Source organism: Salmo trutta, chromosome 4 (assembly GCF_901001165.1).
Source record: "Salmo trutta chromosome 4, fSalTru1.1, whole genome shotgun sequence".
Classification (NCBI taxonomy): Eukaryota; Metazoa; Chordata; class Actinopteri; order Salmoniformes; family Salmonidae; genus Salmo; species Salmo trutta.
The window spans coordinates 7,687,884-7,740,518 of record NC_042960.1 but is presented as its reverse complement, the minus strand read 5'-3'; the positions used below and the strand labels follow the sequence as shown (position 1 = coordinate 7,740,518).

General features: G+C 44.4%; 2 protein-coding genes across 2 annotated transcripts in view; both read left to right on the top strand.

The window, feature by feature from the left end:
* The first annotated feature begins 10,872 nt into the window (after nucleotides 1-10,872).
* LOC115191785 (nephronectin-like) lies at nucleotides 10,873-26,229 on the top strand. Its single transcript, XM_029749710.1, has 5 exons — nucleotides 10,873-10,973; nucleotides 13,218-13,519; nucleotides 13,683-13,805; nucleotides 16,935-17,054; nucleotides 25,297-26,229. The coding sequence occupies exons 2-5, from the start codon at nucleotides 13,396-13,398 to the stop codon at nucleotides 25,344-25,346; spliced, it is 417 nt and encodes a 138-aa protein (XP_029605570.1). The 5' UTR covers nucleotides 10,873-10,973; nucleotides 13,218-13,395; the 3' UTR covers nucleotides 25,347-26,229.
* An 18,338-nt stretch (nucleotides 26,230-44,567) lies between these two features.
* The window catches only part of LOC115191784 (mucin-5AC), a 33,010-nt gene continuing 24,942 nt past the window's right edge, over nucleotides 44,568-52,635 (top strand). The window contains exons 1-7 of the mRNA XM_029749709.1: nucleotides 44,568-44,723; nucleotides 45,934-46,185; nucleotides 46,397-46,516; nucleotides 46,602-46,655; nucleotides 46,844-46,923; nucleotides 47,096-47,189; nucleotides 47,689-47,760. Of these exons, the coding sequence (XP_029605569.1) occupies nucleotides 44,678-44,723; nucleotides 45,934-46,185; nucleotides 46,397-46,516; nucleotides 46,602-46,655; nucleotides 46,844-46,923; nucleotides 47,096-47,189; nucleotides 47,689-47,760 (718 nt within the window). The 5' untranslated portion in view covers nucleotides 44,568-44,677. The remainder of the gene's footprint in view (nucleotides 44,724-45,933; nucleotides 46,186-46,396; nucleotides 46,517-46,601; nucleotides 46,656-46,843; nucleotides 46,924-47,095; nucleotides 47,190-47,688; nucleotides 47,761-52,635) is intronic.

The following is a 52,635-nucleotide window of genomic DNA, read 5'->3' as shown; positions in this document are numbered from 1 at the left end:
TACAGTCTAGCCGTAGACATAATGGCTGAGGCCACTAAGGTCTATCAATGACAATGTCTTGGAAGGGAGGGTACCGTATACAAATGATCACTATGGCGTCGGCTCCAGCCTGACTTGACATCTAAACAGACTCCTTCAGGATGAATCATGGTTTCCATAGTAATCTAATCGTACAGTTCCATTTTACAATACCACAACAACTGGCGACTGAAGGATACAGTGGCAAATATGCTGTACGCTAGACTCTCAGTACTAAAACAACACATTTTACTGCACCTATCTGGTGTACGTGACAAAAAAAAATAAATTTAATCAGTGCTTGTGTCATATGTAATGAAGCGTTTATGTCATGCTATGGAGAGGTCATAACATAACAGCATGAGAAAGATGATTTATCAAGTTGGGTGGATTTACGTACATTATCTACATTGCTCTCACGTTTCCAGTATTCCTATTGCTCTATTGGCTGATTTAAAACAACACGGCCCACACCGCTTTGTAACAATATTGATTTATGTGCGAGAGCTGGATTTGGCCTGTATAAACATCGATGGTGGTTTCCGTGTGTGTCAATCCCCTGGTTGTGTATCTGGTTTTGTCACACCCCTAATTGCGTAGTGTATTCTATTACTTCATGTGTTTACATGGCTGACTCAGGGAGTACTACTGGTGTAATGCGTGACCGACCCAGGCAGCTGAACTCTCATATTCCCCGGACCGAGCCACCGACTGATGAAGACATGCTTTCCTACAAAATGTGCACCTTTCTTTTCCTTCCCCTCCCTACACATTCATCCCAAACCCTTATCACATATCAAAACAAACAAGGCAGAACCAAATCACTGCCTGCCATGTGTCGTGTTTGATTGTGAGCCTATATCTCTCTCTCGCTCTCTTAGCCTGAGAAGTCTTGGTTTTTTGGCATCTAAACTGAAAAAAAGGCTTCTCTCTCTCCCCCTCCCTCCCTCTCTCTCTGGCCCTGGATCCAGATCCCTGTTTACCTTTTCTAGGCCACCGCACTGACTCGCATCCATGAAATGATGCAATTAAGGTTCCCACTGGGGAGCAATCTGTCATGTAAACACAGAACGGGGTTGCAGGCAGGGAGGATCGGCCCAGGGAGACAGGTAGGTAGGAAGGAGACAGGTTGAGGATGGGAGGAGAGAGATGGAGGAGGAGAGAGGGCTAGAAAGGGGGGAGGAAGGGAAGGGAAGGGAGGGAAGGAGTGGTGCGATGCGTACCCTTTTTGCTGCAGTGGGGCTGTACATTTGAATTAATACAAAAGTGTCAGCTCACACACTGCTGGAGGAAGACAAGGGAGGAGCTAGACTCCAGACTCACTGTGTATGTACCTGTCAATAAGACACACCTCTGTCTGTCTGTCTGTCTGTCTGTCTGTCTGTCTGTCTGTCTGTCTGTCTGTCTGTCTGTCTGTCTGTCTGTCTGTCTGTCTGTCTGTCTGTCTGTCTGTCTGTCTGTCTGTCTGTCTGTCTGTCTGTCTGTCTGACTGACTGTCTGTCTGTCTGTCTGTCTGTCTGTCTGTCTGTCTGTCTGTCTGTCTGTCCGCTTCCTCCCTCTGTATGTATGTCTGCTTCCTCTTTCTCGCTGTCTGCTTTCCTCCCTCTGTCTGTCTGCTTCCTCCCTCTGTCTGTCTGTCTGTCTGTCTGTCTGTCTGTCTGTCTGTCTGTCTGTCTGTCTGTCTGTCTGTCTGTCTGTCTGTCTGTCTGTCTGTCTGTCTGTCTGTCTGTCTGTCTGTTCGCTCCCTCCGTCCGTCCGTCCGTTCGTCCGTCTGTCTGTATGCTTCCTCTGTCTGTCTGTCTGTCTGTCTGTCTGTCTGTCTGTCTGTCTGTCTGTCTGTCTGTCTGTCTGTCTGCCTGGCCTGTTCCCGGTGGCCTAGACACACACACACACACACACACACACACACACACACACACACACACACACACACACACACACACGTCCTCAGTGGAAATAAAACACTGGTCCAGCCATTCAGTCAGTCCACCATTCCCCCAGCCTCCCAACCTCTGATGCTCCAAATGAATTATTATACTCCAAAACTCATTAACAACATTCCAGAAACAGAATATTCCAGAAAGAACCCTGTCACACACAGAGTCTCTCCGTACTCAAACATTCATTCATTCTCCCTCCATGATTCCTTTCCATCACATCAATGTTATGTAAAGGCACATTCTGGTGGAGCCGTTTCCTCTTCCCTGTTGTGCATGGCTAAGTGTTCTGCTGCTATGGCACCACTGCTGCCTCCTCTATAGCTAAAGGAATAATCCTTGGTTACAGATGTAGGATCTTAATTTGAGCCAGTTAACTACAGCAGGAAAAATAATCCTGCAGCAACAGGAAATGTGAATTATTATATGGATTATAATACATTTTGTGTAGGGGTTGATACATTTTTATTAGGACATATCAAGTCTGTCATCTAAACCTAGAATACACTACAAGTTTGCATTTCCTGCTGTACAGGAAAAATCTCAGCAACAAAGGTGTGATCAAATAAAGATCTTACATCTGTAGGTACAGAAACAGCCTGTGGAGGTGTTGTGATGTGTTGTGTTGTGTGCATCTCTACCCTAATCTCTCCCAAAGCTCTGTGTCCAATGTCTGTTTTCTGTTCTGTTCTCTGTTCTATTCTCCCTGCTGTCCCCACAGTCTCTCTGTACACCATGTCCTTCCAGTCTGAATGAAGCCAAAAGGCATCTGTGGCATGGTTGGATAGAACATAGCGCAACCTGGTCTCAGAGCATTTTCTATTATTCTGTACGTAAATCCGAGACACACAATTTAGTATGATACTGTATGTTACGTTTCGTATGATATGTATTAATTTGTGAATGTCCATCATCCATTTTGTATGATATGTTACGAATTACAATTTGTATGATATGTTAGGAATTGCCATTTGTACAATATGTTGCAAATTGTAATTCGAATTCACAAAACATACAATACGTTACAAATGTATTAAATGTATGATATGTTACAAATTCCATTTTGTTGTTAGCAAACTTTAGCTAGGTGGCTAAGTGGCCAACGCTAACGTTAGCTAGGCTAGGGGTTAGGGTTAAGTTTAGGGTTAAGGTTAGAAGTTAGGTCAAATGGTTAAGTTCAGGGTTAGGGAAAGGATTAGCAAAAAGGGTTAAGGTTAGGGGAAGGGTTACCTAACATGCTAAGTAGTTGCAAAGTAGCTAAAAAGTAGTTGCAAATTTCCTAATTAGCTAACATGCTAAAGTTGTCCGTGATGAGATTTGAACACTGAACTCTTGGGTTGCCTTAAGTAATGTTCTGTCTTTTGTAACCATGTACACATTACATATCATACTCATTTTAGGAGAAAAACTGTGATTTTCATGGATAAACCCATCAAGCACGCACTGGAAGAGCATAAAAAGTCAAGCACTCAGAAGGCAAAAATAAAAATTGCCCTGCATAAAAAAAACTGCTGGAAAAAAGCAAGCCAAGACAAACCACACTGAACAACAAAACTGTCCTGCTTTAGAAAAGAGCCAAAACAAAGCACATTGAACCAGAAGATTCAGATTCCTCCAACGAGGAAAACTTCTGCACTGTGTGCATGGAGCACTTTAACAATTCCAAGTCCAAGGAGGTCTGGGAGCAGTGCTGGGACTGCAAATTATGGGCCCACCAAGCCTGTAACCCAGGACAGCCATACCACTGTCACAACTGTGACTCTGATTATGTGACATCCAGTCACACACACAGACACGCATGCGCGCACATCACACACACACACACCACAAACATTCAGGTGTTCAATTTAGCCTAGTTGTTGTTTGGTTGAGAAGACCATTTAGTGGAGGGGAAAATAATAAACATTTTATTATTTACATTTATTATTATTTCTACCAAACGAAATGTTGAACAAGGCAATGTTGCTCTCATGGTCTCAATAAAGGTGTACAATAATTAGTTGCGTGCCATGATTTATGCACTTTTTCATTCTGTTACAATTCACCCCAAGCAATGTTACAACTAACCCAGACCATGGGGTAAATTGTAACACTTCACTCCTTGTACTTAAGAAAACACCATGAATTTGAGGTTTGATTTACATATATAATAACCACACCAATTTGTAAAGGACAGGTGTAGGTTGTTTGTATCAAGTTTTGAATATACTACCATAAACGATCTCTGAGAAACTGACAAAAAGGTAAAAGTGTTACAACCATTCCCAGTCTCCCCTACATTCAGCTTATCTTCTGTCATTAGCATATAGAGTTTGGACACACCTACTCATTCAAGGGTTTTTCTTTATTTTGACTATTTTCTACATTGTAGAATAATAGTGAAGACATCAAAACTATGAAATAACACATTATGGAATCATGTAGTAACCAAAAAAGTGTTAAACAAATCAAAATATATTTTACATTTGAGATTCTTCAAAGTAGCCACACTTTGCCTTGGTGACAACTTTGCACACTCTTGGCATTCATTCAACCAGCTGCATTTCAATTAACAGGTGTGCCTTGTTAAAGGTTAAATAGTGGAATTTGTTTCCTTCTTAATGCGTTCAGTTGTGTTGTGACAAGGTAGGGTTGGTATACAGAAGATAGCCCTATTTGGTAAAACACCAAGTCCATATTATGGCAAGAACAGCTCAAATAAGTAAATAGAAATGACAGTCCATCATTACTTTAAGACATGAAGGTCAGTTAATGCGCAAAATTTAAAGAACTTTTTAAGTTTCTTCAAGTGCAGTCGCAAAAACCATCAAGCGCTATGATGAAACTGGCTCTCATGAGGACCGCCACAGGAACGGAAGACCCAGAGTTACCTCTGCTGCAGAGGATAAGTTCATTAGAGTTAACTGCACCTCAGATTGCAGCCCAAATAACAGACACACCTCAACAAACACATCTCAACATCAACTGTTCAGGGAGACTGCATGAATCAGGCCTTCATGGTCGAATTGCCTCAAAGAAACCACCACTAAAGGACAACAATAATAATAAGAGACTTGCTTGAGCCAAGAAACACGAGCAATGGACATTAGACCGGTGGAAATCTGTCCTTTGGTCTGATGAGCCCAAATTTGAGATTTTTTTTGTGAGACGAAGATTAAGTGAACGGATGATCTCTGCATGTGTGGTTCCCACCGTGAAGCATGGAGGAGGAGGTGCGATGGTGTGGGGTTGCTTTTCTGGTGACACTGTCTGTGATTTATTTAGAATTCAAAGCACACTTAGCTGGTGAAGCTGGTTGAGAGAATGCCAAGAGTGTGCAAAGCTGTCATCAAGGCAAAGGGCAGCTACTTTGAATAATCTAAAATCTAAAATATATTTTGATTTGTATAACACTTTAAGTAAAGAAAAAGTAGGAGTGTCCGAACCTTTGACTGGTACTGTATTCACAGTACAGTACAGTAACCTAGAATACTAAATGAACCCTTGCTCACCAGAATAATGTCATAAATCGATAGATAGAATGAATGCTTCAATCTGGTTGACATCGTTGACATCGGTAAGGTTTTCTCATCCATCCACATTTTGGGACAGTGGAGAAACTGCCCTTCAAAAAAAGTACATCTAAATGACATCAGTTTGACCGGTTGTAAGGAAATAGAAACCTGTGAAAACGACATGTTTCTGATCAGATTTCAGTTCAGCTTGGATGCATATTTTATGTGGTTGAAATACTATCAAAATCAAATTGTATTGGTCACATACACATGTTTTTAGAAGATGTTATTGCGGGTGTAGTGAAATGTTTGCTCATAGCACCTCTACAGATGGTACAGTATCTAACTGCGCCTTCACATTCTCTGAAGATGCTAAAAGAAAGAAATCATATTTCTCTACTCCTGTTCCCAAGTCAAAATTTAGCATACATTTGGTGTATCGTTTGGCAAGAAATGCTTAATTCTGAGATAATACTATGGCTATGTGAACCGTATTTTAAGTCCACATCTTGTGACTGTCTAATTTGTATATGGCCTCACAGCACAGCCGGCACTGCTATCATCTCTTTTACCACTTCACCAAATCTTTCCCAAACATGACTTTTCTGTCCCTGCCTTCTCTTTATTTCCAACTCTCCATTTTGTAGCTTTGCTCTTATTGAATTAAACTCTGACATTGCCCTTTTTGCCTCAGTAGATCGAAGCGTTTGGGGATTGGCTGTAGGCTATTAGGCGCGCATAAAGTTATGCCCTAAAGCTTAGGCTTATGCAGATAGACAAAGAGAATGAAAGAAAAAACCTGAATGTAGCTTATAGATATAAATTGCACAAGAGTGATACATTTATGGATTTTTTAAAGGCATTGTTTTGTCTTCATCCACACAATATTTCAGGACCCTAGACTAACCCTCCCCACTGCAGGTTATGAGTCACCCCCTCATCACTAGTGTGTGCATGTATGTGTGTATGCATGCATACGTGTGTAGGCCTGTGCATGTATGTGTGTGTGTGACCTCAAGTATGTGTGTGCATCTGCCGGGAAGGGAGCTAAAGTTACCAACTGACTGGGTGGGTGGAGTCAGAGTCAGTCGTTGAACCCACATCCATCCAGTGACCAGACCACATAGTGATGGATGGAGTGATACTTCAGACTTCCCCCTCTTCCCCCACTCCTCCCGTTTAGCTGGGGATCTGTCATTCAGCCCATTCCGTCCCATGTCCCTCCCTTCCTCTCACCCTTCCTCCCACCCACCCTCCCACTCACTCACCCTCCCTCCCTTCCACCCTTCCACCCTCCCTTCCTCCCTCCCTGCTGCTCTCATCAGGCCCTCGCAGGTGTCCCTCCCGTCTGGTGACCTGACCCTTGACCTATGCCCTCTCACACCTGGGAGACTCCTCCCACTGCAGCACGCCCTATGAACTCTGACCCTAGCCTGTTGTCACTCTACCTGCTAAACATATTAGGACCTAGTCCAGGAGCTGGTTGGTACCGAAACTTTCTCTGTGTTCTGAAATAAAGAGCCAGAGGGTTGATTCTGATTGGAATGTTGCTTAGGGTCTATTGGAGGTGGGTAGTGACCAAGGATTTGAAAGCAAGTTACTATTTTTAACTGCTGACTGGGCTCCTATTCATAAAGTGTCTCAGAGTAAGAGTGCTGATATAGGATCAGTGTTGCCTTTTAGATGATTATGCATAAGATTAAATGGACAGGGAAAACCTGACCCTAGATCAGCACTTCTACTCCAAGATGCTTTATGGGCCCTAGCCTATAGGAGACGGTGCTACGAGAAAAAAAAGGGGTCGTCTATCTTCCTGAAGCAGACAGAAGGTGGCAGTCCTCCCTCACAACTCTGGTTGACTGAACCACACTGACACCCTTAGAACAACCTCACACTGTCACTACCATCACTGTTGTTTCAAGTGTGGGCTCCCGAGTGGCGCAGCGGTCTAAGGTACTGCATCTCGGTGCAACCGGCGTCACTACAGACCTTGGTTCATTTCCAGGCTGTATCACAACTGGCTGTGATTGAGAGTCCCATGGGCAGTGCACAATTGGCACAGCGTCGTGTGGATTTGGCTGGGGTAGGCCGTCATTGTAAATAATAATTTGTTCTTAACTGACTGGCCTAGTTAAATAAAGGTTAAATAAAAATAAATATCATTGCTTCAGGTGACTAAATGGTTGGAGAATAATAATAATTTGGTGGGTGCTTATATTTGTCAAGTGTGTATTTATACGCATGTGTGAATTGGAAATGTGTTTCATGCATATCCTATCTCCCCCTGAGACACCATGGGACAGTGGGTTCTCCAACTCCCCCTGAGACACCATGGGACAGTGGGTTCTCCAACTCCCCCTGAGACACCATGGGACAGTGGGTTCTCCAACTACCCCTGAGACACCATGGGACAGTGGGTTCTCCAACTCCCCCTGAGACACCATGGGAGAGTGGGTTCTCCAACTCCCCCTGAGACACCCTGGGAGAGTGGGTTCTCCAACTCCCCCTGAGACACTCTGGGAGAGTAGGTTCTCCAACTCCCCCTGAGACACTCTGGGAGAGTGGGTTCTCCAACTCCCCCTGAGACACTCTGGGATAGTGGGTTCTCCAATTCCCCCTGAGACACCCTGGGATTGTGGGTTCTTCAACTCCCCCTGAGACACCCTGGGATTGTGGGTTCTTCAACTCCCCCTGAGACACCCTGGGATTGTGGGTTCTTCAACTCCCCCTGAGACACCCTGGGATTGTGGGTTCTCCATGGTGGAGTTGTGTGCTCCATTTCCATATGGAACAAATACTGAATATGTGTGTTGTTCAGTTGCTATTCCAACAGTTTTGACTTGATTTGTTGCACATCAGATTCCACCACTGTTTGATGTTGTTTCAGCCTGTCTGGTGCCTGTTTTGACAGTTGTCGGTTTCTTCAACCCTGAAGGCTTTGGTGCATCCGATAGAAGGGTTCAATAGACTGCAAAAGACTTTTCATTTGATCCAGTTGGGCTGCCCCACCTTTCCCTTTATACCTACCATGATGCCACTGATCTACTCAACTGTCTATTCGATACCTGGGGTGTGAGTTATTGAGAAGTGTCTGTATGAATGATCTACTCTAATGGAGAACTGTCGGTTTCTATACCTTGTGTCTGAGCCATGGTGTACTCCGTCCGTCCGTCCGTCTGTCTGTCTGTCTGCTTCCTCCCTCTGCCTGTCTGTCTGTTTGCTCCCTCCCTCCCTCCCTCCCTCCCTCCCTCCCTCCCTCCCTCCGTCCGTCCGTCCGTCCGTCCGTCCGTCCGTCTGTCTGTTTCCTCCCTCTGTCTGTCTGCTCCCTCCCTCCCTCCCTCCGTCCGTCTGTCTGTCTGTCTGCTTCCTCCCTCTGCCTGTCTGTCTGTTTGCTCCCTCCCTCCCTGTCTGCCTGTCTGTCTGATCTATTCTACTCTTTCTGTTTCTATACCTTATGTCTGAGCTAGGGTGCACTGTCTGGCTGTATGGCTGATCTACTCTGTCTGTATCTATACGCAGCGTCTGAGCGGTGGAGTTCTGTCTGTATGAGGCTGATCTACTCTGTCTGTATCTATACGCAGTGTCTGAGCGGTGGAGTTCTGTCTGTATGAGACGGCCCCCCAGGTTGAGGAGACAGACCACCACTGCACTGTATAGCTATGATGTGGTGGGAGAGGAGGACTTGGTGATTTGGTGTACTTTGTGGAGCTGCAAATTAACCATTCCCACAAAAATGAATGTGGGCATAATCGATGTAGAACAATCTCCTCCAGTACATTACTGCACTTCAAGTACCCCAGGGCTTTTAAAGCCAACAGAGTGAGAGAGAAAGAGAGGGATGAAGAAGAGAGAGATGAGAGAGAGAATTATACCACACAGAAGAAAACCACAGAGCATCAGAGAGAAAGTGGGAAAAAGAGAAAGAGAGCAAGAGAGCTAGAGCAAAAAGGAGCGATAGGGATAGAGAGAGAATGACAGGAAGAGCCGCAGCACTTGCCACACATTGCGTTATCCACACACACAGACTATCCTCCCTCCCTTCCTCTCCTCCTCCTGTCCACCATAGTCACTAACTACACTTCTCTTTTATTCTTCCCTTCTTTCGTTGCCAGGCAGGATTGTGTTTAATTGTATCATAATGACGAATGAGGTCTGAGGCTTGGCTGGGATTTTACTGGGTGGTTTCTTCTACCTCGCGCAGTGATGCGCAGCGGTGCACTTGACAAAAAACACACCGTGCGTGTGCGCTTCTCAAAAGAGCGCAGTCCACCCCCACCACCACCCCCGATGCCGAATAATTTAATCACGGTGATTGGTTAGATGTTGGAGGTTGGATACCATGTGTGGTTGGGGAGGTTTAAATGTCTCACATGTGTGTGCTCCCTGTACAGTGCGTGGTGGATGGTGGCTCTGCAGTATACTCAGAGGAACCCTGAGGCGATCTATCTACCACAGTCATCTCATAATTAGCACAAGGGGGTTTGGAGAGCGCTGCCAAATATGTGCCATTTACAGTAAGTCTTTACTTGTTTTGGGGGTCGGACAAATTGCAGTGTTGATTTGGAGCAGGGGAGCTTGTTCCCTCAGGATAAACAAGCGTGATGTAATGCAGGCCTACACAGGGATGCAATCAGCTCGGTGTTTTGAAATAAATACATCCAACTTTCGTCCTTATCAGAGGAAGCAATAGGAAAAGCGTGACTTTGCATTGCCCATTGAAGTAATGTCCCAAATCAATGCACAGCTTGTTTCCCTTTAAACTGTCCTATATAGTGCCTGGTGTGATCACTATTTGTTTCATTCAGCCCACCATGCAGGCGATTAACCATGATTTCTGCCTCTGAGTCTAATGTAACTGATTGCTCACTGGTCATGCCTGGAAATAGTTAACATTTTATCGTGTTACTTCTAATGCGTTGGTTCTGCCGTTGTCACTGGTGATTCTCGCGCTTATTGTCACAAAATGGGCATATAAACTCTTATTCCCATAAAAAATACATGTTTCTTACATAACAGAGACAGACCATGGGTGAGACCTTTGGTCCAGAGTCAGTCACGTCCACATGTGGGTTTAATATTAAAACTAAATTAGTGTGAATAAATACTGAAATTGTCTCGCTATTTTCTGCCTGTGTATTTATTATTTAAATGTGATAATTCAAAGTTGTCCATCTCTCTCTCTCTCGCTCTCTTTCTCTCGCTTTCTCGCCTGCCAGGTAACCTGTCCCACCTATTGGACAAAATTCCAAAAGTTCCAAGACACTCAATCATAAAATTAACTAGGAGGTGACCACGCCTTACTCCAGACTCACCGCAGGAGACATGCTGGCACAATAACGTGTCTCTGAAATGCGCTCATCACAAAATAAGGAAAATAATATGTAGCTGTTTTATGAGCTGACAATTACCTTCGTGATATGATGGTATTTACGGTTGTCAGCGCGCGTCCGGTGCGCCAGTGGCTGCTGGTTATCACCGTGCGTTTTATTGCGTTCTCCATGGCTTTTCAACAGGACAGGAGCAGGTATGAAACAACTATAATTTGCAGTTGCCGCTAATTAAATGATGTGCGGTGATGATGCAGGCTAAATCGCATGATTTATTTATCTACTGATCACGACTGTAGGTTATTCATCTCATGACACCTGACTATCCATGTTTAGAGACTTTTCTTTACTGTTCTACTACTTACAGTTACTATATTCTAAAGTCTGTGAATTGTTAGACCCGCTTGGTTTGGAAGTAATCACTCAACAGTCTCCTTTTCCTAGCCTTATTATATACCACTTTGGTGTGGAGGTATGCACCCCTCAAAATGACTGCCTCTGGCATTTTGGACTGAAGATTGTAGGAAAGGTTTAACATCAGCTACACAGTAAATGGTATCCAATCTCCCCTGCAGTTTTGTTTATTTCCCTCTTTTTAATGAAACAGCAACTATTGCCATTTGGAATACAGCATGTGTGTGTCAAGGCTTCTCTCCACTGCATGTGAATCTATGAGGTGTTCCATAAGTAGTTACAACAGCTCCAATGAGTTCCAGTCATAGAAATAGAATGTGCGTTCCAGAGTTCTGCTGTATTTACTACAATGCTTTATAATAGTGACTCCGTATGAATATGTTGTTACCAATTGATTATAGATCCTCTTCCACAAGCCTTAGAGAGCCTCTGCACTCTCAATTATACAGTAGGTTGTCCAAAATGTGGACTGGTACTGTGTGTGTGTGTATATATATACAGTACCAGTCCACATTTTGGACACACCTACTCATTGCAGGGTTTTTCTTTATTTTTACTATTTTCTACATTGTGGAATAATAGTGAAGACATCAAAACTATGAAATAATCCATATGGAATCATGTAGTAACCAAAAAAGTGTAAAACAAATCAAAATATATTTTATATTTGAGATTCTTCAAAGTAGCCACCCTTTGCCTTGATGACAGCTTTGTACACTCTCTCAACCAGCTTCACGAGGAAGTCACCTGGAATGGATTTCAAATAACAGGTGTGCCTTGTTAAAAGTTAATTTGAGGAATTTCTTTCCTTCTTAATGCGTTTGAGCCCATCAGTTGTGTTGTGACAAGGTAGGGGTGGTATACAGAATATAGCCCTATTTGGTAAAAGACCAGCTTCATATTATGGCAAGAACAGCTCAAATAAGCAAAGAGAAACGACAGTCCATCATTACTTGAAGACATGAAGGTCAGTCAATCCGGAAATTTCAAGAACTTTTAACGTTTCTTCAAGTGCAACCGCAAAAACCATCAAGCGCTATGATGAAACTGGCTCTCATGAGAACCGCCACAGGAAAGGAAGACCCGGAGTTACCTCTGCTGCAGAGGATTAGTTCATTACCAGCCTCAGAAATGGGCAATTAACTGCACCTCAGATTGCATCCCAAATAAATGCTTCACAGAGTTCAAGTAACAGACACATCTCAACATCAACTGTTCGGAGGAGAATCAGGCCTTCATGGTTGAATTGCTGCAATTAAACCACTACTAAAGGACACCAATAAAAAGAAGAGACTTGCTTGGTCCAAGAAACACGAGCAATGGACATTAGACCGGTGAAAATCTGTCCTTTGGTCTGATGAGTCCAAATTTGACATTTTTGCTTCCAACCGTTGTGTCTTAGTGAGACGCAGAGTAGGTGAACGGAGGATCTCTGCATGTGTGGTTCCCACCGTGAAGCATGGAGGAGGTGTGATGGTGTGGGGTTGCTTTGCTGGTGACACTGTCTGTGATTTATTTAGCATTCAAGGCACACTTAACCATCAATTGTTTTTCAACAGGACAATGACCCAACACACCTCCAGGCTGTGTAAGAGTTATTTGACCAAGAAGGAGAGTGATGGAGGGCTGCATCAGATGATCTGGCTACAATCTCCCGACCTCAACCCAATTGAGATGGTTTGGGATGAGTTGGACCGCAGAGTGAAGGAAAAGCAGCCAACAAGTGCTCAGCGTATGTGGGAACTCCTTCAAGACTGTTGAAAAAGCATTCCAGGTGAAGCTGGTTGAGAGAATGCCAAGAGTATGTATGTATGTATGTTTAGTCATGCTGTTGAAGAGAGAAACAGTGTAGCAACACAAATAAGGCATTGATGACAACTATAGCCTATAGCCATGGTACTGCAGAAACCTTGGGGTCTTTCTTAATTGTGGCTGATAAACCATTAACCCATTCTTCCTCTCCATCCACCCACCTTTCCATCTCCCTCCATCCCTCCATCTATCTACCTGTCCATTCATCCCCCCAGGACAGTGAGGGACGTGTCTAGGCGTCTCGGTGGGCCGTCGGGGTCTGCACCATCGGCCCGTCTACTGCCTGCTGTTTAGGCTGGAGGAATGTCATGGGTGTCTGCCAGCGTCAGCGGCCACTGGGCAAGTCCTCCAGAAACAACAACAATGCAACAATACACCAGCTGAGGTTATCATATGTGTTTACCTGCTCTCTCTGACCATCTAGCTGTGTGCAACAAGCCTTGCAGGAATGGAGTCTGTGTGGGTCTAGACAAGTGCTCCTGCTCTGTGGGATACAAGGGCCAGCAATGTGACCAAGGTGGCGATCTTTGACTCTTTATGATTCATGCATGTTGATTCCAGATACTGTGTGGTTCATGCATGTTGATTCCTGGTTTCTGATTCCAGATAGTATGATTGATTCATGCATGCTGATCTTGATATGATTCCTGATCCTGATTGTTGTTGGTTGTTGATTCCAGATGTGAATGAGTGTGGTCTCCCAGAGCGACCATGCTCCAACAGCTGTATGAACACCCAGGGTAGTTACCGGTGTTACTGCGACCCCGGATACAACCTCATGACAGATGGATCAACCTGCACCAGTACGTACCAGTTCAAACCGGTTTCTGCCCACTTTCCTGGAACATCATGTCCCAGCCATTGATGGAATACCACGCCCGTGTAGAAGTCGCCCTCAGGCACTGATCTAGGATCAGCTCACCATCTTCTAAACTCTAACATTAAACACTAGGGGGTACAATGCAAAACAGATCGTAGATCAGTTTCTTGGGGGCAACTTCATCCTACTGTGAATACCACAGGGATCAGTGTCAGGACTACATGTACTGGCGTGTTGTTATGGGTCAAATGTTATTATAGACAAGGGGTCAAGTTTCAGTGGTTCTGGATGTTGATTGGCTGCTCAGCTTCCCCATCAGCTACATCCTCCAGTCTGGATGATCAATTACCCAGAACCCCCCTGTCGTCCATGGGCCAATAGGGTCAAGTCTTATTCACTTGATCTAGAGTGTGACATTTGTTGTATGGGGCACAAGGTTGGGTAGGTTACTTTATGGTACAGTCAGGGTTGGGTGGGTTACTTTATGGTACAGTCAGGGTTGGGTAGGTTACTTTATGGTACAGTCAGGGTTGGGTAGGTTACTTTATGGTACAGTCAGGGTTGGGTAGGTTACTTTATGGTACAGTCAGGGTTGGGTAGGTTACTTTATGGTACAGTCAGGGTTGGGTAGGTTACTTTATGGTACAGTCAGGGTTGGGTAGGTTACTTTATGGTACAGTCAGGGTTGGGTAGGTTACTTTATGGTACAGTCTGGGTTGGGTAGGTTACTTTATGGTACAGTCAGGGTTGGGTAGGTTACTTTATGGTACAGTCAGGGTTGGGTAGGTTACTTTATGGTACAGTCAGGGTTGGGTAGGTTACTTTATGGTACAGTCAGGGTTGGGTAGGTTACTTTATGGTACAGTCAGGGTTGGGTAGGTTCCTTTATGGTACAGTCAGGGTTGGGTAGGTTACTTTATGGTACAGTCAGGGTTGGGTAGGTTACTTCATGGTACAGTCAGGGTTGGGTAGGTTACTTTATGGTACAGTCAGGGTTGGGTAGGTTACTTTATGGTACAGTCAGGGTTGGGTAGGTTACTTTATGGTACAGTCAGGGTTGGGTAGGTTACTTTATGGTACAGTCATGGGTTGGGTAGGTTACTTTATGGTACAGTCAGGGTTGGGTAGGTTACTTTATGGTACAGTCAGGGTTGGGTAGGTTACTTTATGGTACAGTCAGGGTTGGGTAGGTTACTTTATGGTACAGTCAGGGTTGGGTAGGTTACTTTATGGTACAGTCAGGGTTGGGTAGGTTACTTTATGGTACAGTCAGGGTTGGGTAGGTTACTTCATGGTACAGTCAGGGTTGGGTAGGTTACTTTATGGTACAGTCAGGGTTGGGTAGGTTACTTTATGGTACAGTCAGGGTTGGGTAGGTTACTTTATGGTACAGTCAGGGTTGGGTAGGTTACTTTATGGTACAGTCAGGGTTGGGTAGATTACTTTATGGTACAGTCAGGGTTGGGTAGGTTACTTTGTGGTACAGTCAGGGTTGGGTAGGTTACTTTATGGTACAGTCTGGGTTGGGTAGGTTACTTTATGGTACAGTCAGGGTTGGGTAGGTTACTTTATGGTACAGTCAGGGTTGGGTAGGTTACTTTATGGTACAGTCAGGGTTGGGTAGGTTACTTTATGATACAGTCAGGGTTGGGTAGGTTACTTTATGGTACAGTCAGGGTTGGGTGGGTTACTTTATGGTACAGTCAGGGTTGGGTAGGTTACTTTATGGTACAGTCAGGGTTGGGTAGGTTACTTTATGGTACAGTCAAGGTTGGGTGGGTTACTTTATGGTACAGTCAGGGTTGGGTGGGTTACTTTATGGTACAGTCAGGGTTGGGTAGGTTACAGTCAGGGTTGGGTAGGTTACTTTATGTTACAGTCAGGGTTGGGTAGCTTACTTTATGGTACAGTCAGGTTTGGGTGGGTTACTTTATGGTACAGTCAGGGTTGGGTAGGTTACTTTATGGTACAGTCAGGGTTGGGTAGGTTACAGTCAGGGTTGGGTAGGTTACTTTATGTTACAGTCAGGGTTGGGTAGGTTACTTTATGGTACAGTCAGGGTTGGGTAGGTTACTTTATGGTACAGTCATGGTTGGGTGGGTTACTTTATGGTACAGTCAGGGTTGGGTGGGTTACTTTATGGTACAGTCAGGGTTGGGTAGATTACTTTATGGTACAGTCAGGGTTGGGTAGATTACTTTATGGTACAGTCAGGGTTGGGTAGGTTACTTTATGGTACAGTCAGGGTTGGGTAGGTTACTTTATGGTACAGTCAGGGTTGGGTAGGTTACTTTATGGTACAGTCAGGGTTGGGTAGGTTACTTTATGGTACAGTCAGGGTTGGGTAGGTTACTTTATGGTACAGTCAGGGTTGGGTAGGTTACTTTATGGTACAGTCAGAGTTGGGTAGGTTACTTTATGGTACAGTCAGGGTTGGGTAGGTTACTTTATGGTACAGTCAGGGTTGGGTAGGTTACTTTATGGTACAGTCAGGGTTGGGTAGGTTACTTTATGGTATAGTCAGGGTTGGGTAGGTTACTTCATGGTACAGTCAGGGTTGGGTAGGTTACTTTATGGTACAGTTAGGGTTGGGTAGGTTACTTTATGGTACAGTCAGGGTTGGGTAGGTTACTTTATGGTACAGTCAGGGTTGGGTAGGTTACTTTCTAAATGTAATCCGTTACAGTTACTGGTTACCTGTCCAAAATGGTTAACTTTTAGATTATCCAAACTCAGTAACGTAACGTAAAATCATCCTTTCTGAATTTTAAAGTAATAGTAGAAGTAATCTAGTTTTACAAAAGTAGGCATATCTGTAATCTGATTACAATATTTTTGCTGGTAATGTTACAGTTTTTTTGTAATTCATTACTCCCCAACCCTGTGGGGGCAATATAGAGGAGCAACTGTTATCATAACTGGTGTAATCAATCTAAAGCAAGGAATATAATATGAGTATGACAGAAGACCAAACCAAGCTGGTTTCATATCACTGCTTGTGAGTCTATAGTATTCCAGTACAGCACATGGTTTGTGCGTGGTGGCATGTGTTCGTTCCAACCATCCATTTCTACCTTGACTCTCAGCCAGCTTATCCTGTGTTCTCTTCCAGAAGAGCTTGAGTGTTCCTCTGCAAGCTGCCAGTTCGCTTGCCAGATCGACCGGGTGGGAGAGGTGCACTGTCTGTGTGCCCTCGGCCTCCACCTGGCCGCCGACAACAGGACCTGTGAAGGTGGGCTTCCTCGGCAACCCCATGGTAACCCCATTGCCATGGCAACCACCAAACTCCTCCCTCCCCTATAGTTCTTTCAGTTCCAAAGCCATGGGAAGTAGTAACGGGGGACTGGGATTGGGAAACAGCCCAGAGTTTGGTCCATTCCCTTGGCATTACTATGGGGTATACTGTATGCTAGCCATGATCGTAGCGCGACAGTGTGTAGCTACTAGTTCGATCTCTGGCTGCCATTAGAGAGCAGGTGGAGAGACAGGTTCCCATATGCACACTACTAGAGGACATGTTAACGACCTCCACCCAGCTATTACTAACAGCGCTGAGTCTGTCCACAGAACGATAAACCCCGCAATTACCTTAAGTGTTAAGAAAACAGACCCCGGGTCCCAGTAGCTGTACTCTACTCTTTGCCCTCTCCTCAGCCTAGCTAGCGCTCATTACTTTGAAGTCCCTTAGCTCGATAACTGTGGTGCGGTCGTAAAGTCCTCGCAGCAGACACCTCCTGTCCTGCGAACGAGGCCCAGCCTCCATGGTTGATCCTGAGAGCCATTTGCCTCATTCTCACGCTCATTCTCGCTCACAGGAGAGTAGCTGTAGGATCTAACCAACCTGACCTGAGACCTTAGAGAAATCATAACAGTCATATACTGTAGGAAGTTACAGTGGAACATATTTTTAATTTATTTTGTGTTCTTCCCCTCTAATCAGGAACTGATTTTAGACCTGGGACACCAGGTGAATGCAATTAATTATCAAGTAGAACAGAAAAGCAGCAGTACTCCGGACCTCTTAGGGTCAGAGTTGAACACCCGTTCTCTAGGTACTGTAGAGGCCTAGTCAGCAGGGCACTCTAACCCTGTTCCTGGAGGGCTACCGTCCTCTAGGTTTTCACTCTAACCTATTCCTGGAGAGATATCCTCCTGTAGGTTTTCACTCCAACCCTGTTCCTGGAGAGATGCCCTCCTGTAGGGTTTCACTCCAACCCTGTTCCTGGAGAGATGCCCTCCTGTAGGGTTTCACTCCAACCCTGTTCCTGGAGAGCTACCCTCCTGTAGGTTTTCACTCCAACCCTGTTCCTGGAGAGATACCCTCCTGTAGGTTTTCACTCCAACCCTGTTCCTGGAGAGATACCCTCCTGTAGGTTTTCACTCCAACCCTGTTCCTGGAGAGATACCCTCCTGTAGGTTTTCACTCCAACCCTGTTCCTGGAGAGATACCCTCCTGTAGGTTTTCACTCCAACCCTGTTCCTGGAGAGATACCCTCCTGTAGGTTTTCACTCCAACCCTGTTCCTGGAGAGATACCCTCCTGTAGGTTTTCACTCCAACCCTGTTCCTGGAGAGATACCCTCCTGTAGGTTTTCACTCCAACCCTGTTCCTGGAGAGATACCCTCCTGTAGGTTTTCACTCCAACCCTGTTCCTGGAGAGATACCCTCCTGTAGGTTTTCACTCCAACCCTGTTCCTGGAGAGATACCCTCCTGTAGGGTTTCACTCCAACCCTGTTCCTGGAGAGATGCCCTCCTGTAGGGTTTCACTCCAACCCTGTTCCTGGAGAGATGCCCTCCTGTAGGGTTTCACTCCAACCCTGTTCCTGGAGAGATGCCCTCCTGTAGGGTTTCACTCCAACCCTGTTCCTGGAGAGACGCCCTCCTGTAGGGTTTCACTCCAACCCTGTTCCTGGAGAGACACCCTCCTGTAGGGTTTCACTCCAACCCTGTTCCTGGAGAGATACCCTCCTGTAGGTTTTCACTCCAACCCTGTTCCTGGAGAGACACCCTCCTGTAGGTTTACACTCCAACCCTGTTCCTGGAGAGATACCCTCCTGTAGGTTTACACTGCAACCCTGTTCCTGGAGAGATACCCTCCTGTAGGTTTACACTCCAACCCTGTTCCTGGAGAGATACCCTCCTGTAGGTTTACACTCCAACCCTGTTCCTGGAGAGATACCCTCCTGTAGGTTTACACTCCAACCCTGTTCCTGGAGAGATACTCTCCTGTAGGTTTTCACTCCAACCCTGTTCCTGGAGAGATACCCTCCTGTAGGTTTTCACTCCAACCCTGTTCCTGGAGAGACACCCTCCTGTAGGTTTTCACTCCAACCCTGTTCCTGGAGAGATACCCTCCTGTAGGTTTTCACTCCAACCCTGTTCCTGGAGAGACACCCTCCTGTAGGTTTTCACTCCAACCCTGTTCCTGGAGAGACACCCTCCTGTAGGTTTACACTCCAACCCTGTTCCTGGAGAGATACCCTCCTGTAGGTTTACACTGCAACCCTGTTCCTGGAGAGACACCCTCCTGTAGGTTTACACTCCAACCCTGTTCCTGGAGAGATACCCTCCTGTAGGTTTACACTGCAACCCTGTTCCTGGAGAGATACCCTCCTGTAGGTTTTCACTCCAACCCTGTTCCTGGAGAGATACCCTCCTGTAGGTTTTCACTCCAACCCTGTTCCTGGAGAGACACCCTCCTGTAGGTTTTCACTCCAACCCTGTTCCTGGAGAGACACCCTCCTGTAGGGTTTCACTCCAACCCTGTTCCTGGAGAGATACCCTCCTGTAGGTTTTCACTCCAACCCTGTTCCTGGAGAGATACCCTCCTGTAGGTTTACACTCCAACCCTGTTCCTGGAGAGATACCCTCCTGTAGGTTTACACTGCAACCCTGTTCCTGGAGAGATACCCTCCTGTAGGTTTACACTCCAACCCTGTTCCTGGAGAGATACCCTCCTGTAGGTTTACACTCCAACCCTGTTCCTGGAGAGATACCCTCCTGTAGGTTTACACTCCAACCCTGTTCCTGGAGAGACACCCTCCTGTAGGTTTTCACTCCAACCCTGTTCCTGGAGAGATACCCTCCTGTAGGTTTTCACTCCAACCCTGTTCCTGGAGAGACACCCTCCTGTAGGTTTTCACTCCAACCCTGTTCCTGGAGAGACACCCTCCTGTAGGTTTTCACTCCAACCCTGTTCCTGGAGAGACACCCTCCTGTAGGTTTTCACTCCAACCCTGTTCCTGGAGAGACACCCTCCTGTAGGTTTTCACTCCAACCCTGTTCCTGGAGAGACACCCTCCTGTAGGTTTTCACTCCAACCCTGTTCCTGGAGAGACACCCTCCTGTAGGTTTTCACTCCAACCCTGTTCCTGGAGAGACACCCTCCTGTAGGTTTTCACTCCAACCCTGTTCCTGGAGAGACACCCTCCTGTAGGGTTTCACTCCAACCCTGTTCCTGGAGAGATACCCTCCTGTAGGGTTTCACTCCAACCCTGTTCCTGGAGAGATACCCTCCTGTAGGGTTTCACTCCAACCCTGTTCCTGGAGAGATACTCTCCTGTAGGGTTTCACTCCAACCCTGTTCCTGGAGAGATACTCTCCTGTAGGGTTTCACTCCAACCCTGTTCCTGGAGAGATACCCTCCTGTAGGTTTTCACTCCAACCCTGTTCCTGGAGAGATACCCTCCTGTAGGTATTCACTCCAACCCTGTTCCTGGAGAGATACCCTCCTGTAGGTTTACACTCCAACCCTGTTCCTGGAGAGATACCCTCCTGTAGGTTTACACTCCAACCCTGTTCCTGGAGAGATACCCTCCTGTAGGTTTACACTCCAACCCTGTTCCTGGAGAGATACCCTCCTGTAGGTTTTCACTCCAACCCTGTTCCTGGAGAGATACCCTATAGGTAATGATTGTTTTGAGCTGAGAAAACAACCCTAGGTTCTTTACAGCACTTTGTCGTCTCCCTTGTATATGTTACATCTAGTGTGTGTGTGTGTGTGTGTGTGTGTGTGTGTGTGTGTGTGTGTGTGTTTATGCATGCTCAGGTGTTGAGTTGTTGTGCTGTTTTGCAGATTTTTGCCCTCCTCGGCTCACTTGCAAGAACACCTTTGGCAGCTTTGTGTGTGCGTGCAGGGAGGGCTTCGTGTGTGCGTGCAGGGAGGGCTTTGTGTGTGCGTGCAGGGAGGGCTTCGTGTGTGCGTGCAGGGAGGGCTTCGTGTGTGCGTGCAGGGAGGGCTTCGTGTGTGCGTGCAGGGAGGGCTTCGTGTGTGCGTGCAGGGAGGGCTTCGTGTGTGCGTGCAGGGAGGGCTTCGTGTGTGCGTGCAGGGAGGGCTTTGTGTGTGCGTGCAGGGAGGGCTTCGTGTGTGCGTGCAGGGAGGGCTTTGTGTGTGCGTGCAGGGAGGGCTTTGTGTGTGCGTGCAGGGAGGGCTTCGTGTGTGCGTGCAGGGAGGGCTTCGTGTGTGCGTGCAGGGAGGGCTTTGTGTGTGCGTGCAGGGAGGGCTTCGTGTGTGCGTGCAGGGAGGGCTTCGTGTGTGCGTGCAGGGAGGGCTTCGTGTGTGCGTGCAGGGAGGGCTTCGTGTGTGCGTGCAGGGAGGGCTTCGTGTGTGCGTGCAGGGAGGGCTTCGTGTGTGCGTGCAGGGAGGGCTTTGTGTGTGCGTGCAGGGAGGGCTTTGTGTGTGCGTGCAGGGAGGGCTTTGTGTGTGCGTGCAGGGAGGGCTTTGTGTGTGCGTGCAGGGAGGGCTTTGTGTGTGCGTGCAGGGAGGGCTTTGTGTGTGCGTGCAGGGAGGGCTTCGTGTGTGCGTGCAGGGAGGGCTTCGTGTTGAGGACGCTCCAGAACTCAGTGCAGTGTCGAGGTGCGGACATCCCCCATACTGTACAGCAGGCTGTAAAGGCTTGTAGAAACCAGTATTAATATCAACAGGGAATGTAAGGCTCTTAGATACCAGTATTAATATTAACTGGGAATGTAAGGCTGTTAGATACCAGTATTAATATTAACTGGGAATGTAAGGCTCTTAGATACCAGTATTAATATTAACTGGGAATGTAAGGCTCTTAGATACCAGTATTAATATTAACTGGGAATGTAAGGCTCTTAGATACCAGTATTAATATTAACTGGGAATGTAAGGCTCTTAGATACCAGTATTAATATTAACTGGGAATGTAAGGCTCTTAGATACCAGTATTAATATTAACTGGGAATGTAAGGCTGTTAGATACCAGTATTAATATTAACTGGGAATGTAAGGCTCTTAGATACCAGTATAAATATTAACTGGGAATGTAAGGCTGTAAGATACCAGTATTAATATTAACTGTGAATGTAAGGCTCTTAGATACCAGTATTAATATTAACTGGGAATGTAAGGCTCTTAGATACCAGTATAAATATTAACTGGGAATGTAAGGCTGTTAGGTACCAGTATTAATATTAACTGTGAATGTAAGGCTCTTAGATACCAGTATAAATATTAACTGGGAATGTAAGGCTCTTAGATACCAGTATTAATATTAACTGGGAATGTAAGGCTGTTAGAAACCAGTATTAATATTAACTGGGAATGTAAGGCTCTTAGATACCAGTATTAATATTAACTGGGAATGTAAGGCTGTTAGATACCAGTATTAATATTAACTGGGAATGTAAGGCTCTTAGATACCAGTATTAATATTAACTGGGAATGTAAGGCTGTTAGATACCAGTATTAATATTAACTGGGAATGTAAGGCTGTTAGATACCAGTATTAATACACTGCTCAAAAAAATAAAGGGAACACTTAAACAACACATCCTAGATCTGAATGAAAGAAATAATCTTATTAAATACTTTTTTCTTTACATAGTTGAATGTGCTGACAACAAAATCACACAAAGATAATCAATGGAAATCCAATTTATCAACCCATGGAGGTCTGGATTTAGAGTCACACTCAAAATTAAAGTGGAAAACCACACTACAGGCTGATCCAACTTTGATGTAATGTCCTTAAAACAAGTCAAAATGAGGCTCAGTAGTGTGTGTGGTCTCCACGTGCCTGTATGACCTCCCTACAACGCCTGGGCATGCTCCTGATGAGGTGGCGGATGGTCTCCTGAGGGATCTCCTCCCAGACCTGGACTAAAGCATCCGCCAACTCCTGGACAGTCTGTGGTGCAACGTGGCGTTGGTGGATGGAGCGAGACATGATGTCCCAGATGTGCTCAATTGGATTCAAGACTGGGGAACGGGCGGGCCAGTCCATAGCATCAATGCCTTCCTCTTGCAGGAACTGCTGACACACTCCAGCCACATGAGGTCTAGCATTGTCTTGCATTAGGAGGAACCCAGGGCCAACCGCACCAGCATATGGTCTCACAAGGGGCCTGAAGATCTCATCTCGATACCTAATGGCAGTCAGGCTACCTCTGGCGAGCACATGGAGGGCTGTGCGGCCCCCCAAAGAAATGCCCCCCCACACCATGACTGACCCACCGCCAAACCGGTCATGCTGGAGGATGTTGCAGGCAGCAGAACGTTCTCCACGGCGTCTCCAGACTCTGTCACGTCTGTCACGTGCTCAGTGTGAACCTGCTTTCATCTGTGAAGAGCACAGGGCGCCAGTGGTGAATTTGCCAATGTTGGTGTTCTCTGGCAAATGCCAAACGCCCTGCACGGTGTTGGGCTGTAAGCACAACTCCCACCTGTGGACGTTGGGCCCTCATACCACCCTCATGGAGTCTGTTTCTGACCGTTTGAGCAGACACATGCACATTTGTGGCCTGCTGGAGGTCATTTTGCAGGGCTCTGGCAGTGCTCCTCCTGCTCCTCCTTGCACAAAGGCGGAGGTAGCGGTCCTGCTGCTGGGTTGTTGCCCTCCTACGGCCTCCTCCACGTCTCCTGATGTACTGGCCTGTCTCCTGGTAGCGCCTCCATGCTCTGGACACTACGCTGACAGACACAGCAAACCTTCTTGCCACAGCTCGCATTGATGTGCCATCCTGGATGAGCTGCACTACCTGAGCCACTTGTGTGGGTTGTAGACTCCGTCTCATGCTACCACTAGAGTGAAAGCACCACCAGCATTCAAAAGTGAGCAAAACATCAGCCAGGAAGCATAGGAACTGAGAAGTGGTCTGTGGTCACCACCTGCAGAACCACTCCTTTATTGGGGGTGTCTTGCTAATTGCCTATAATTTCCACCTGTTGTCTATTCCATTTGCACAACAGCATGTGAAATTTATTGTCAATCAGTGTTGCTTCCTAAGTGGACAGTTTGATTTCACAGAAGTGTGATTGACTTGGAGTTACATTGTGTTGTTTAAGTGTTCCCTTTATTTTTTTGAGCAGTATATTAACTGGGAATGTTAGAGAAACAGGCTGTCCTCTAAGCCTTAGATCTGTCTGTCTGTCTGTCTGTCTGTCTGTCTGTCTGTCTGTCTGTATGACTTTACCCGATGTATGACATTAAATAATTTCTTCCTTCAGCATCTCTCAGCAGATGGCCATGTGTCTCGTAAAATATGCTGTGGTTGTGTGTGCATGCGCGTGTGTGTGTGTGTGTGTGTGTAAGCCACAGACCCACTTTTCTCAGTGTCAGTGCTGTTTAAATGAATGACTACCTCACAGCACGCCCTCACATATTCTTCTCATTTAGCCTACGTTTCATTGTCAAACAGACCGATCCTCTGTAGATGAGCTTTGGCTGTAGCAAACCTGTGAGAGCCCGAATGTATTTCTCTAGCTTGCCTCCCCCACTCGCTCAGCTGTGGTAGCTGTTATTGTTTATGCTTCCTTGGTGAACATTGCAACACCTATTTCCTGGAGCTTTGAAACAGACTAGTTGTTACTCAACAACCCCTTGACTTCACACTCAGTGAGTCGCGGGCAGGGGCCAAGTCAAGTCATGACTTCCTGCTGGCTCTTTCTGTGTGCTGGCTGGCCGATAATGTCTTCACCTCAGAGCCAGTGAAAAGGTGGAAAAGCGATCCAGTAATACTCAAAACAAGCATGGGTCTTACTGTAAAACTGCATGGGTTTGGTCTCTGCTTTTCAGCTTGGTTTGGGTCGCCAAATTCAGAGCCCACAGGCAAAGGAGAAGTAACTGAAACACAGTCAGACTGCTAATACAACAGACCACCTGTTTGTGTTGAACGTGATGAGTAGTATTGGGAACAGGGCCAAGGGAGAGAGTTGAGAGAGAGAGAGACTGCCTTTGACATATATGCTGTCTAGTACTGTAGATTAGGACATCTGGAAAACATTCTGCAAACATCCACACGTGTCTCAGTGTTAGATTCAATGGAGAATTGACTGATTTGAATTCAGATCTGTTGATACTTCCGATATGGCTGTTTCAGTAATGATGGGACTGACAAAACAATACTTGTGTACTGATGTTGATTCTCTTAAGAATCCACACAAGCTTTATTGCTTGGTGCTGATAACCATCTTCTTCTCATGTCACCGTATCTTCCTCTCTCTCCCCAGATAAGGACGAGTGTCTGGACAGTACTCACCTGTGTAGCCGTCATTCCTAGTGTTTCAACACCTCTGGTTCCTACACCTGTCAGTGTCTGGAGGACTACTCCAGCGACGGCCACACGTGCTGGCCCGAGGAGAGCCTCCCAGTCCAAGACCTCCATGTACTACCGGTACAAACTCTCCAAAAGGATCAGGCCCATACCACAACATCCGCAGCTCTGACGGTGCCTCTGGTTCTGACTGATAACACTGTTGTGAAGTAGTTACTGGCGGACATTTTGGGTCGGGCCGTGTTGAAGCAGCACATGAGAACTACGGGAGGAAAATACATTTGTGTTGAAGCAGCCTCACAGGACATTTCACAAGGTAAATGTGGGGTGAATTGAGGTGGTTTCACTATCACGACATAGTTAAGGCCGAGTAATGCTAAGAATTCCTCACAACTGGAAAGTGTGGTAACGTTCTGTTTTAGCCTATCATCTGCCAGGCCTCTCTTCAGTTAGTCAACAAAGACCCTAGATTGCTACACGGTGCCATTAGTGGTCTGCTGTTTGATGTCAGTCAAAGAAGCCACTCATTTGACAAACACACTCGTCAAGGAACCACACTCTGTAGTCTGCCTGCCAATGCTCTGTGATGACATGGAATTTTCCTTTGTTTAAGTTTCCCTGCTTGTTGTCTCGGAAAAGGTCACGGTTAAGAACAAGTTTCACACGCACTGCCATACTGCTACTTTGGCATTTGTAACCAATTTCACAATACACATGTTGTCAGCATAAGGGATCTTGATAGGGACTTCATGTAGTGAGTGATTAGCTAATTTTCTGACAAGCCAGTGGGTGTACATGAGGAGACTATTAGTCCATACGGACTAGTCTTTGAGAGGAGTGTATACGTCATTATTTGTTAATAAAAGGCTGACCTCTGGTGGAAAGATAAGGGAGTTTATTTGTCTTCTTCTTGAGAGAGCAGCATCACCCTGACTTCTCCATAGATGGGATCATAGACAGCAGCATCACCCTGACTTCTCCATAGATGGGATCATAGACAGCAGTATCACCCTGACTTCTCCATAGATGGATCATAAACAGCAGCATCACCCTGACTTCTCCATAGATGGGATCATAGACAGCAGCATCACCCTGACTTCTCCATAGATGGATCATAGACAGCAGCATCACCCTGACTTCTCCATAGATGGATCATAGACAGCAGCATCACCCTGACTTCTCCATAGATGGATCATAGACAGCAGCATCACCCTGACTTCTCCATAGATGGGATCATAGACAGCAGCATCACCCTGACTTCTCCATAGATGGATCATAGACAGCAGCATCTCCCTGACTTCTCCATAGATGGGATCATAGACAGCAGCATCACCCTGACTTCTCCATAGATGGGATCATAGACAGCAGCATCTCCCTGACTTCTCCATAGATGGGATCATAGACAGCAGTATCACCCTGACTTTTCCATAGATGGGATCATAGATAGCAGTATCACCCTGACTTTTCCATAGATGGGATCATAGATAGCAGCATCACCCTGACTTCTCCATAGATGGGATCATAGATAGCAGCATCTCCCTGACTTCTCCATAGATGGATCATAGACAGCAGCATCACCCTGACTTCTCCATAGATGGATCATAAACAGCAGCATCACCCTGACTTCTCCATAGATGGGATCATAGATAGCAGCATCTCCCTGACTTGTCCATAGATGGGATCATAGATAGGCTACATAACGGAAAGCTGTTGAAATGCATGTATTTGTTGAGTCGTGTTAATTAATTAAGGCACTTTGAGAGATCGTCTGTTTGATGATGTAAAATGTCTGGAATAAAGGTATAATTGTTCAACGGGGACCAACCACTAAAGTGTTTTGTAATTATTATTGCTGTGTGGGCTCTGTAATGTATTGTGGCTTCACTTGCCCTTCACATGGGAATGGAAGTCAATCGGGATTGTAGACGTTTCATGATTTTGGATTCCAGAGAGAAAATTGCCTTTGAATCCATATTGGGCCACAATAATACTTCTGACTTACAGTACTAACATGGTCATGCCTACTTCATGACCCATCATGGCAGGAAATCAGGGAAAACAAGCTGCCACACACTCTACATCAGAGGTGGAAAGTATCTGTACTTTACTTTAATATTTATATTTTTGACAACTTTTACTTTTACTTCACTACATTCCTAAAGAAAATGATGTACTTTTTACTCTATACATTTTCCCTGACACCCAAAAGTACTCGTTATATTTTGAATGCTTAGCAGGACAGAAAATGGTCCAATTCACACACTTATCAAGAGAACATCCCTGGTCATCCCTACTGCCTCTGATTTGGCGGACTGACTAAACACAAATGTTTTGTTTGTAAATGATGTCTGAGTGTGACCCTGTCTATACGTAAATTAAAAAAACAAGAAAATAGTGCCGTCTGGTTTGCTTAATGAGTAATTAAGGAATTTAAAATTATTTGTACTTTTACTTTTTATACTTAAGTATTTTTTTGCATCTACATTTACTTTGATACTTAAGTACTTTTAAAACCAAATACTTTAAGACTTTTACTCAAGTAGTATTTTACTGGGTGACTTTCACTTTTACTTGAGTCATTTTCTATTAAGGTATATTTGTATGACAATTCAGTACTTTTTCCACCACTGCTCCACACACACACACACACACACACACACAGAGAAAGAGAGCACAGACAGGTCAGACCAAAAAAACAGATGTCTTGTTTCTCAGCACCTCTCTAATCCCTAACCCTTTCTGTAGTGACAGCATAATGACATGTCCCATTCCTGCACTGTCTGCTCTCCCTGAGGTTGCAGTGGTGGTAGGGGGCGCTGTGTTGTGCACTATATGGGCCCCAGTCCCAGTGGTTCTGGTTGTGGCTGTACTAACGTGGCTCTATCTGGCACTGTGAGTGTCTGTGGCTGCAGTGGGAAGAGGCAGCTGCTGGATGGGCCCTGCCGCTGACCCCATTCATCCCAACAGCAGGTGTCATGTCGCGTTGCCCTCACATGCACACAGATGCACACACAGATGAGGGTATATGTGTGTGTGGGGGGGGGGGGGGGGACCTGGAACTACTTACAGCATAGCTGAGAACAAAAGGGGGAAAATAAGGAACAAATGCAGCCTCTTGGAATAACTCTCACCACAATGCCCAGACAGAATCCCAAACTCACCCCCAGAAGCGCGAGAAAACCTGATTTCTCTCTTTCAAAGCAGCACAAATAGAAAACCTTTTAGATGAAAGGTTCCAGACCCCCTTTATGAAAAGGACCTCACACTAAGTTGTGTGTAATTCCTACTAGAAACAGCTTTATTTACCAAAAAATAATAAGATTTAATGCCAAGTGTTAGACTACAAATAAAGGACAACAAGGAGTGGGAGGAGAGAGAGAGAGACAGAGAGAGAGAGAGAGAGAGAGGAGGATCAGGAAGGAGTGGAAAGTTTCTCTTTGCTTGTGCTTGTTGTTCTCCGTCCTGTGTTTACGTGACACACTGTGTTTTCACATGGAGGAGTAGCTACGGGAACACAGCACTGGGACCGTCTGCGTAGAGAGAATGCCCTCCTTGGAAAAAAATAGGAAAACAATAAATATGCTAATTGAATTTGGACATCTGCGATGACAACAAGCTCTCCGGTCCTGCGGGCTGTGCTGTGTGTGTGGGGGAATTCAACAACGTCCCTCTCGGCTTTCATTATAAAACAATATTAACATTTTCCGAGCAAGTGAGCAATGGCTCTGACAAGTGCAAAGAGCCAACTACAATACTGGGGAGAGATGGTAGTAAGAAGAAACCTTGCCACCCACGTTGCTGAAAGAGCATGCTTTCAAACACAGGCACTGAACTGCTAAACCACTAAAACCCCTGTCTTACCCATACTGTCCTATTCACTTTAGGTGAAATAAGCCCGTCTTTTCTCCCCTCAGCCTGGCCCATCCGGAAGGGATTTTCCATGTCTAATGCTGTATTATGTACCCGGTGTGGGACTGGGTTGGCGTCTCAAATGGCACCCTATTCTCTATATAGTGCACTACTTCTGACCAAAGCCCTATCAAAAGTAGTGTACTAGATACGCAACAGGGTGCCATTTGGGACTCAGCCTGGGACTGCCACTGCTTCAACACCCAGACAGTCACTCTGAGTAATACAACACAGTCACGGTGTGTTTCCATGAATGAATAATTAAAATGATACATGCTGACCCGGCCCACTCCAGGGAGCTCCGGCACAGCTTCAGATCATGTCATAAAATGAGAAATCTTGTTAGAGGACCATTTGCTCCTGATGTTAGCTCGCCATACACACACACACACACACACACACACACACACACACACACACACACACACACACACACACACACACACACACACACACACACACACACACACACACACACACACACACACATACACACACACACACACTAGCTCTGCAGTAGAGCAGGCGTGATATACAGTTCTATTACACAGCCTAGTGTGACACTCTTTCACAGGTTCAGAAAGAATTCAGACCCCTTGACTTTGTCCACATTTTGTTAGGTTACAGCCTTATTCTAAAATGGATTAAATAATTTTTTCCCCTCATCAATCTACACACACCTCTCAAGCTCTGTCAGGTTGGATGGGGAGCGTCGCTGCACATCTATTTTGATTTTCGATGGGGTTCAAGTTCTGGCTCTGGCTGGGCCACTCAAGGACATTCAGAGACTTGTCCCGAAGCCACTCCTGCGTTGTCTTGGCTGTGAGCTTAGGGTCGTTGTCCTGTTGAAAGGTGAACCTTCGCCCCAGTCTGAGGTCCTGAGTGCTCTGGAGCAGGTTTTCATCAAGGATCTCTCTGTACTTTGCTCAGTTCATCTTTTCCCTTGATCCTGACTAGTCTCTCAGTCCCTGCTGCTGAAAAACATCCCCACAGCATGATGCTGCCACCACCATGCTTCACCGTAGGGATGGTGCCAGGTTTCCTCCAGATGTGACGCTTAGCATTCAGGCAAAAGAGTATCTTGTTTCTCATGGTCTGAGAGTCCTTTAGGTGCCTTTTGGCAAACTCCAAGTGGGCTATCATGGGCCTTTTACTGAGGAGTGGCTTCCGTCTTGCTACTACCATAAAGGCCCGATTGGTGGTGCTGCAGAGATGGTTGTTCTTCTGGAAGGTTCTCCCATCTCCACAGAGGAACTCTAGAGCTCTGTCAGAGTGACCATCGGGTTCTTGGTCACCTCCCTGACCAAAGCCCTTCTCCCCCGATTGCTCAGTTTGGCTGGGCGGCCAGCTCTAGGAAGAGTGTTGGTGGTTCCAAACTTCTTCCATTTAAGAATGATGGATGCCACTGTGTTCTTAGGGACCTTAAATGCTGCAGAAATGTTTTGGTACCCTTCCCCAGATCTGTGCCTCGACACAATCTTGTCTCGGAGCTCTACAGACACTTCCTTCAACCTCATGGCTTTGGTTTTTGCTCTGACATGCAATGTCAACTGTGGGACCTTATATAGACAGGTGTGTGCCTTTCCAAATCATGTCCAGTCAATTGAATTTACCGCAGGTGGACTCCAATCAGGTGGTAGGAACATCTCAAGGATGATCAATGGAAACAATTTCGAGTCTCATAGCAAAGGGTCTGTTTTCGTTTTGTCATTATGGGGTATTGTTTGTAGATTGATGAGGAAAAAAATGTATTTCATGCATTTTAAAATAAGTCTAATGTAACAAAATGTGGAAACCGTCAAGGGGTCAGAATACTTTCCGAATGCACTGTAGAGTCTCAGATCAGTATATAGAACCTGACAGAGGGCTGTCAGAAACGACTGTGGACATCATGCCTATATCCTCTAGCTCACATCTATATTGGATTTTCCATATGTATCACTGTCTATACACACTGTCTATACACCTAAAAGGGTTTTCGGCCGTCCCCATTGAAGAACCTTTTGGAGAACCCTTTTTGGTTCCAGGTAGAAGGAGCCTTACTGTCTAAGAGTGTATGTAACACTGTCTCCACTGGAACACGTACAGATATTTCATCTCCCACACTAGGCCGTGCAGCGCTCTTTTGTTGAAATCCTCATTCATATTACTAACAATCCTGACTGATGAATGTAACCCAGCTTTGCGGTGGGTAACGTCGGTCGGTGTAGCTGAAAAATGTGGAAATACCCCTCAGACTTCAAACCTCTTAATAACTTCACTCCCGGGACCCCCTGGTTTCAAACCACACACTCACACACTCACACACACACACTCCTCCGAGGGCTCCGACTCTGCCCTTTAACAGTGACTCTAATTCATCTACTCACGGCCACACGATGACTTTGAACTCTGTTTCCACAGTACAAGTAATATACATTGGCCACTTTCTTGCCCCCCTCTTCAACGACAAAAGACCCCCCTCCCTCAACAATGTAAAACAATCGGAACACCCAAATCATGGGGGGTGCAATGAAAACTAAGGTCCAGCCATGTCCTGCTCTGGCCGGAATACAGTGTGCCCAAATCATTCCTAATACACGGTCAAGGGATTATCCTGGCAGAGCAGGAAAGATTTCCAGCTAATCTATATCGGAATGCTTGGTGAGGACAAGGTAAAGGAAGTGGCCGAGACTAGGAGGGTTGCTGCTCTTGGAAGGCAACACTCTTCATTATTTTTTTGCATGGCAATTATGGGGTGGATGGATGCGAGAGAGAGAAGCTAGAACCTATTTCTGGTCCTCTGGAACAACAAATTTGCCTTGAAATTACAGAAGGAAGCTATCACTGTTGTGTAATTTTGTGGTAAGAGGAAGGTTTCCGAGCCCCAAACGTGGAGGTTGGCAACGTGGGAAAACAATAACACCAGGGATATGTAATGAACACCTGATAATACCGTGTCAGTTGGTGGCCTGACCTTATATGGTATTTCCTGACCTCTGAGATTATAACTGAGATCTTTTAATTAGGCCAAGATCACCTACTATTATGGCACAATTGGTATTTATATGCCTTGCTGGCAGCAGGGTGCACCACAGCCCTGCGCTTAATTTCTCAAGCAGTTCTGTAAAGGCATACTGGGAACATGAGGTAGGAAGGGGGAGCAGAGCAGAGAGAAGCCCACAGAGAAGGAATCAATTACATGATGATTTAATCAATGGAAGAAAGCGCGAAAGCAGTAAATTTAGTTTACAATTAGGCTGGTCAATAACTCAATTCAACTGTGCAGTGGAGGCAGCTGTTGGGGTTGGTTTAGGAGGGAGGAGGAGTTGGGGGTAGAGGGGGGAGGAGTGTGTGTGTGTGTGTGTATGTGTGTGTGTGCGTGTGTGTGTGTGTGTGTGTGTGTGTGTGTGTGTGTGTGTGTGTGTGTGTGTGTGTGTGTGTGCGTGAGTGCGTGCGTGCGTGAGTGCGTGTGTTGGGGGGGGGGGGGGGGGGGGGCGTTCTGGCAGGGCCGGAGATGGGCACAGTTTTAATTAGTTCTGTATTGGAAGTGGAACAGTGGGAGCGTTGTGGAGCGGGACGGAACAGCTGCAGCGGGGTGCAGGGATCGCTGGCTGGCCGACTGGCTAGAAGTCTGGCTGGGCTCTCCCTCCCTCCATCCCTCCCTCCATCCCTCTTCTCCTTCTCTGCTGTGCCAGCTCAGGTGTCTGGGTCTGCCTGGGGAGCGCTGGGTGGCACACACGGTTGTGTGGCTCTGCGTTGGTTGGCAGCGGGTGGGTAAAGGCCTGGGGCTGGGGGCAGTGTGGGGGAATGTATGAAAGGGCTGGTGGCTCGCTGGGCAGGCTGCCCCGAGGGGATCACTGTATGAGAGAGGCTGGGAGCCAAGGGCCTGTCACCGGCCAGCCAGCCCGGCACTCTGCCCTGCTCTTACAGGGCCAGGGCCCAGGGGCCGACACAGACAGGGAGACTACAGTGCATTCGGAAAGTATTCAGACCCCTTCCCTTTTTCCACATTTTGTTACATTACAGCCTGATTCCAAAATTGATTAAATAAAACATTTTCCTCATCAATCTACACACAATACCCTATAATAACAAGCGAAATCAGGTTTTTTGAATTTTTCCAAATGTATTACAAATAAAAAAACTGAAATACCTTATTTACATAAGTATTCAGACCCTTTGCTATGAGACTCGAAATTGAGCTCAGGTGCATCCTGTTTCCACTGATCATCCTTGAGATGTTTCTACAACTTGATTGGAGTCCACCTGTGGTAAATTCAATTGATTGGACATGATTTTTTGGAAAGGCACACACCTGTCCATATATGATCCCACAGTTGACAGTGCATGTCAGATCAAAACCCAAGCCATGAGGTCAAAGGAATTGTCCATAGAGCTCCAAGACAGGATTGTAGAGTGGCCAGAAGGAAGCTACTCCTCAGTAAAATGCACATGACATTCTCTTGGAGTTTGCCAAAAGGCACCTAAAGGACTCTCAGACCATGAGAAACAAGATTCTCTGGTCTGATGAAATCAAGATTGAACTCTTTTGCCTGAATGCCAAGCGTCACGTCTGAAGGAAACCTGGCACCATCCCTACGGTGAACCATGGTGGTGGCAGCATCATGCTGTGGGGATGTTTTTCATCAGCAGGGACTGGGAGACTAGTCAGGATCGAGGGAAAGATAAACGGAGGATAGTACAGAGAGATCCTTGAAGAAAACCTGCTCCAGAACGCTCAGGACCTCAGACTGGGGTAAAGGTTCACCTTCCAACAGGATAACGACCCTAAGCACACAGCCACGACAACACAAGGGTGGCTTCGGGACAAGTCTCTAATTGTCTTTGAGTGGCCCAGCCAGAGCCTGGACTTCAACCCGATCAAACATCTCTAGGAAGAGACCTGAAAATAGCTGTGCAGCGGCGCTCCCCATCCAACCTGGCAGAGCTTGAGAGGATCTGCAGAGAAGAATGAGAGAAACTCTGCAAATACAGGTGTGCCGAGCTTGTAACGTCATACTCAACAAGATTTGAGGCTGTAATCGCTGCCAAAGGCGCTTCAACAAAGTACTGAGTGAATGGTCTGAATACTTATGCAAATGCAATATTTCAGTTTTTTTATTTTTAATAAAACTTTTCTAAAAACCTGTTTTTGCTCATTATGGGGTATTGTGTGTAGATTTATGAGGGGAAAAATCAATTTAATCCATTTTAGTATAAGGCTGTAAGGTGACAAAATGTGGAAAAAGTCAAGGGGTCTGAATACTCATGAATGTTGTTCTGGAGGGAGCTCTGCAGAGTGGTCACTAGCTGGCGCAGCCACAAAGTCATAACATCTGATTTTAAACCTAACCTTAACCCTAACCTTAACCACACTGCTAACCTTAATGCCTAACCTTAACCTTAAATTAAGACCAAAAGGCATATTTCTGTTTTCATAAATGTTTACAATATAGCCAATTTTGACTTTGCAGCTGGCCTATCTAGCGGATATCGCTAAGTTCTGTGTTCATCCAAATAAACGTCAATCTGCCACACACACACACACACACGCACGCACACGCACACACACACACACACACACACACACACACACACACACACTCCTTCGCACTACACACTGTATTCCTCCACCCATCAAAACGTTTCTATACACAGGCACAGCAACCTATTGCATCCAGACACGTTTTCGCAATATTTTTTATTCTGCCCTGCATTGCTGTAGTTAGCCTATCAAAATATCATATCAAAGCCTACCAAAACAGATTTATTTTTTTATCTTTAAAATATTTGTGCATGACAAAAGAACATGAAAACTTAGCTTAATGAGCCCTAAAAGGTGAACTAGTATTGCTCCATGTTATAGCAACCAGGCCAAACAGAACCTCAACTTCCACTCAAGTCTAAACCCCAGGAACAACCCACAACCCAAGACCTCACCTCGACCTAACCACACAGCACCACACTCGCACTCCGGTCCAATGTTGAGATCTTATGAACCAATTGGTTTAGATATTATTTTACTTTCGGCCTCAACTCTGTCTACTTTGGCTCTGTAGACATCAACACTGGCCTGTACTGACTGTACGTTTAGCTACATGAATTACTAGCACATTATTTGAGATTAAAAGGGTTTCTCAGAACTTTGGCTTGTTTTAATGGGGAAAGTGTAAATCATTTGACATGGAATGTTTCTTGAGGACTGAGTCAGAGTCCAACTTTCCGCCCAAAGGTACCAGCAGCGTCTGTCTCACTGTTGGGTCAGATGTTGCCAAGACACTCTCAAAAGCTCCATTGACAAAGCGTTTTGGATTTAGAGGAGAGAGCTGTGGTGATGGTTTTATTGATACAATGCTGACCTCTTGTGGATAAAAATAAAACTGGCATTCTGATCTCCAATCAAATCAAATCACATACACATGTTTAGCAGATGTTATTGCGGTGTAGCGAAATGCTTGTGTTTCTAGCTCCAACAGTGCAGTAATATCTAACAAATTATATCTAACAATTTCACAACAATACACACAAATCTAAAGTAAAGGAATGGAATTAAGAATATATGGACGAGCAATGTTTGGACGAGCAATGTCAGAGCGGCATAGACTAAGATACAGTAGAATAGAATACAGTATATACATATGATGACCAATCTGATGGCCTTGAGATAGAAGCTGTTTTTCAGCCTCTCGGCCCCAGTTTTGATGCACCTGTACTGACCTCGCCTTCTGGATGATAGAGGGGTGAACAGGCAGTGGCTCGGGTGGTTGTTGTCCTTGATGATCTTTTTGGCCTTCCTGTGACATCAGGTGCTGTATATGTCCTGGAGGGCAGGTAGTTTGGCCCTAGTGATGCATTGGGTAGACCGCACCACCCTCTGGAGAGCCCTGTGGTTGTGGGAGGTGCAATTGCCATACCAGGCGGGGATACAGCCCGACAGGATGCTCTCAATTACGCGCCTTCTTCATCACACTGTCTGTGTGGATGGACCATTTCAGTTTGTCAGTGATGTGTACGCCGAGGAACTTGAAGCTTTCCACCTTCTCCACTGCGGTCCTTTGTTTTGTTGACGTTGGGTGAGAGGTTATTTCCCCGGCACCACACTCCCAAGGTTCTCACCTCCTCCCTGGTCATAATCAGAGAAAGGGAGTTGAAGCGAGAGCCATATCTCTGCCCAAAATCTGTCCACTTGAAGCAGATCCTTAATTATTAAGCAGGTGAGGAATTTTTATATGGGGAGCAATAAGAGTGTCGAATTTAATCAAGATCAACATGAATTTATATTTTGATACCTGAGGCTTATTTATTTTAATGCACGTGACATCGCGGCAACTTTGAGAAAAAAAACACTTTATTTTGGAGACGTCTATGCATATTTACTTTTGTTTATATGCAGGCGTTTGAGGTCAAAACCTCTCATAGAATATTCCCAAAATTATTCAAATAACGAGATGTATCCACCAATCCAACGAGAGGAATAGGCGGTAGCTTGACAGCCCGCCGTTCCGTTCCGTGGACAACGAATCCCATTGTTAGGGCCTAGACATAAGTATCTTGTCAATGTATCCATATCTCTGCCATAATAAAGTTTAGCCAAATAATATTCCTGACCTTTGACCTTTACAACCATTATTAGGAATATTTGTTGTAGGCAATATTTCAGGCCAAACTTCTGGCAATATTTACATTGTACATTAATGTAAGAGCCATTAGTTATAATATATATTAGTTTTGAATGTTTTGTAATAGTCTTTGACTGACATTGTGGACCTTTGCCTGCCGTTCAGTTGTTATAGCTTGAGCACAAATTACCTCCATGTTGGAGGAAAATGGTAGCCTGGAGAGTTGTCTGCTCCTTTCGAATGAAATTACTTTGATTGTTATAGCCTATTATTGTGACCCAGTCATCACTTAATGTGGTAATCTACAGTGAAATTAACATTTGACCAAGCATGTCGTAATGTATTTTGGTTATTTTTTGCCGTTTTAATGCTAGCTTGTTTGCCATTACTTTAGTTCTCGTGTTCTCGTGTGATCCCCGTCCAATTTTTATTATAATGTTTGTATCCTTTTATTTTATAGAGGAGTGAGAGTCCTTCAACACTACTGCTGTTTTACGTTTTGTCATCACACAGGTACGTTGTTGTTGTTGTTAATCTTGTCGTTAACCAGGGGCCTGTTGCACAAAAGTAGAATTAAGACATCCGGGATAAATGACTCAGCTGAGCTCAATGAAGCCAAAACATGTGCGTCCAGGCTTAATTGGTTGCACAAAGACCAAGCCAGGATGAGCAGACACGGATTCATTAAGCCAGGTGAAACCAATCCTGGATAGGTGCGCGCTCACGGCTCACTCAAATAGACCCCGCCACAGATCACAGATTAACTGATTTACCATGGCAACTAGAGCCGCGTACTTTTCCCCGTCGGAAGCACAAATCCTCATGGAGGCATACGAGGAGGTAAAAGATATAATTAAGAAGAAAGGCAACACCGCCACAGTGATAAAGCAAAGAGAAAAAGCGTGGCAAAGTATTGCAGACCGCCTGAATGCGTAAGTAGTGCACAATTACACAGTCACCGCTCCGCTGAAACATCACAATTACAATTCAAATATTTAATTCACATCTCCAAAAATGCAGTTGTACTGTAATTATGAAACGGTTAAATTTTTAATTGAAATGCACTGCAGATATGAGTGAAATTGTGTAAAGTAACTCCATCACACTGTATAAAGCTATGATAGATTTTTAGATATTTTTACTGAAAACAAGACAAAAATACCAAGTAATTTTTTGCAGTGTGACTCCATTAAATGTGTGTGTGTGTGTGTGTGTGTGTGTGTGTGTGTGTGTGTGTGTAGATTAAACATGAACGGGCCAAAACGGACATGGCAGCAGGTCAAAATCAAATACAAGAACATTCTGCAGAATGGTATGGTCCCTGACTAATATTTAACAAAGCACAAGCATATATTGTACCCAGAAGGTGCCTGCTCACACATTGTCTGTACTGTTTTAGCAGTGAAAAAGAATACCCACAGACAAGGCACGGGTGGTGGGTCACCAAAGGCTGACCTTACCCCAGCAGAGGACATGGCCTTGGAGCTAAATAAAGGCAGGCCCGTCTTAGAGGGGATCCCTGGGGGGAAAGAGACGAGCATAGGTTCCTCCCAAGATGCCAACCGCTTCATTCAAGGTATGTCCTTCCATCTCTACATGGGATACAACCACATTCATATTGAATCAATTTGGACTGTCTGACTTTGGTTTACCTATTGCCTTGCAGTGTCTGGCAGCACTGTGTTCCTGTTAGAGCCACCAGCACAAGCACCAGACGATGCTGATCCAGTGAGTACTCCATCAAAGGCATACTGTAGGCCTGGCATGTCTTGTCTACTAGCTTCAATATGAATCCGATTAAATGTGATAGGGTGAAGGCCCCAGTGCAGCAGCAACAGCACATGATGGAGACGATGATGAGGAGGAGACCATCTCTCTGGATTCCAGAAGGCATGAGGTATCATGTTAAGACTGTGAAAGTACTATTTACTCTACAATGGTGAGGAGTCCTCATCAAAAAATCTAATTTCTTTTACAGGACCCAGATGCTATACAGTGGGAAAACCAGCCTGGCAACATAGTGCGTATTAATAAAAGGACACCACATCCTGCCAAATTCCAGCTGCGCTAATTGTATTGTGTTCACAGAGCTCACAAGCTATCAGAAAGTTGTATGGCAACCACCTCCGGCGCCAAATAGAACTGGCAGACATAGACATTCAGTACAAGAAGAAAAAGATGGAAAATCTTGCACTGGAGTCCGAAATAAAAAAGAGGACAATTAGGAAACTGGACCTTGAAATAAAAAAACTTGAGAGGGAGGTGAGATATGCCTTCAATGTACACTGTATGCTAACTGTAACACAAATGTATTAATCATTATTTTTCTTTCCTCCCCCAGCTCCAAGAAGATGACACAGCTCAAAATAAAAATTAGGTATATTCTCGTAAAGTCAAGTGAGCCATGACATATGAGCTCTTATTGTGAGCACACAGGACGGTGGCATCTTTCTAAGGTTTTTTTTATTTTCCCAGCAATCAGTACAACCAAGTCATCGTTATAAGGCATCGCCCTCTTTTGCCCACCCCCCCAGCACCAGGTGTGGCCACTAGCCTATATGAAGGCCCAAAATTGTGTGTTCCTTTCTGCTCTGACAATGGCATGCCCATTCGTGCGAGATGTGGTGGATGAAGAAGCACTTGTGCTGAGGAGAGCCTTCAGGCGAGAAAGGGTCTTCAGGGACCGGTTGGACCCACTGGCCTTCCCTGATGACCATCTATATGAAAGATACAGGTTTTCTGCAGATGGCATCAGGTATCTATGCAGACTACTGGGTCCCAGGATTAAGCACCGCACTGCACGGAGCCATGCACTGAGTGTGGAGCAAATGGTTTGTGTGGCCTTGCGCTTTTTTTCTAGTGGAGCCTTCCTGTACTCAGTGGGGGATGCAGAACAGCTGAACAAGGCCACAATTTGCCGCACAATAAGGAGTGTGTGTCTGGCTATCAAAGCATTAGCAGATGTCTTCATCTCCTTCCCTGGCCACAGAAGACTCTGTGACATCAAAGAGGAGTTCTATAGGATTGCAGGTAAGAGGATCTACAAATTACAGGACAACTGTTAACACATAGTAGGATACTCATTACTTTGTGTGACAGGTTTCCCCAATGTCATTGGTGCAGTGGACTGCACACACATAAGGATAAAAGCCCCCTCAGGTGCCCATGAGGCCGATTTTGTGAATAGGAAATCCTTTCACAGCATTAATGTTCAGGTGAACATAACTTTTTGATATTGTCCATTGATGAACACTCTGCATTGCCAGTGATGTGCATTGATTGGTGTAATATTCCTCATCTTATGATTTCAGATGGTCTGCAATGCTGACTGTGTGATCAGCAATGTTGTGGCAAAATGGCCTGGCTCAGTCCATGACTCCAGAATCTTTCGGGCCTCTGAAATCTATCAGTGCCTATCACAAGGTAAGCCACACAACCCCTATTTATAACCATCATGGCTGTGTCAAGAATATCACTGTGTTTATGAGGTAGTAATGATGAGATTTTGTGTTGACAGGTGAATTCTCTGGTGTGTTGCTGGGAGACAGGGGGTATGGCTGCCAGCCTTTTCTCCTGACACCTTTCACAGACCCCCAGGAAGCACAGCAGGCCTACAACCATGCCCATGCCAGGACCAGGGCCAGAGTTGAAATGACCTTTGGCCTCCTGAAGGCACGCTTTCACTGCCTTCACAAATTAAGGGTCAGCCCTGTTAGGGCATGTGATATTACTGTGGCTTGTGCTGTCCTCCACAATGTGGCCTGCCTGAGGAAGGAGAGGGCCCCCAGAGTGCCACCAGCCATGGACTGGGACAATCCGGCAATCTTCCCTGATGACGACAGTGGTCGGCTGCTGAGGGACCAATATGTGTTGAATTATTTTAGTTAGTATGTGTGCTTTCAATTTTGGTTAAATATGTCCTGCGGTGGCAGAGGAATTGGGTTTTTTTTGGGTTCGTTTTTTTACGAATTTGGCCTCTTATGATGTTTGTGCGGTATACTGTGTGTAATACAAGGCTGCAGGGAGGCTACTGCATCCATTCATTTGTCTGTTCAGTTGATGTGTATGGATTTGTCCTGCATTTATTTTAGTGTGCAGACATGCAGGGTGTGTTATATACAGACCTTTGAATGTGTATGTATCATTTTGTATAATATGCTTGGATTCTGTGCTTTCCATCTTGTAGTCACTGTGACTTCAGTTTTGAAAGGAGCTGATGGTTTACCTGCTTTGTTTTGTCCTTATTCAATAAAGGAACATAATGTTACACATTGTGTTTTTATATTCATATGGAATGTGTATTTGTTTATATGACAGAGTACTAGGGCCACACTGAAGAAAAAGGATAAAGTCATAAATTTATGAGGCTGGTTCTTTCTGCAGAAAAGCTACATATTGTTTTTACAGTTTTGATACTTATGACAATGTGATACTTAATATTCTGGCACATCAGCATGTCTTTGTTTATGAAACCATACTGAAGTACAATTTCACGAAATGCCCCACATCTGTCATTTTAACAACTGTCCTCCTTTAAAACAACCGGTTACAATATTATTACTTGTGTTTTTTTCCCCTCTGTGGCCCTAATATTCTATCATTTTATATATAGCCTTATAGTCTATGGGAAACTGTAAATTATCTAATGATAGCAACATAATCTAAAAATTATTTTTTATCCAAAATCATTGAAATTAATTATCACAAACGTTTAAATAATGACAGTGGGTCTAGTTATATGTGATAACAATGTATAGTGAGCAGTGAAATAACTATTGGTTTCCATTTGTGGTGACTGCTGACTGACATTAGGGATGAGATTAAATAGATCCTGGAATTTAGCCTGGTCTGGAGCAGGCTAGCTCCACAGAATAAATCTCCATGGTAATTTATACCATAACATATCCTCCTGCCCCCTATCCATCTTTAGTGCAACCGGATTACGGATCAATTGAGCCAGGATCACCAAGATATCCTGGCTTAATCCCTTATCCTAGTTTTGTGCAACAGGCCCCAGGTACGTTTTTGTGTTGTTGTCGTCTCATTGTTTTTGTCTATTTGTAAACGGATCATTTTGTGCTCGTTTTCTCTGGGAGAATGGGCGAGTTCGTTTAGCATGGCCCGGTAGGGATTTCATGTAAGGACCAATGGAATGGTCTAAAATGTTAAACTCCACCCGGGGGATGGGTCCATGCATAACGAACTCGCCCATTGTTTCCATGTCAAGAAAGGTGGGCGATGCCTCCAATTGGGTCCTTGCAATCTGGGAACTTTGGGACATCCCTACCCCCCATTGAAGTTGACATGTAAAATGGTTAGGTAAGGGTTATTGTGGGTATGGTATTAAACCGACTTCAAAACGTGGGTCTATGTGTGTAACAATCAAGATGTGTTTGATCATGACTGGAGGCATGTGAAGAAGGTCGGAAGTAAACCTGTTGTATTCGGTGCATCAGCGCATGTGACAAACAATCAAATCAAATATTATATCTGACGTTCACGCCCTGCATGCGGTTTTGCGCATGTGCTAGGTGTAAGAAATGTCAGTACTGGTGCTTTAAAAAGTCGGGTTAACGATTATGTCCTGTGGATATTTTGCCTCAAATTTCGAGCAGTTGATGGACCAACCGCACAGGTAGACAACTTGTAGAGTAAATTGAAATTGTATTCAATATTCTGGCTTGTAAGAAAAACGTCCACGATTTTGCAGTGTTTTGTTTGACTGCATACCAATAATTGGTATCAAAGTATAATTTATTAGTCAACTGGAGAGGATGAGGAGTGTGCCAGAGGCCTTTAAATCGGCTATCAATACACTCTTAGAAAAAAGGGTTAATCTGCTGTCCCCATAGGAGAACCCTTTTTGTTCCAGTTGGAGATGTTTTGGGTTCCAGGTAGAAACCTCCGTGGAAAGGGTTCTACCTGGAACCAAATGGGTTCTACCTGGAACAGAAAAGGGTTAATTCATGGGTTATCCTATGGGGACAGCTGGAGAACCCTTTTAGGTTCCAGATAGCACCTTTTTTCCTGTGAGTGTACTGACTACTGCTATTAACAGTAGAGATGTTGTTATTTGTCCTGAAAAAGATTGCATGAGCTCCATCATCGCTGTATGTGCCTGCTGTCTGTTGCCTTCAAAGGAAATAACTGAGAGGTTACAAAGACGACATAAATACTTTGGACACTGTGTTAACAACCCTCCAGATGAGCTTCAATGCCATACAACTCTCCTTCTGTGGCCTCCAACTGCTCTTGAATACAAGTAAAACTAAATTCATGCTCTTCAACCGATCGCTGCCTGCACCCGCCCGTCTAGCATCACTACTCTGGACGGTTCTGACCTAGAATATGTGGACGACTACAAATGTAAACTCTCCTTCCAGACTCGCATCAAACATCTCCAATCCAAAGTTAAATCTAGAATTGGCTTCCTATTTCGCAACAAAGCAAAACTGACCATCCTACCGATCCTCGACTTCGGCGATGTCATTTACAAAATAGCCTCCAATACCCTACTCAATAAATTGGATGCAGTCTATCACAGTGCCATCCGTTTTGTCACCAAAGCCCCATATACTACCCACCACTGCAACCTGTATGCTCTCGTTGGCTAGCCCTCGCTTCATACTCGTTGTCAAACCCACTGGCTCCAGGTCATCTACAAGACCCTGCTAGGTAAAGTCTCCCCTTATCTCAGCTCGCTGGTCACGATAGCAGCACCCACCTGTAGCACGCGCTCCAGCAGGTATATCTCACTGGTCACCCCCAAAGCCAATTCCTACTTTGGCCGCCTTTCCTTCCATTTCTCTGCTGCCAATGACTGGAACGAACTACAAAAATCTCTGAAACTGGAAACACTTATCTCCCTCACTAGCTTTAAGCACCAGCTGTCAGAGCAGCTCACAGATTACTGCACCTGTACATAGCCCATCTATAAATATCCCAAACAACTACCTCTTCCCCTACCGTATTTATTTATTTATTTTGCTCCTTTGCACCCCAGTATTTCCACTTTGCACATTCATCTTCTGCAAATCTACCATTCCAGTGTTTTACTTGCTATATTGTATTTACTTCGCCACCATGGCCTATTTATTGCCTTTACCTCCCTTATCTCACCTCATTTGCTCACATTGTATATAGACTTATTTTTCTACTGTATTATTGACTGTATGTTTGTTTTACTCCATGTGTAACTCTGTGTTGTTGTATGTGTCAAACTGCTTTGCTCTATCTTGGCCAGGTCGCAATTGTTCTCAGGTCGTAGTTGTTCTCAACTTGTTCTCAACTTGCCTACCTGGTTAAATAAAGATAAAATACAGCATGATGACTCAGATCAGCAACAAGTATCTGTGGCAACCTGATAAAGACAGACATGACCCAATGCAGTCATAAGATAAGGGTGTTGTAAGGGTACTGTATTACACAAATACACCACAACACACACATGCATCAGGAATGAAATTCAGCGTCCACTTTTAATGATGGAATCAAACAATACATGTCTGGGGTTGGGTATGGGCAGAATCCTAGATGATAGAAAAGCATCACTCCTCTGCTTTTGAGAGAATGTCTGAATTCTGAACCCGAAGGGGAGGGGGAGTAGTTTTGCATAAAAGTTTGTAATTTCCCCCAGTACTATTTCGAGCAAAGCTATTTCTCTATTTTACATCCTGTGGCGGTGAATGTTCTCTGTGGCTTCATGGCCCAGCATCTTGAGAGGGATGCACTAGACTGCACTGCATTTCCTCACTCTGTTAGTGACACAGTCTACAGCAGGCTACTAGAGTAACAGGGAAAGATAACTATACACAAGGGTTACTCAAAATGGACAAAATACAGTTTACTTTTCCCTGTCTGATTGTCCTTTCGGGTAAGCTGCCTCTCTGCCTTTCTCTGTTTTTGCGACATTTACAGTATGTTTACATTTTAGTCATTTAGCATACGCTCTTTTCCAGGGCGATTGACAGGAGACATGTAGTTGTGCCCTTGTGCAAGAGCACATCAACCTAGTCGGCACGGCGATTCGAACCAGAGACCTTTCGTTTACTGTCTAAAAGCTATTTTTTTATCTTAAAAATAATAACAAAAATAGATTTTATTTTTTGGGGCTGGCCAAACACTCTTAACCACTAGGTTACTTGTTGAACTTTATCTAGTATAACATTACTTTGATGTCCTTTGCTTATTTTTGTATAGTTAAGATCAAGTCTTTGATTATTTTGCACAGGTTATTATACAAATACGAGATTGTTTTCTCAACTGGTTTTGTCAATTCAGTTTATCTGCCAGAAATCTGCTGATATAATCAATGCTCTATCTATGCAATGGTTTCTTCTCACTATATTCTACACAGTGTTGGGGGAAGCTACTCTGAAATCATAGTTTAGCAAACTCCCAGTGACTTTACATTGGAAGAAGATGAGCTACACTAAAGCTACCCTTACAGGGCTCTACGAGGAGCATGGGTGCGCTTAAGTTGAAAAATGCAGGCGCACACAAATAAATTTAGGAGCACAATGAAAGATATTTGCGATATTACATCCTTCATTTTTCTATTCCAGGTCTCACAGCAAAATAATTAGGCGCATATGCGTAAAAAGGTTGCGCTGTAGAGCCCTACCTTAAGGGAAATATAGTTTACTTAAACTTCTTATGGATCGGTGCCCCGTCTACGAGACAGTTGTTGCTCAATATGCATAATGTGACTACAACGTTGTTTTAACTAAAAAAAAAAAAAGTTGTTCGCTACTTTGTGATAATGATCAATTCTAAATCAGAAATATCGTAGACCAGGGTTTCCCAAACTCTGATACCGAAAAAAAGAAAGGCAATGATTTCCTACTTCACCCATACTTTATTTTCTTACTGCAAAAAACAAGTAGTGTGTAGTTCCAGTACTTAGCTACACCACTACTTGGCAACAAAGTAATGAACTACCGAAAACACTACCAAGATGTGAATTTAGTTCAACTACAGTACCACCAAGCTACAGCAAAATGTCATTAATATGACTAGTTGAACTACATGTAGTTCACTACTCCCCAACACTGATTCTAAACCATACCCATGTCTTTTTCTAGGTCTCATCCTGGCTTCTACCACCACAGCCCAGACACAGCCAGTCAATCCCACTGTAACCCAGCCCACCTCAGCCTCCAACTCAGCCAACGACACAGCCACTCCAGGACATGCCATGGCTGTAGACAACAATGATTTGACATTTTCCGCCATAACCCCAAGCCTTCCTGATCTAATGTTTGATAACGGCCCTATAACCAATTCCACCGGGAGGCCTAACCACATGGTAACCACACCACTGAAGACCAGTTCAGGTAGGTTGGAGTTGCTGCTTTCACTGTATGGTCAGTTTATGGTCAGTGGTCGATACTGGAGATGGAGTCTTGACCTCGTTGTCGTGGGTCTTGAGACCACTCAAGACCAGTCGATACAGTCTCGAGGGGTCAAAGTCTTGGCTCCATCTCTGATCGATGCTAATTTCCTACCTGCTTTGGTGGAGGTAAAGTAACAGTCATTTTTCTCAAGATGCATCTCCAGGACCTACATCCTGGCCCTCACCAATGGAAGTCTCTACATCAAAGCCCCCAGCAGAGGCCAGCAGTACAACTGCTGGCAATTCTGCTACTAGCACCACCAAGAATACAGGTGAGTTGATCTCACCCGAGTGAAGTGAATCCACTGTGAAGTGAATCCATCAGTACGCAACTTTTATCTTCTCTTTATTTAAAAGGTTTGGCGGGAACTGCTCAACCAAAACCCTCTGGGAGAAAATCGCCCCACATTGGTAACGTGATTGCATTTAAAAAATGGCTCAAACTTGCCCAACGGTGTGTGTTCTGAAACCAAATCTGAATTGGTTATCATTTGTCAGACTAACCCACATTATATATAACATTAACATTTAGGTCCAGAATGACTTGCATGGCCTTTATCTTGTTGCTCAACAATTGATTGTTTTCTGTTTCTTAATAGGATTGATCATCTTCATTGTGATCATCATCACTGCCTGTGTGCTTGTAGCAGCATGCTTCTTTACAAAGAAGACATCAAGGGTGAGTAAGGTGTATGCTGTTTGTCAAATTCAATTCCGCAATCTAATCAATTCTAACATTCTATAACAAATCTTCAGCTTGACTTTGTACTAACACCAAACACTTGCATTCAACGATGTCTGTAGATGCCTGTATGTTTTGTAGCCCATTGAAGTGTGTGTTGTGTATCCAGAGGTACTCCGTAGATCTCCGAGGCGGGCATGAGGATCTGCCTCTGAGTACTGCGGGTCCTGATGCCGTGTTTGACAACTCCTCAACACAGAAGGGTGACAACATAGAATTACATAGAATATGTATAGAATAAAACATGTATTATACATCTGTATGGATGAGAATACTCTCTACATTAATTTACACTGTCATCATCAATGATGATGTCAATGATCATTTACTGCACATTAATAGGGGAACTTAGACTTTGTAGAAGCCTGTACACAAGACATCACCAAAACACTTCTGTAAATCTTGATTTAGATTTTATTCATCCCATGCTTCATCCCATGCTAACAGTGAAATGCTTACTTACGGGCCATTCCTAACAATGCAGAGGGAAAGAGAAACTGAACTACCCAAAGAAATAATAATGAGCATCTAGCTAATGTACATTAACTCGTGGTCAAACTGGTAATACGTGTTAAACTAGTAGTAACCATTTTTTATTGAACCTTTTATTTAACTAGGCAAGTCAGTTAAGAACAAATGCTTGTTTACAATGCCGGCCTATAAACCATGACTAATGCATGTTGTCTTTGATCTCTTCTCCAGGGATGGACACCTTTACCGCCGTGGATCTCAGCAGCACCGAGGTCCTGGTTAAGGGAAGTGAGGGAGAAAGAGGTGAGCTTGATGAAGTAATGGGGTCATAGGGTCAGTTTGCTGGGCCTATGACAGTGTGCCCCCATAAGAAGAACAATTCTCTATTAGAATTATATATTGGTCGTTTTTCTATGAGTCATTGAGTTATTGCACAGTGATCTGTCAAGTGTGATGTATTGTTTGGTTACTGGAATGGGTTTTGTGTTCAGAGTGGATTTCCTCTTTTGCAACAGCCGTTAAAGAGAAGAGAGAAGGATGTCAAAGTGTGTTAATAACTATACTGTACATTCATAGTTATCTACGTTTTAAAATGGCCAGAGTCACAGCTGAAATAATACATTTTTCAACTTCATTTTAAAACTTCACGATGTCTTGTGTGGCAGGCGTGTGGGAATAATGAGAGAACTTCAAAGAAAAGAGAAGCCCACATACTGATCTCCCCAGCTCTTGCTCATATCACTGTTTTGATTCAAGTTTTATTCAAAACAGTGAATCGAGCACTGTGTAAGGTTTAGAGTCCCTAAGAGCTTACATTTACAGTCACGACCGAAATGATTGGCACCCTTGATAAAGATGATCAAAAAAGACTGTAAAATAAATAATGCAAATACTGAGTTTTTTACATTTATTTAACCAGGTAGGCCAGTTGAGAACAAGCTCTCATTTACAACTGCGACCTGGCCAATGTATGGGAACATTATATTACTAATACAATTGCTCAGAGAAAAATATTTTGTTTAACAAGTAATAAAACAAATCTAAAAAAAGATAAAAATGATTAGCACCCCTAACGAGTTGTAACGGCTGTCGTTATGTAGAGAGGACCAAGGCGCAGCGGGTTGCATGTTCATCATATATATTTATTAAATAAATGTGAACACGAGAAAAAGAAACAACAGACCAAAAGTTTCACAGGCTATACTTACAACAGCAGTGCGAAACGCAACTACCCACAATTAACAAACAAAACACATCCCTAATTATAGGACTCTCAATCAAAGGCAACTACAAACACCTGCCTTCAATTGAGAGTCCAATACCTAACATAGAAAATATTAAACTAGAAAGAACATAGAACATAACCCAAAACCCGGCAATAATAAATCAAACACCCTTCTAAGCAAACCACCACCCCGAACCACATAAAACAAATACCCTCTGCCACGTGATGACCAAACTACAATAACAAATAACCCCTATACTGGTCAGGACGTGACACGAGTCTTATAAATAAAATCAAACAAACTTGAATCAGCATTAACATAGTATATATTTTTTTATTAATCTCAGCTTAAAGGGTAACTGTTTTTTTTCTCCTCTCATTAGTCCAATGTTGATACAGTCCCAAACTGTTTTGCATGTCAGCAGTCAAGTTTTGAAGATATTTGTCCTGTTACACACATGTGTAATGGAAATGTGTTTTTTTGCATATCACAACTCCTCCTGAAGCAAAGTGTCACTGGCCACTTATTCATGGCAACACAAAATGCATCATTTAAAGAACCATTTCTTTAAATGAACCAAAACTTTCATGGCTTCCTGTTTCACTGGGGTAAAAATTAATCCATTTGTCATCCATCACAATGGGGAAAAGGAAACTACTAGGTAACATTTACAAAGTTTAAAACCACTGGAACAGTGGTGAGCAGGTCTGGTAGAGGACCCAACTGTAACTTGTCCCCAATCACAGTGAGGAAGATGGTTAGGCAAAGAAAAGAGCAAGGGTCGTCGTTGGAGAATTACCGAACTTGGTCGCATCCTGGGGTCACCAAGATTCCAAATCTACAAATAGACGCCACCTCCATGCCAATAGGAGCCGTTATTGGGCAACAAATGTAAACACCTGGTGTTTGCTAAACAGCATTGGCACTTGGATTGGACCCGGGTGCAATGATCAGATTAGACAAAAATAGAGCTCTTTGGTCACACACACCAGTGGTGGGTTTGGCGTTTAAAAGAAGGATGCATATGCAGAAGAAAACCTCATAAGATATGGTGGTGGATATTTGATTTTGTGGGGCTGTTGGTCCTGGGGCCCTTGCTAAGGTCAAGGGCATCATGAACTTTACCAAGTTTTAAAATGTATTTTTATTTAGCCTTTAATTAACTAGGCAAGTCAGTTAAGAACAAATTCTTATTTACAATGACGGCCTACACTGGCCAAACCTGGACGACGCTGTGCCAACTGTGCGCCGCCCTACGGGACTCCCAATCCCGGCACGTTGTGATACAGCCTGGATTCAAACCTGGGTGTCTGTAGTGCCTCCAGCACTGAGATGCAGTGCCTTAGACCGCTGCGCCACTTGGGAGCCCAAAGTTACAGTACATCTTTGCCAAAAACCTGGTTGCTGCTGCAAGGAGGCTGAAACTTGGCCGCAAGTGGATCTTCCAGCAAGAAAATTACCTCAAGAATACATCAAAATCTACAAAGAAATGGTTAGTTGGCCACAAAATAAAACATTTGTGGTAGCCATCCCATCTCCGGACTTTCAATAATGTTGATACCCATCTTTTTTTTAAATTACTTGTTCAACAAAATATTTTTTCTGTGAGCAATTGTATTAATATAATATAATTTCCCAAAAATGTTGAGCATACAATATATCTCAGTATTTGTAATATTTATACAGTCTTTTTTCTCATCTTTATTAAGGGTGCCAATAATTTCGGTCATGACTATACATTGTTTAGGTAAGAGCTTCCCCACTGGGCAAAAACTGGTTGAATCAACATTGTTTCCAAGTGGAAAAACTGATTGAATCAACTTAGAAAACTGATTGGATTTGAAAGAAGTCATCAACGTTAGGGATTTTTATATATTTTTTCTCCTTACTTTTTAACCTAAATCCAATGAGATGGTGCCATTTTCTTGTCACGTTGAATTCACGTTAATTAACAACTCAACCAAATGTACTGTAAATCAAAACTAGACGTTGAACTGCCTAGTGGGTCAGCTCTCATTGCCCACTCCTTTGCGACGCCATGGTCACCATCCATAACACATACGATTTGTAAAAGGTTTTCTCCTGCCCCAGGCTAACTCTGCCTGGTGTCAGATCATACTTTGAATAACCAGAGCCGCATGACTCATGGAGGTTGATATGTCACGTTTATGTCTGTGTGTGACTTCAGTCTGATCTCAGTGTGATAACCTCCAGATAAGGGGTAGACTGACCTCTATGAAGCAGACCTGGGTTCAAACAGTCTTAGTTTTCTTGCCGCCAAAACGTTAAGCGTTAAGCATTTGACTGGGCTTGCCTGGAGTGCCAGATTGGAAGGGTTTACGCACTTGGGACTTTTACAATGATTAGCATTTCAGTGCTCTCAATCTGTTGAATGTAATACAAGAGACAGTAGAAAATGGAATGTCCCGTCTTGCTCCATTGAATGACAGCACCCAACCTACTCTGTATAATGTCATCTCTGGGGTGGGGTGCCGTACCAACATCCGCCACTGGATGGAAACAAAACCGTAGAGAATGAACAGGAGAGTAAAAGCACAGAGCGAGTTGTTCATTGGTCTCTGATGGATATGTAACTACAGCCTCTATGGTATAGGCTACCTTTTATGTTCTTGTGTTATAAGACATGACCTTTTTATACTTTGGTCTGTTGTTCTCAGTGCTTTAAACAGAGGACATTTCAAAATAGTGACAAGTTTTGTGTCAGAAAATGCCGTAGCTCTAATATGCTGCTCAGCTGGCTGTGGATAACCATATCCTCTTTTACCAGAGTGCTATCTTGTCAAATAAGTGTATCATCCTCAACCCCATCTTATCTGCAAAGTAAACCTGTTTATGTACTAAATAGGGCTGGCTCTACGCTGACCTTTTTTAGAAGGAGCACGTGTGCACCTATGTTGAAAAATCTAGGAGCGCACGCAAGAACATTTAGGAGCACAATGAGAAATATTTAAGATATTAAAGCTTGGATCGTACATTATTATTATTTTTTTTAAATATGTGCACTGGTGCTCCAAAATGACAATTCCAGGTCGCACAGCAAAATATTTTGCCACATATGCGAGAAAAATGAACCCTGCTAAAGAATCCTGGATGTCAGGCATCAGACACCTGTGTAATAAAACACACACAGTGAAATAATGGAAACATCAACCATTATAGTAAGAGAAGAGAACACCATGCACATTAGCTGTTTTAATTCATTCTCAATCTGTGATAGTCCTTCCTTTTGACGTAACGTTTCATTCAGGTTGAAAGTGGTTGGAATTGTTATTTCTCTCCGGGATCTTCCCAGGATTTGTGACTGTCGTGGGCATGTCTGAGCTTGTCTTTCTCTCTTTGTCCTGGGTCACACTTTGTGGAATGGGTCAGTTTTGATTGGCGCTTTTAAAAGTAACTACCTTTTTTCCTCTCCTTTTTTTGTTTTAAATCTTCAACTCAAGACGTTGCACTGGCATCAAACAAATGAAACCATGGTCTGGGGAGGTGTGAATTCCACTGTTGTAAAAGCATACTGCTGCCCCATGACTGTAAAGTCAGTCTGTTAAAAATGATAGACAATTGTCACTAGGACTGGGTTTGAGATGGACATCATGAAAAGGATCTTATGTGTATGAAACAGAGTAATGAACAGTTTAACTCCTTTTAGAATGAATTACGCACGCACACACACCAAACGCGTTCAAACACAAAGGCCCACAGATACACAATTAGACATGATCTCTATTTCTTAACCTCTCTGTGGTATTTATGGGTCAGTGCCAAAATTCTGGCAGTGCAGTCCGTCTCCTTTACTAGAGGTGTGGAGAGAAAGCCCTTTTGAAATATTTTGTTTGTTATCGGTCCTTTATGTATTTGTTCCTTTTTATGGTTTGGCTTGACCAAAATGTCCTACATGTCCGTCAGCTGATCGATTTGGTCGACTTCGACTTTG

Coding starts and splice junctions, on each gene's coding strand:
- LOC115191785 (XM_029749710.1), top strand. CDS start 13,396: ATGTGTTTACCTGCTCTCTCTGACCATCTAGCTGTGTGCAACAAGCCT. Junction 13,806..16,934: donor AGATGGATCAACCTGCACCA/GTACGTACCAGT, acceptor GTTCTCTTCCAG/AAGAGCTTGAGTGTTCCTCT. Junction 17,055..25,296: donor CGACAACAGGACCTGTGAAG/GTGGGCTTCCTC, acceptor CTCTCTCCCCAG/ATAAGGACGAGTGTCTGGAC.